We start from the raw sequence: 72,089 nt of genomic DNA, 5'->3' as shown, positions 1-72,089 counted from the left end.
CCCTATTACGCCATCAAATATCTTTGACAAAGATTTTTGACAAAGATATTTGATAGTGTAATACCGGCCTAACGTTCAGTAAGGGCTTCCATGCCGTGGTCGTCCCCATTTGACTGTTCCCGTGGCGGCTGTATCCTCTTCGGGCCACAAGCACGCGTCCTTGTCGGACAGTATGCCAGCGGTGTCGCAATGCACTTCAGGCGGGTGTTGCTAACGAGCGCCTTCCTGAAGTGCAGTTTGTGTTGACGGCGCAGTGCTGGCATCTGCTCGGCGTCGGCGTCGGCGTGAGGTCAGCGTGGCGTCCGCAGAGGGCCGGGGGCACCTTGGAGGTCGGTATTATTAGCGGGCGCGGCCTTGCGAAACCAGGTCCTGTTTGCTCTCCACTCCGCCCGCGTAAACTCCAAAGCGCAGCGGCGCGCCGGGTGACAAGGGGGAGCAAGTGCGACAAGCGGCATGCCTCGACACAAATACACCGACACTGCTCCAATCACTAAGCGGCTATTTGCGGCACCGTACCAGCACGCGACTCTCGTCGACCTTGATCTATGGTCTCACGCTGAGAGAAGTGTCACCAATATCTATCATCTACGTCTACATACGTACTCCATAAGCAGTAAAGGGCATAGCAGAAGGTATGTAACGTCCCCTTAGAAAAATTCTACATTGTTTGATACAAAGACAGCTGAGTAAAACTGAACGTACTCAGACAGTTCTCTCTTTACTTATTCTGATCATCACTAAACTGACACACAATATTTTTAGCGCAACGCAATATGACTTTCAATAATCCCTACAAAAGAATGGCCCTGTCTAACAATAACCTATACCTTTCATGAAACACTTACCTCACAAAAATCTTCGTTACTCGATCTACTGCAATACAGCGAGCGCCAATACTGCCAGCTAAATAAAAGATTCTAACTACTGAAGGGACTAACTACTGATAGGCATAGTTAGCAAATGAAAGATTTTGATAAAGAACAAACAATGTATTTACCTTAATAGTGTTCAAAAGTCATCATATATACATATCAGTTCATGACATCCAGTCTTACCTGAACAGCCTCCTTACAGGACTGTAATCTCCCCCCTCCCTCCTTCCTAATTCCCGCTTTTTTCCACAATAAGCAAAGTCTTTTATGAAAAATTTGAGAGGAGCGAAGATTACAATATATTTACTAGATTACTTAGCTTTTCGTGTAGAGTTGGCTCCATTTCTTCTTGTCTAGGGGTCTGATTGTGGAAGCTGAAATTCTCACATTTTATGTCCTCATGGTTGAATTTATCTAAGTAAATTTGAAGATTGTTGTTGCATAATTTTCGTTGTTACGTTAATATATTTTGGCACATTTTAGTATATCATTCAGTCTTTCGAATTTTTGCATTAACAAAGTCGAAATTACATTGTTCTCCCAAATATATAGAAATACGTCCAATCACATCAGAGGCATGCTTACTACTACTTCACTTTCCAGTAACAACCACATTCCAGAGGAACAATTTTAATAAAACATTTTTGGAACAGCGATTAAAAAATTTTTAAAAAGTTTTTCGTTTTAAAATTCAGTCTTGATCGCACCACGTGTGCTACAAGAACACAGGTGACCGGTGTCGGTCATATCACATGACCATCATCAGACCCATGGCATCCTTCGAAGATGGTGGGTGGATCACTCTTCTCAGCTGCTGTGACATCACAGCATGGTGCGATCAAGACTGAATTTTAAAAAGAAATTTTTTTTAGTATTCGAAGGGTTTACAATTTTTCTTGGCAAATAAACTTCTATTAATTTCGATTATTGTCTCATAAATGAATCCAGAAATAAAGATAGCAAACAGTACTTGATTTGTAATTAATAATAGAAATTTGAAGTGTGCGAAATAATACGTAATTTCAAATGTTTCGAAAAAAAGATAATTTTAACTGTACTTTAAAAGCAAGTACTTATCGATTGTAACATCGAAAATAAAGTAATTCCCTTTTATAAACTTTAGCTTGATATATAACATATTGTGTATAAAATTACATGAAGTTTTCAGAAAAGCGGCAGAGATACTATTGACCTGTCCAAAATTTGAAAATGAATACTGGTATCGACAACTACCGTCGAGGAAAAGTAATGCTAGAGGAGCATGTCCCGTTACAGTACTTAGTACCAATATTATCAATTTTTGTCGTATTCTGCTCCACTTCGTGGCTGTCTGTAAGGCTCTTTCTTCTCTAATCCTCATAATTCACTACGTGGGGTAATCACTGGTGTGCAAAACTTAAGAACAAAAACAAGTTTCACATGATGTGCCACTGCCAGGTAGCGTCCTCGATGAAACTTTGACCGTACATAGAACTGCTCCGGTATAGTACAGAAGACAACTGAAATAAATACGCAAATGAGGCTTTTATTCAAAGACAATAATTACACTGAAGTCACTGACATTTATGACGATTGCCTGCACATTACAGACGGCAGGACGTCTTACTTAATAGGATGTGTGATTGCGACGGACGGCAGTTCACGCTCCGCAACGGCATTGCATGATGATCACAAGCTGGGCGAGACGACGTTGTGGAAAGACAGGCCGCGGCGCGTACGCACCAAGGTAGTCCTGAACTCGCTCGCTCGCTCAGCTCAGCAGACAAAATGCATTTCTAAACCTGTCAACTCGCAGCTGTGCATGTAAGTACTAACGAAAATTGCATCTTCATCTGGAATCTGCTATTATGAACTCTTACTGATTAACAGTACTACAGCAAAATTTAATTTAGGATCAGTACTCGATATAAAATGTATAACGGCGTGTTCCCCCCCATGAACCATGGACCTCGCCGTTGGTGGGGAGGCTTGCGTGCCTCAGCGATACAGATAGCCGTACCGTAGGTGCAACCACAACGGAGGGGTATCTGTTGAGAGGCCAGACAAACGTGTGGTTCCTGAAGAGGGGCAGCAGCCTTTTCAGTAGTTGCAAGGGCAACAGTCTGGATGATTGACTGATCTGGCCTTGTAACAATAACCAAAACGGCCTTGCTGTGCTGCTACTGCGAACGGCTGAAAGCAAGGGGAAACTACAGCCGTAATTTTTCCCGAAGGCATGCAGCTTTACTGTATGATTAAATGATGATGGCGTCCTCTTGGGTAAAATATTCCGGAGGTAAAATAGTCCCCCATTCGGATCTCCGGGCGGGGACTACTCAAGAGGATGACGTTAGCAGGAGAAAGAAAACTGGCGTTCTACGGATCGGAGCGTGGAATGTCAGATCTCTTAATCGGGCAGGTAGGTTAGAAAATTTAAAAAGGGAAATGGATAGGTTGAAGTTAGATATAGTGGGAATTAGTGAAGTTCGGTGGCAGGAGGAACAAGACTTCTGGTCAGGTGACTACAGGGTTATAAACAAAAAATCAAATAGGGGTAATGCAGGAGTAGGTTTAATAATGAATAGGAAAATAGGAATGCGGGTAAGCTACTACAAACAACATAGTGAACGCATTATTGTGGCCAAGATAGATACGAAGCCCACACCTACTACAGTAGTACAAGTTTATAAGCCAACTAGCTCTGCAGATGACGAAGAAATTGAAGAAATGTATGATGAAATAAAAGAAATTATTCAGATTGTGAAGGGAGACGAAAATTTAATAGTCATGGGTGACTGGAATTCGAGTGTAGGAAAAGGGAGAGAAGGAAACATAGTAGGTGAATATGGATTGGGGCTAAGAAATGAAAGAGGAAGCCGCCTGGTAGAATTTTGCACAGAGCACAACATAATCATAGCTAACACTTGGTTTAAGAATCATGAAAGAAGGTTGTATACATGGAAGAACCCTGGAGATACTAAAAGGTGTCAGATAGATTATATAATGGTAAGACAGAGATTTAGGAACCAGGTTTTAAATTGTAAGACATTTCCAGGGGCAGATGTGGACTCTGACCACAATCTATTGGTTATGGCCTGTAGATTAAAACTGAAGAAACTGCAAAAAGGAATTTAAGGAGATGGGACCTGGATAAACTGAAAGAACCAGAGGTTGTACAGAGTGTCAGGGAGAGCATAAGGGAACACCTGACAGGAATGGGGGAAAGAAATACAGTAGAAGAAGAATGGGTAGCTTTGAGGGATGAAGTAGCGAAGGCAGCAGAGGATCACGTAGGTAAAAAGACGAGGGCTAGTAGAAGTCCTTGGGTAACAGAAGAAATATTGAATTTAATTGACGAAAGGAGAAAATATAAAAATGCAGTAAATGAAGCAGGCAAAAAGGAATACAAACGTCTCAAAAATGAGATCGACAGGAAGGGAAAAACGGCTAAGCAGGGATGGCTAGAGGACAAATGTAAGGATGTAGAGGCTTATCTCACTAGGGGTGAGATAGATACTGCCTACAGGAAAATTAAAGAGACCTTTGGAGATAAGTGAACGACTTGTATGAATATCAAGAGATCAGATGGAAACCCAGTTCTAAGCTAAGAAGGGAAAGCAGAAAGGTGGAAGGAGTATATAGAGGGTCTATACAAGGGCGATGTACTTGAGGACAATATTATGGAAATGGAAGAGGATGTAGATGAAGATGAAATGGGAGATATGATACTGCGTGAAGAGTTTGACAGAGCACTGAAAGACCTGAGTCGAAACAAGGCCCCCGGAGTAGACAACATTGCACTACTGACGGTCTTGGGAGAGCCAGTCCTGACAAAACTCTACCATCTGGTGAGCAAGATGTATGAAACAGGCGAAATACCCTCAGACTTCAAGATGAATATAATAATTCCAATCCCAAAGCGGGTGTTGACAGATGTGAAAATTACCGAACTATCCGTTTAATAAGTCACAGCTGCAAAATACTAACACGAATTCTTTACAGACGAATGGAAAAACTAGTAGAAGCCGACCTCGGGGAAGATCAGTTTGGATTCCGTAGAAACACTGGAACACGTGAGGTAATACTGACCCTGCGACTAATCTTAGAAGAAAGATTAAGGAAAGGCAAACCTACGTTTCTAGCATTTGTAGACTTAGAGAAAGCTTTTGACAATGTTGACTGGAATACTCTCTTTCAAATTCTAAAGGTGGCAGGGGTAAAATACAGGGAGCGAAAGGCTATTTACAATTTGTACAGAAACCAGATGGCAGTTATAAGAGTCGAGGGACATGAAAGGGAAGCAGTGGTTGGGAAGGGAGTAAGACAGGGTTGTAGCCTCTCCCCGATGTTGTTCAATCTGTATATTGAGCAAGCAGTAAAGGAAACAAAAGAAAAATTTGGAGTAGGTATTAAAATTCATGGAGAAGAAATAAAAACTTTGAGGTTCGCCGATGACATTGTAATTCTGTCAGAGACAGCAAAGGACTTGGAAGAGCAGTTGAATGGAATGGACAGTGTCTTGAAAGGAGGATATAAGATGAACATCAACAAAAGTAAAACAAGGATAATGGAATGTAATCTAATTAAGTCGGGTGATGCTGAGGGAATTAGATTAGGAAATGAGACACTTAAAGTAGTAAAGGAGTTTTGCTATTTGGGGAGCAAAATAACTGATGATGGTCGAAGTAGAGAGGATGTAAAATGTAGACTGGCAATGGCAAGGAAAGCGTTTCTGAAGAAGAGAAATTTGTTAACATCGAGTATAGATTTAGGTGTCAGGAAGTCATTTCTGAAAGTATTTGTATGGAGTGTAGCCATGTATGGAAGTGAAACATGGACGATAAATAGTTCGGACAAGAAGAGAATAGAAGCTTTCGAAATGTGGTGCTACAGAAGAATGCTGAAGATTAGATGGGTAGATCACATAACTAATGAGGAAGTATTGAATAGGATTGGGGAGAAGAGAAGTTTGTGGCACAACTTGACCAGAAGAAGGGATCGGTTGGTAGGACATGTTCTGAGGCATCAAGGGATCACCAATTTAGTATTGGAGGGCAGCGTGGATGGTAAAAATCGTAGAGGGAGACCAAGAGATGAATACACTAAACAGATTCAGAAGGATGTAGGTTGCAGTAGGTACTGGGAGATGAAAAAGCTTGCACAGGATAGAGTAGCATGGAGAGCTGCATCAAACCAGTCTCAGGACTGAAGACCACAACAACAACAACGGCGTGCTTATAGCATTTAGTCTCTTCTGCTTAACAGTACTCATTACATGCTAGAAGTGGTGCCTTATGCAACTGATAATCATTTTAGCATGATTTTATTTTATTGTACGCCAGTACAGCCGTTACAAATTATAAGCAGGCCCGTGGGCTTCCCATCATTATAGGACTAATAACAGTAAGATTCCATAATAGCGGATTCCAGTAGCGGATTCAGTTTTCGTTTGTATGGACACGCCTAGGTACGAGTTAACAGGTGTATAAACTTACACTACTGGTCATTAAAATTGCTACACCAAGAAGAAATGCAGATGATAAACGGGTATTCATTGGACAAATATATTATACTAGAACTGACATGTGATTACATTTCCACGCAATTTGGGTGCATAGATCCTGAGAAATCAGTACCCAGAACAACCACCTGTGTCCGTAATGACGGCCTTGATACGCCTGGGCATTGAGTCAAACAGAGCTTGGATGGCGTGTACAGGTACAGCTGCCCATGCAGCTTCAGCACGATACCACTGTTCATCAAGAGTAGTGACTGGCGTATTGTGACGAGCCAGTTGCTCGGCCACCATTGACGAGACGTTTTGAATTGGTGAGAAATCTGGAGAATGTGCTGGCCAGGGCAGCAGTCGAACATTTTCTGTATCCAGAAAGGACCGTACAAAACCTGCAACATGCGGTCATGCTTTATCCTGCTGAAATGTAGGGTTTCGCAGGGATCGAATGAAGGGTAGAGCCGCGGGTCGTGCTTGGGTAGCTCAGTTGGTAGAGCACTTGCCCGCGAAAGGCGATGGTCCCGAGTTCGAGTCTCGGTCCGGCACACAGTTTTAATCTGCCAGGAAGTTTCATATCAGCGCACACTCCGCTGCAGAGTGTATATCTCATTCTGAAGAAAGAATCTGCTCTCATTCGCGAAGAGCACTCGACGCCTCTGCTCATTGGTCCAGACTCTACGCCCTTGGCGCCATCGCAAACCACCCGCCGCTGTGCGGCTGTCAATGGAACATAAACGTAGTGCTCGGCTGGCAAAGAGACCGTCCCATGTTGTCCACGTGCCACTATGGAGCGTGATATTGCAAGTCTCGCCGTCCTCGTACATGTGGTTCCAATTGCACTCGCTGTTTGACGTGGGTCGCTCCTTGCTTGTTGTACAATGTAGCGGTCGTGTGCTGCTGTTGTTGACTGTGACCGACCACCTCCTCTTCGCCAGGCAGCAGGACTTCTGGTTCGGAGTGATCCCCACGCACGTGAAGCAATGCTGCCAGCAGTACCAATCTCTAGGGCTACACTCGTCACACTATGTCCTTCTTCCCGGTGTGAAGTCATACAGATCTTGTCTCTGGGTCATGTTGTAATGAAGGACAACACTACAGTGCACCGTAACTGCCCACTGATTGAGACACACTGTCTTTTCCCGTTCCTTCAGCTGCTCCGTTCTGTGGCGCTACAGTCACACTGACCTCACTTTAAGTGATTCCTAGCTTTCTGTGCATGACTGGGAGACCACTGGCAATATGCTGCCGCACTTTCATTTATATTCCCCGAGTAGCTAGTATGTTACGTTACTTTACGTAGCCTTTCTTTAAGCTTTGCAGATCAGTGTAATAATAACTTCACCTCATAGCAGCCACTGAGACGACTACCTGTGCCAACTTGCATAAAATGTTACCTCACTTTCTTAAATATTACTGTTGTGTGCTGTGCAGTGAGGCATGCCGCTGTGACCGTCAACTTCACCCAATACCGTACGAAAAAAAAAAAAAAAATAAAACAATGGCAGGAGTGAGATTCGTCAGCCGGCTGCGGTGGCCGAGCGGTTCTAGGCGCTTCAGTCCGCAACCGCACGACTGCTACTGTCGCAGGTTCGAATCCTGCCTCGGACATGGATGTGTGTGATGTCTTTAGGTTAGTTAGGTTTAAGTAGTTCTAAGTTCTAGGGGACTGATGACCTCAGATGTTAAGTCCCATAGTGCTCAGAGCCATTTGAACCATTTTTGAGATTCGTCCAGTGTTCTAGCTATAGGACAAGACTTCTCCATTCAACCCAGTGTTCAGAGCATCTGTTGTTCAGATACTCGTCGCACATTAACACTGAATGATAGTGTACCATTATGTCTCTAGCAACTGTGGCAGCATATCTCGAATGAAAGTTCAGCTTTGAAAAGCAATGCTAGCAAACAAGGTGCTGTAAGTTTATTTAGTACAGCTCCGGCGCATAAGCTGCTCATAATCAGATATGGTAGCGGCTATTGCGAAAGTTTAAAATACTGTCAAGGACAAAATACTAAAACAAGCTTCACCAATGTACAAAACGTACTGTAGGAAGTTCGGTTCCGCAGTGCTGTGCTGGATAATCTATCAACAGAACTCAAAAATGGTTTCGAAATAATCTCGACCAATTCCTTATATACCTTGTTTTCTACAGGGGTAAAATTGCTGCCCACCTAGACTGAACGAATATACTGTTTGAAGTGTGCCCTTCACGAGTACGATTTCTGGCGCTTATTACTGAATTTTTTACGATGATCCGACACCATACCCTCAAATTCTACTGTGTTAACAATGATTTCTCGAGAATCTTGATCAGTAATCCGTGGCCACTTTAGCGTAAGTTTCTAACCGCAGTGACAGATTGCTTGCAATTCGGATGAGTGTACGCATGACTGGGTTGAGGATTTCTCGGTAGGCACGGCGCAGCGTGTCACCTCGGCTGGTGAGTCATCGACAGGAGTAGAGCAGCTCGATGCGTGTCTCAGGGAAGTTTTCTGGAACCCTTGTTGTTCATGTTGTACAGTCTCTGCTCAAAAGTATCCGAAATATTTTTGGTGGTAGACTTTTATGTTCAAAATGTTCAAATGTGTGTGGAATCTTACGAGACTTAACTGCTAAGGTCATCAGTCCCTAAGCTTACACACTACGTAACCTAAACTATCCTAAGGACAAACACACACACCCATGCCCGAGGGAGGACTCGAACCTCCGCACAGTCCGTGACTGCAGCGCCTAGACCGCTCGGCTAATTCCGCGCGGCTGGTAGACTTTTATCTTCATTGATCTTTCCTGTTCTTCGTATAATTGCTTTACCTATTATTTGAAATTTTTAACAGTTATTATTGTTGTTTTAGGTTCTTTTTTGAGTTATTTTATTTCTAAGTTTATGTAACGCACCACTGACCACTAGATGCCACGAGAGGTGGACCCACCTGTATAAAATGAGCTGAGGAGTATTTTTCTGTCAATAGAGAAGCAGTGACAGCAGAATGGATCGATTAGGAGATCTCGGTGACTTCGAACGTGGGCTAGTCACTGATTGTCTCCGCAGCGAGAAATACACCAGGAAATTTTGTTTCTGTGAATTCTTTTTGCTTCGGTGCGGGTCCTCTACATATTTTACACTTGAAAACATGGTGTAACACGCCCAGGAGTACGAAATGGTGGGGTACCTTAAAGTGGTTGTCGTTTCGGACTTTTCTGGACCGTGCGCCCTATCCACACCACGTACCTGATAACCCCGCGGCGGTCGTACTGTTCTGCTCCACACTGCTGCTGGCTTGCCTGAAATTATCTATCGAAATATACAGGCGGGTTTAGGGGAGCCACTCAACGTTATAAAACACAACACTGTTCTACGTCTGGTATGAACAACTATATTCTGAGACGATAAAAGAAAATCGCAGGTTGCACTGTTTACATTCTAATTCATAAGTGTTTATCCCAATTAATGGATGATTATCCGTCCACAAAAATCACTTGGACGAGCGTACGCGTAACCGAACACGGCGCGGATGATTGTTTATGCGAAAGCCGACTGAGCGCACGAAAGTTCTTACGCTCGTCACGCATACACAGATATTTGGTACCAGTCCTCCCTGACACTAGTAATGATATTTTAACACTGTTCGTAAAGTTAAATTTACAGTTCACAGTTCTTCAGTTGTACGAGCGCGCACGTAACAGTCGCGGCGCGGCTTATTGTTGATGATGCGGAAACGCGATGACCGAACGCACGTCCTCACGCTCGCTACAAGACACTGGCACTTGACTGCACTCTTTTATGGTAACTAATTTCGACCGATTCACATCAGTTCATTATGGGAGACCGAACACGGCGCGTATGATTGATGCTGTGCGACACGCAACGAGAGGATGCACAAATACGTTATCGGCGGCACTACTCATTTTTAATTACATCTTGACGCACTTTTCTCTGAATCACTTCCATATTTCATCATTTTACTGTTCTAGCACTTGTAACAACACTTCAACTTCCGTACTAACAATGCCTCTCACATGCAGAGCTACGTACTACACAACGAACAGTTCCGTGACCCACGCTCGACTCTCTACAGACGCGGATGCACGCAAAGATACTCCACAACTAAGCCAGCGATATGACAATACGCTTACAATGGTCCATTTTACGCTGTGTTATTTAATTCTTATGATAAGCTAATTCCGCATTTGCATCATTTTCAAGTGTGACATCAACTTACGTACCTCACGTTTAATATAGTGTAAGCATCGATTTTCTATTGTGTGACATGTGATGACGTACCACCATGATCTGGGTTCTGTCTAAATGAATGAATTGCTTGTGTCATGTGACCGTGTATATAAACACACATCAAAAAAAGTTTTACATCACCCCAGTTCCCAGAACTCCTGAAGACAGACGTTGACTTTGGATATTGTATCACATACACAGTCCCTGTGACTGTTCAGAAATGTCACTAAACCCGCCTGAAGATGTAAACAACCATGCATGAGCAGCGCCTATTAGACGGGGGAGGGGGGGGGGGGGGGTCCACCAGCAGCCGATCAGTTCCAGCCATTCCACGAGGAAGGAGGTACACGGCTCGTGTTGTCTGTAGTTCAACCATGCCTGGACGGTCAACAACGAGGTTCGATCGCGTCCGCATTGTTACTTTGTGCCAGGAAGGGCTCTCAAAAAGGCAAGTGTCCAGGCGTCTCGGAGTGAACCAAAGCGATGTTGTTCGGACGTGGAGGAGATACAGAGAGACAGGAACTGTCGATGACATGCCTCGCTCAGGCCGCCCAAGGGCTACTACTGCAGTGGTTGGCCGCTACCTACGGATTATGGCTCCCTGACAACAACGCCACGATGTTGAATAATGCTTTTCGTGCAGCCACAGGACGTCGTGTTAAGACTCAATCTGTGCGCAATAGGCTGCATGATGTGCAACTTGACTCTCGATGTCCATGGCGAGCTTTGCAAATCACGACACCTTGCAGCGCGGCACAGAAGGGCCTAACAACGTGCCGAATGGACCGCTCAGGATTGGCATCTCGTTCTCTTCACCGATGAGTATCGCATATGCGTTCAACCAGACGATCGTCGGAGACGTGTTTGGAGGTAATGTGGCTAGGCTGAACGCCTTAGACACACTGTCCAGCGAGTGCAGCAAGGTAGAGGTTACCTGCTGTTTTGGAGTGGCATTATGTGGGGCCGATGTACGCCGCTGGTGGTCGTGGAAGGCACCGTAACGGCTGTACGATACGTGAATGCCATCCTCCGACCGATAGTGCAACCATATGGGCAGTATATTGGCGAGGCATTCGTCTTCGTGGACGACAATTCGCGCCCCCATCATGCACATCTTGCGAATGACGTCCTTCAGGATAACGACATCGCTCGACTAGAGTGGCCAGCATGTTCTCCAGACATGAACGCTATCGAACGTCCTGGGATATATTAAAAGGGGCTGTTTATGGACGACGTGACCAACAAACCACTATGAGGGATCTACGCCGAATCGCCAGTGCCTTGATGTGTATATATATATATATATATATATATATATATATATATATATATATATATATATATATATATATATATATATATATATATAGGGTGAAGCGAAATTTGCGCATTCGGGCTTCGTAGCTTGACTGTCACATGCCAGTGATAAAAATATGTCACAAAATTTCGTCTGGCGAGTACATCCGACAGATAAAGAACGTTAAAGAGTGGCAGTCTGGCAACGCCATAACCACATGTATGGTAACTACCCCTGTCAGGAGATAGTAGTTCTGCTGTACAGATGGTAGAGGAAGGAAATATGTTACATGGACATGGGACCGGAAACGTTTATTTCCATGTTTGAGTTCATCTTGTACTTCTTTCCCTAACCAGATTAATAATGGGAAACACAACGAAACAGAACGTACCAAACTTACATAATACTTTTTCTTACATGAAATGTTTCCAATTCCCTACTGGTTACGGTATGGAACACTTTCCTAAATGAAATATTCACAATGTCTTCGGTTACCAAGGATACATGCATCAACCTGCCATAGCAATGAATTCCTGATGCGCTGATATATAGGCCTCTGTAGAGAATCGATTAGTCAACAAAGATTTTCTGTCAACGTATGGGCCGGGACTGTTTGCGACTGTTAGGTTCTCCATGTTGTTTCCACCCAGTCTCAACGGAGAAACTTACCACGCTTTGTAAGAGAATACTCTAACCGTTCTGCTGGGACATGTACATCATTCGCGATAGAGGTCCTCATCATTTCAGTGTTAATATTCCTAGAATCCTAAGCAACAGAGTTCGTAACTGATGGATAGGTAGAGGTGTACCAGTTCCTTGTCCTCCATGCCACTCCGGACCTAAACTCACTAGACTTCTATTTATGAGGATATTTTAAAGCCCTTGTGTAGGGGACCACGCTACTACAGTAGATATACAGAGTTTTCGTGCCAGTATTGTGAAAAGGTGTGTGTGAAACATTAAGCAAATCTCCACTACATCAGGGATTCAAAGCGACGACGTGTTGACGCATTTATCCTTGCTAAAGGAGGGAATTTTGAACACTTCATTTAGGAAAGAGTTTCATGCTGTAGTCAAAAGGATATGTTAAGCGTTCCACGTAAAAAAAAAACTTTTGTGTTATTCTGGTACGTTCTGTTTCTGTCTGTTTCTCATAATTAATGTGTTCATGAATAAAAGTAGAAGACGAGCTCTAACACTGAAATACATCATATTTCCTTCATCTACGTGTGAGGCATGTTTCCTGAAGTTTTCGCCATATCTTTTGTTACAACCTGTATAACCGTTTCCAAAGGTAAGTAACGTCACTCAAAGTGGCAAGAAGAGGACGGCAGCGACGCTAAGAATACTGTGGTGCTCATTGATATGAAGACTTCATGGATTGAAGACGGTAATTAAAAAGTGGAAATGTATTAGCGTCAGGAACTACAAGTTGTCCTAACAAGTATAGCAATCATGGGAGTCTCCACCAGATTTAAATGGCACCCCTCCCAAATATTTCCGTACATGCCGAATCTGAATTCTTTTAGCAGAAAGCTATGCGTCACGGCCGTCCGCGGTTGGTGATGGAGTATAGGCCTACGTGCTGTGTACTCTGCGAGACTATTTTGCTCTTAACAGAGGTTGAAGTATTTTTGGCTGGTGATATAACGCAGGTGCGGCTAAAGCGGCTCTGTGCGCACTTGAAACTGGGAACTCGATTATAGTTCCCGCGGTTCTGGAAGGCTCTGGCAATCCTTACTCTTAGCACTTTTAGTGTGCAGAGCTGAGGGATGCGTCGTAGAAAGGAATCTGCACGGACAAATCAAAACTTTCCGCATCTATTGCGTGTCTGCAGGTCTCTTACTCGGACCCCACAACAGTGTGTGCTATAAATTTAGCAAAATAGTTTAGCATCATCATTATGGCAGAGTTTTCATGGAAATATACGTCTTGGCCTGAATCTCTGTCATAGTTGATTGGTTCATTCAGTGTTCCAGAAATCTACCGAAGTGAGTGGAACGAGTTGATTTGCAGTCAGTGCATACAACCATAAGACGATGTTGTTGCACTTGACCTCCCTTGGCCGTTATCGGAGACTCGTGTTGACGTTACAGTAAAGAAGTACAGTGGTGACTAAGGAAATTGCATCGTATTGTGAATGAATGATTGTTTGTTTGGTGAAAATTTCCTGCTATGTGAGACTGATTCAGTAACAGCGTAAGATGGTGCAGACACAGGGAGACTCTCCCCGACACTCGTGTGTTGTAGAAGCTGACTGTGACAGACCTCGCTGCCAGTCCTGGAGAACCTGGAAGATAATGTTGCTTGCGCGGGAGAGCAAAAATTAACACTATACCGTTCTTGCCATTACTCGCCGCCTCCCAGTTTTATTATTGGGAGTCGGCAGTTGTGGCCGAGCGGTTCTAGGCGCTTCAGTTCGGAACCGCGCTGCTGCTGCGGTCGCAGGTTCGAATCCTGCCTCGGGCATGGATGTGTGTGATGTCATTAGGTTAGTTTGGGCAGGTCGGAGTGGCCGTGCGGTTCTAGGCGCTACAGTCTGGAACCGCGTGACCGCTACGGTCGCAAGTTCGAATCCTGCCTCGGGCATGGATGTGTGTGATGTCCTTAGGTTAGTTAGGTTTAAGTAGTTCTAAGTTCTAGGGGACTTATGACCTCAGCAGTTGAGTCCCATAGTGCTCAGCCATTTGAACCATTTTTTTTTGGTTAGTTAGCTTTAAGTAGTTCTAAGTCAAGGGGACTGATGACCTCAGATGTTAAGTCCCATAGTGCTTAGAGCCATTTGAACCATTTTTTAACTATTGGAATCAATTCTGTAAATTAATCATTGAATTATTGAAATTTGTAATTAAAATCTTTTGAGTGAGGCCTCTTCGAAGCCCACATGGCCCTCAGCCAACTAGTCAATTTTAATATTACCTCCTCGTTTGTCAGATAAACTGTTTCATCTACATCCACATACATACTTCGCAAACCACTGTACGGTGCGTGGCGGAGGGTACCCTGTACCGCTACTAGTCATTTCCTTTCCTGGTACACTCAAAAACAGAGCGAGGGCAAAACGACTTTCTAGATGTCTTATCTTACCTTCGTGGTCCTTGTGTGAAATGTTCGTTGGCGGCGGTACAATTATTCTGCAGTCAGCTTCAAATGTCGGTTATCTAAATTTTCTCAGTCTCAGTAGTATTCCTCGAAAAGAACATTACCGTCCCTCCAAGGATTCCCATTTGACTTGCCAAAACATCTCCCCAATACTTGCGTGTTGTTCGAACCTACTGGTAACAAGTCCAACAGCCCACCTATGAGTTACTCCAATTCCTTTCTTTAACCCGACCTGGTGGAGGTCCTAGACATTCGACCAGTGCTCAAGAATGGGTCACATTAGTGTTCTATATGCGGTCTCCTTTACAGATGAACCATACTTTCCTAAAATTTTCCCAATAAACCGAAATCGGCCATTCGTCTTCCCTACGACAGTCCTTGCGTACTCGTTCCACTTCATACCACTTTGCAACGTTACGCCTCTGTATCTAATCGGGGTGACTGTGTCAAGCAGCATGCTACGAATGCTGTTTTCGGGCATTACGTTTTTGTTTTTCCCACTCATCTACATTAACTTACACATTGCTACATTCAGAGCTAGCTACCATTCATAACACCAACTAGAAGCTTTTGTTTTGCCTTGCGGTGTTTTATTATGATGTGTTTCGGTACTTGTAATGTTTTATAAATTTGCGCGCCAAGAGGAATGTTGGAGATCTTGACATACTGTTACTGTGGTCGCTTCTTGGTCATTTATTTCGTAACTAATTGGGAAATTTTTACGTTGAAACGTATGGTGTACTCATAACTTCTTGCAGCCGAAATTCTTGATAAATTCATGATTTTACGTACCGCGCGGTTGCTTGTGAGCCCCAAGGCCTTTTTCTTATCAGGCTGTGATTAATGACCCCAGAATTCGTGCTGCTTTTAGGAAATAACACAATCGTCAGTAATGTTGTTGGTATTTGCGGTTATCTGAGTCAGCTTTGAAGAGATTTTATTTTATTAACTGTGGTTAACTGAGGCCTCTGTGACCAGTATCACTAGAATGATACAGAATGCTAAGGGTCGACTTATAGCATTATCATCACGTATAGTGCAATTTCTGTTGTTAATTTGTTTTTTTTATACATGGTCAAAGAGAAAAACAGATTTCGTGAGTTTAGGTTAGAGATTTTGCTTGTTTCTGAATTCCCTGCGTAGGCGCGAACATTGTGCAAGATGTAATGAACATGTGTTCCTTTAGTTTAAATAAATTCGAGCATAAATTTTGCTGCATGTGAATAATATACTCGTGATTATCTCGTCTCTTGTTTTATTAACCTATGTTGAAGAAATGTTTCGGAGTTGTTCATCATCTGCCGCCTATGTCGATAGCTTCGATTTATTTTTTGTTAAAACAGACTTCCTGTACGAAGATTAATCCATCAGTTCAACTGGAAGATTAGCAAGAAAATACTTAGATCGAAAGTCACAAGGTCCTATCAACTATGTGGCTAGGACCAAGACAGCCCATTGCATGGTTAACGGTTACGAGCGTCACTTTCTTTCAGCTTTGCATTCTGACGTAAAGCAGGATACAGCACAAATGCGACAGGAACAAAGAAAAACTGGAGAGTGCAGCTTACAGGCCTAGTGGAACGTACATCGGGGGGAGGTCGGTGGGAGGGGGAGAGGGGAAGGGGGATGAGGTGGAAGAGGCGATAGAGGGGGCGTGTGTGGGGAGGGGAGAGGGGGATGGAGTGTCTGCAGGTTCATCAATCCGTCTACAAAATATTTACAAACAATACATTTTACAAACAGTAAAGCATTAAAGTATGGACAGGAGTTGCATGTTTTTTACCATGGACACTGATAAACTGGACACTGGAGTGTATAGATTTAGCAGATAACATGAATCTGCAAAGCATATATATATAAATCATACGTTTTAGAAATATTGAAGCACTGAGGTGTAATTATTCATGACGGCAATAGGTAATATACAGGGTGTTTCAAAAGTGACCGGTATATTTGAAACGGCAATAAAAACTAAACGAGCAGCGATAGAAATACACCGTTTGTTGCAATATGCTTGGGGCAACAGTAAATTTTCAGGCGGACAAACTTTCGAAATTACAGTAGTTACAATTTTCAACAACAGATGGCGCTGCAAGTGATGTGAAAGATATAGAAGACAACGCAGTCTGTGGGTGCGCCATTCTGTATGTCGTCTTTCTGCTGTAAGCGTGTGCTGTTCACAACGTGCAAGTGTGCTGTAGACAACATGGTTTATTCCTTAGAACAGAGGATTTTTCTGGTGTTGGAATTCCACCGCCTAGAACACAGTGTTGTTGCAACAAGACGAAGTTTTCAACGGAGGTTTAATGTAACCAAAGGACCGAAAAGCGATACAATAAAGGATCTGTTTGAAAAATTTCAACGGACTGGGAACGTGACGGATGAACGTGCTGGAAAGGTAGGGCGACCGCGTACGGCAACCACAGAGGGCAATGCGCAGCTAGTGCAGCAGATGATCCAACAGCGGCCTCGGGTTTCCGTTCGCCGTGTTGCAGCTGCGGTCCAAATGACGCCAACGTCCACGTATCGTCTCATGCGCCAGAGTTTACACCTCTAGCCATACAAAATTCAAACGCGGCAACCCCTCAGCGCCGCTACCATTGCTGCACGAGAGACATTCGCTAACGATATAGTGCACAGGATTGATGACGGCGATATGCATGTGGGCAGCATTTGGTTTACTGACGAGGCTTATTTTTACCTGGACGGCTTCGTCAATAAACAGAACTGGCGCATATGGAGAACCGAAAAGCCCCATGTTGCAGTCCCATCGTCCCTGCATCCTCAAAAAGTACTGGTCTGGGCCGCCATTTCTTCCAAAGGAATCATTGGCCCATTTTTCAGATCCGAAACGATTACTGCATCACGCTATCTGGACATTCTTCGTGAATTTGTGGCGGTACAAACTGCCTTAGTCGACGCTGCGAACACCTCGTGGTTTATGCAAGATGGTGCCCGGCCACATCGCACGGCCGACGTCTTTAATTTCCTGAATGAATATTTCGATGATCGTGTGATTGCTTTGGGCTATCCGAAACATACAGGAGGCGGCGTGGATTGGCCTCCCTATTCGCCAGACATGAACCCCTGTGACTTCTTTCTGTGGGGACACTTGAAAGACCAGGTGTACCGCCAGAATACAGAAACAATTGAACAGCTGAAGCAGTACATCTCATCTGCATGTGAAGCCATTCCGCCCGACACGTTGTCAAAGGTTTCGGGTAATTTCATTCAGAGACTACGCCATATTATTGCTACGCATGGTGGATATGTGGAAAATATCGTACTATAGAGTTTCTCAGATCGCAGCGCCATCTGTTGTTGAAAATTGTAACTACTGTAATTTCGAAAGTTTGTCTGCCTGAAAATGTACTGTTGTCCCAAGCATATTGCAACAAACGGTGTATTTCTATCGCTGCTCGTTTAGTTTTTATTGCCGTTTCAAATATACCGGTCATTTTTGAAACACCCTGTAGCTGGACTGGTGAAACAAAGAAAAGTGCAATTCAAATCAGAAGTGTAAGTATACCTTTTCTCTGAACAGATTTGAACTCACAAAAAATTACTGTAATAGTCACAAGTAATAGCCTACGTTGGACGTTGTGTGTACATAAGTGTGAACAGGTCTAGAAGTCTGGGACATACAACAACATAACATAGAGTGCATATTATTTTTGTATTGCAGATAACAATGTGAGAGAATTTTTAACGTAAAAAAACAGGTGCAATCATTTAAGACAAAAAGTCTCAGCAAAGTAAAAACCTGGAGTGTACATTAATCACCTACAAGACTCCAAATATTTGTGTAAAATTTACATATGTAAGAAGTCAAAGTGAAACAGAATGTGAAATGTATATCTGTACCTTTCATTTTATATTGTTGGTAATACATTGTGATCCATATTTCTTAGGAATTTACTTTCATACATCACAGCCTTAACAGAGTGCAGCATATGGCTTTTTAGAAATGCATCTTATTTCATATACTGTAAGTGTTCCCCATATTAGAATACACCCTCGTTTTGTACCTGTCCTAAAGTCACCTTCTCTTGTCTTGTGTTATGTCACACGATATACAGAAAGAGGGTATAACATTAGTATAGTCTTATATAATATTATTAAAATACATCATGATTACATTTATATTGCAAGGGACTAATGATGGATATAACATATATATCTTAAGTATATTTCTGGTGCTTATTTGACTGCATTACATGCTCCCAAATGTCTGATCTTCACTTTGAATTGTAAATCCATCTTTGCGCACAATCTAGCACAATATATTTTTTATTGTCTATGATTATTTCAAATTAGCTTGCCTAAACAAGCTTCTCCTTTTTTTTAAGTGCTTTCCTTTTATCCATCTGTGTAGCCTCATTTAATCGTATGACTGGGTGATCTAGCAAGATGCAAGATAAACTTAAATAATATTTTTTGGCCTGGTACTATTTTTATCGAAGTATTTCACATTGTTTATCTCTGTTTTATTACATCTCTACCACACAATTCTCTAAATTAGAGCATAGTCTTACTTAGCTACAGTATCTTAATTCATGCAAGACTTCATGTCACAAGTGCCTTAGAGTTGGTTCAACTGGCTCTGAGCACTATGGGACTTAACATCTGAGGTCATCAGTCCCCTAGAACTTAGAACTACTTAAACCTAACTAACCTAAGGACATCACACACATCCATGCCCGAGGCAGGATTCGAAACTGCGGCCGTAGCGGTCGCGCGGTTCCAGACTGAAGCGCTGCCCTAGAATATGACATATCAATGCCTATACTTTATTAAATAATACATGTTATAATTTTGTGCTATATCATAGAGTTTTTAGAAGCAGAATATGATATGCATTTATTTTTAGGTGGTTTATGCTTATACATTTTATGTCACAAGATCCCATATGATCAGAATGTTGAAAATTGTATGTAGTTTTTCCTCTCCATGTTGTATAAACCATTTCTTTTGGTTATGTTAGGTTCTGTCACAAGGAGCTTCATATGTGACCTTTTGCTGTGAAGTGTATTGGGTTACGTTCTTCTACCATTCTGCATAGCATACACTCCACGCAGTCTGTATTTCCTTGCCTTCTATGTTACTACATAGTTTATAATTGTGTTTGCGGTGCTTTACTTCATGGTAACCCATTTATATGGTTCTAATTTGAGCATGAAGTTAACATTTATTTGTATTTTTATATAATAAGTTCTCAACATATGTTTCTATGGAAAAGTAAGGTTATATCCTTGTTGTTCTATGATTATACATTTCTCACTCTGCTTCGTCATGATATAAAATTTCTGTTCACCATACACAGTAAATCTGTGCCATCATGATATGTCATATCTCCACTAAATCTCCGACATCGCTACGCCCGGAAAAAGATCCTGTATGAACGGGACCAACGACGACTGAAGAGAACCGTTCAGCGTGACAGAAGTGCAACCCTTCCGGAAATTGCTGCAGATTACAGTGCTGGGCCATCAGCAAGTGTCAGCGTGAGAACCATTCAACGAAACATCATCGATATGGGATTTCAGAGCCGAAGGCCCACTCGTGTGCTCTTGATAACTGCACGTCACAAAGCTTTACGCCGCGCCTGGGCCGGTCAACGCCGACACTGGACTACTGACGACCGGAAACACGTTGCCTGGTCGGACGAATCTCATTTCAAACTGTATATAGCGGATGGACTTTTACGGGTATCGAGACACCTCATCAATCCATGTCAACAGGGGACTATTCAACCTGGTGGAGGCTCTGTAATGGTGTGGGGCGTGTGCAGTTTGAGTGATGTGGGACCGCTGACTGGATAGGATTGTCGCAGATGACACGTACTTAAGCACCCTGTCTGATCACCTTCATCCATTCATGTCCATTGTGCATTCCGACAGACTTGGGCAATTCCAGCAGGACAATGCGACACCCCACACATCCCGAATTACTACAGAGTGGGTCTATAAACGCCGGCCGGGGTGGCCGAGCGGTTTTAGGTGCTACAGTCTGGAGCCGCGCGACCGCTACTGTCGCAGGTTCGAATCCTGCCTCGGGCATGGGGGTGTGCGATGTCCTTAGGTTAGTTAGGTTTAAGTAGTTCTAAGTTCTAGGGGACTAATGACCTCAGATGTTAAGTCCAATAGTGCTCAGAGCCATTTGAACCATTTTTTTGGGTCTAGAAACACTCGTCTGAGCTTAAACACTTCCGCTGCCCACCAAACTCTCCAGACAGGAACATTGTTGAGCATATCTGGTATGCCTTCCAACGTGCTGTTCAGAAGAGATCTCTACCCCTCGTACTCTTACGGATTTATGGACAGCCCTGCAGGATTCACGGCGTCGATTCCCTCCAGCACTACTTCAGACACTAGTCGAGTGCATGACACGTCGTGTTACGGCTCTTCTGCGTGCTCGCGGGGGTCCTGCACGGTAATAGACAGGTGTACCAGCTTCTTTGGCTCTGTAATGTAGATTGTGTCTTGCTGCCTTCGCCCATCTTGAAGTTCTGAAATCGATCCACACCCACAATATAGTTGTTAAACCCTGCGGTTAGGATGGGACTGATACCCTTTGATCCAAAGTACTTCTATTTCGATGTATGCAGTTCCTTTTTCAGAGAAATCACTGATCAAGATTAATATGATGACCCTAATTCTTTCAATTACTCTAGGTGGCCATACAAGGACAATCGATCGAAGTAATGTGAGAGCCGCGGGCGAGTGATTAATCTCAGGCAGAGACCGACAGCGGGCACTACCGCACGTTGCTGTACACTCGACGCGACAGCGTGCGGCTGCGACCCTGGCAGTGCGCTTGCGCTCGCGACCGCCTTACGTAAGCAGGCCGGCCTTCCGGTCGCTTGCCCGGGACATGGGACAGGGGACGGGCGGCGCGGCTCAGTCGCAATTGGCAGTGACCTTTCCCAGGCGCGTGGGCAGCGGGGGCCAGGCAGGGCAGAACGCTGACCGCTCGCTGCTCGCTGCCCAGACAGGCCGCTGGCAGGGGTCGTGCGGCTGCTCCCCCCGGGGCGACACGCGGACCAGCGCCCAGCGTGGATCAACAGGACTCAACCACAATTACGCACAATACATACACTACCGGCCATTAAAATTGCTACACCAACAAGAAATGCACATGATAAACGGGTATTCATTGGACAAATATATTATACTAGAACTGACATGTGATTACATTTCCGCGCAATTTGGGTGCATAGATCCTGAGAAATCAGTACCCAGAACAACCACCTCTGGCCGTAATAACGGCCTTGATACGCCTGGGCATTGAGTCAAACAGAGCTTGGATGGCGTGTACAGGTACAGCTGCCCATGCAGCTTCAACACGATACTACAGTTCATCAAGAGTAGTGACTGGCGTATTGTGACGAGACAGTTGCTAGGCCACCATTGACCAGACGTTTTCATTTGGGGAGAGATCTGGAGAATGTGCTGGCTAGGGCAGCAGTCGAACATTTTCTCTATCCAGAAAGGCCCGTACAGGACCTGCAACATGCGATCGTGCATTATCATGCTGAAATGTAGGGTTTCGCAGGGATCGAATGGAGGGTAGAGCCACGGGTTGTAACACATGTGAAATGTAACGTCCACTGTTCAGAGTGCCGTCAATCGAACAAGAGGTGACCGAGAGTGTAACCAATGGCACCCCATACCACCACGCCGGGTGATACGCGAGTATGGCGATGAGGAATACACGCTTCCAATGTGCGTTCTCCGCGATGTCGCCAAACATGGATGCGGCCATCATTATGCTGCACACAGAACTTGGATTCATCCGAAAAAATGACGTTTTGCCATTCGTGCACCCAGGTTCGTCGTTGACTACACCATCGCAGACGCTCCTGTCTGTGATGCAGCGTGAAGGGTAGCCGCAGCCATAGTCTCCGAGCTGATAGTCCATCCTGCTGCAAACGTCGTCAAACTGTTCGTGCAGATGGTTGTTGTCTTGCAAACGTCCCCATCTGTTGACTCAGAGATCGAGACGTGGCTGCACGATCCTTTACCCTCCTGAACTCACCGATTCCATATTCTGCTAACGGTCATTGGATCTCGACCAACGCGACCAGCAATGTCGCGATACGATAAACCGCAATCGCGATAGGCTCCAATCCGACCTTTATCAAAGTCGTAAACGTGATGGTACGCACTTCTCCTCGTTACATGAGGCATCACAACGAAGTTTCACCAGGCAACGCCGGTCTACTGTCTGCGTATGATAAATCGGTTCGAAACTTTCCTCATGTCAGCACGTTGTAGGCGTCGCCACCGGCGCCACCATTGTGTCAATTCTCTCAGAAGCTAATCATTTGCATATCACAGCATCTTCTTCCTGTTGGTTAAATTTCGCGTCTGTATCACGTCATCGACGTGGTGTAGCAATTTTAATGGCCAGTAGTGTAAATTTGCTGCTATTTTACTTATTATGCCCTCGACATGATGAAAAAACCCAGGCAGCACTAAGCATTCAATATTATTGACGTTCAATATTACTGCACAACGTTTCCGGATGTACAATAATATTGAATGTCTGTGGGTGAGGTTCAGAGGTTGCGGATTAATACTGAACACATCAAAAACGTCTGAAATACATTGTAAGGAAAAAATGACGCACGTCGAAGAAGTTATGGTCACAAATTGATATTTGTACAGGTATCGACGGAAAATGCTGAACTGTAAACTACGGCGGCAGGTCGATGAATGTGTGACGCTTCAGCACGAGTTCACCGAGCAACTGGCAAGGATACTAAACAGGGAATATGTCGATAACAGTGTACAACGTTGTTGCGAATTTTATTCCGTGTACTCAGTTGGATAGGAGCTACGCCTCGCAGACAGGCGCACGAAGTACCGGGTGATCAAAAAGTCAGTATAAATTTGAAAACTTAATAAACCACGGAATAATGTAGATAGAGAGGTAAAAATTGACACCCATGCTTGGAATGACATGGTTTTTTTTAGAACCACTCCATATTGCCAGACGCGTGAAAGACGTCTTGCGCGCGTCGTTTGGTGATGATTGTCTGCTCAGCCGCCACTTTCGTCATGCTTGGCCTCCCAGGTCCCCAGACCTCAGTCCGTGCGATTATTGGCTTTGGGGTTACCTGAAGTCGCAAGTGTATCGTGATCGACCGACATCTCTAGGGACGCTGAAAGACAACATCCGACGCCAATGCCTCACCGTAACTCCGGACATGCTTTACAGTGCTGTTCGCAACAGTATTCCTCGACTACAGCTATTGTTGAGGAATGATGGTGGACATATTGAGCATTTCCTGTAAATAACATCATCTTTGCTTTGTCTTACTTTGTTATGCTAATTATTGCTATTCTGATCAGATGAAGCGCCCTCTGTCGGACGTTTTTTGAACTTTTCTATTTTTTTGGTTCTAATAAAACCCCATGTCATTCCAAGCATGTGTCAATTTGTACCTCTCTATCTACATTATTCCGTGATTTATTCAGTTCTCAAATTTATACTGACTTTTTGTTCAACCAGTATATTCGCTGATGTCGGCATCTGAGAGAGGGATTGTAGTTGGCCTCAAAGAAACCGGTTGTAGTAATCGGCGAATGATTTGGCAGGAATGGGTGAACGGCGGCCAAACACAGCGTCAAGAAAGTAGCGGTCGACCTAGAAAGATGACGGGTCTTCAGGACCCAACAATCGTCAGTGAGGCACTCAGCGCCCCGGATTCATACAACTAGCAGCTGGTGCAAAAGTGACCACGAGGACCAGGCGACTTACACGAAGGGGGCTGAGCTCGCAGTGCCCCTTGACCTCTGCACACCAACAAGACCGTTTGGAGTGGTGTCGCGCACATTCGGCCTTGACTCTCATTGACTGCAGCAGAATTGTTTTCAGTGATGAGGCCCGCTCCGTACTGAGCCCCGCCGACCAGCGAAGACGTGCGTGGAGACGACCCGGACAGTGGTGGGATACCAAACTGATTGTCACCCACCATACGGCCCAACAATCATCAATGAGAGAGTCTGAGGTGCCATTTCATTTCATAGCAAGACCCCTTTGATTGTCATCTACGGCACCTTTACAGTATAGTGGTACTTCCACGATATTCTACTCCTCATTTTGTTGCCGTTCATGGCAAGCCATCCTAGGCAGACGTTCCAGCAAGATAATGCATACAGTGAGAGTTCTACATCTACATCTACATACATACTCCGCAATCCACCATACGGTGCGTGGCGGAGGGTACATCGTACCACAACTAGCATCTTCTATCCCTGTTCCACTCCCAAACAGAACGACGGAAAAATGACTGCCTATAGGCTTCTGTACGAGCCCTAATCTCTCTTATCTTATCTTTGTGGTCTTTCCACGAAATATAAGTTGGCGGCAGTAAAATTGTACTGCAGTCAGCCTCAAAGGCCGGTTCTCTAAATTTCCTCAGTAGCGATTCACGAAATGAACGCCTCCTTTCCTCCATAGACTCCCACCCGAGTTCCTGAAGCATTTCCGTAACAATCGCGTGATGATCAAACCTACCAGTAACAAATCTAGCAACCCGCCTCTGAATAGCTACTATGTCGTCCCTCAATGTGACCTGACAGGGATCCCAAGCGCTCGAGCAGTACTCAAGAATAGGTCGTATTAGTGTTTTATAAGTGGTCTCCTTTACAGATGAACCAGACCTTCCCAAAATTCTACCAATGAACCGAAGACGACTATCCGCCTTCCCCACAACTGCCATTACATGCTTGTCCCACTTCATATCGCTCTGCAATGTTACTCCCAAATATTTAATTGGCGTGACTGTGTGAAGCGCTACACTGCTAATGGAGTACTCCAACATTACGGGATTCTTTTTCCTATTCATCTGCATTAATTTACATTTATCTATATTTAGAGTTAGCTGTCATTCTTTACACCAATCACAAATCCTGTCCAAGTCATCTTGTATCCTCCTACAGTCACTCAACGACGACACCTTCCCGTACACCACAGCATCATCAGCAAACAGCCGCACATTGCTATCCACCCTATGGAAAAGATCATTTATGTAGATAGAAAACAACAGCGGACCTACCACACTTCCCTGGGGCACTCCATATGATACCATCACCTCCGATGAACACTCACCATCGAGTACAACGTACTGGGTTCTATTACTGCTTGTCTTCGTGTATGCAAAACCCAACGTTTGCCAGGCAGGTCGCCGGATCTCTCCCCAATTTAAAAAGTTTGGAGCATTATGAGCAGGGTCCTCCAACTAGCTCGAGAGTTGGACGAGCTAATACGTCTGCTGGACAGAATTTGGCACGATATTCCTCTGGAGGATATCCAACAACTCTATCAATCAATGCAGAATAACTGCTTGAATAAGGAGGTGGAGCGCTATTGACTTGCTCATTTTGTGAACCTGTTTTTCTTGAATAAATCATCCAGTTTTTCTGAAATTATAATCAGTTGTTTGTGTGTACATACACATCACATGTACCGAATTCCGTCCCCTTAGAATGATTCCTTCGCGGTATGTCGCTTTTTGTCTTAGAGTGTTTATCGCGGTGCCTGGAAATATTGCTCCGTCTTAGGGCAGTATTGCCAATATCCCTGCCAGTCTATAGCGTGTTACAGATAGGCTATGTGTCTTTACAGTTCGTTGTTGCTGTTGTTGTTGTCGTCGTGCTGAAAATGAGTGCAGAACAAGACGAAACAACGTTATTATTAGAGTGCATCGAAATGTATAAATCACTGGCGGCATTGTGGGATATTACGACAGATAAGTACAAAAACAGAAATGTTAAGAATGAATCGCTGCAGAGGAAGCTGTTAAAAAGTTAATGCGAAATTATGAATTAAAGTTCATGTAGATTCTTATGTGTGTCCATACTTTACTTACCCGAATATAATCCTTCAATACGCGGATCTTTGCGTGATACTTTTCCATAACTGTATTTCAAATACTTTAAGGTGAACGGTCTGAGGCATGTTGTCACGGTCCGGCCGGCTTCCCCATCGGAGGTTCGAGTCCTTCCTCCGACATGGGTGTGTGTGTTGTCCTTAGCGTAAGTTAGTTTAAGTTAGATTAAGTATTGCGTAAGCTTAGGGACCGATGACCTCAGCTGTTTGGTCCCATAAGACCTTACCGCAAATTTCCATTTTTTAAGGTGGAACTGCACTTATGAATTTCAAGACTTTGAAATTTTGACCAGTAGCAAGGTATCGTACCGCAATTGATAAGGGCTGACTTGCTAGAAATGTGTCTCTCACTACATTATGTTGTTTTTTGATCATGGGGAAATGGGTGTCCATAGAAATTTTCCTAGCTTAGGAGGGGCAAGACATTAAAACTGCCATTTTCGATATAATGAGTTGGTCAGTTTTTAGACGTGTCGTACCACAACAACTAAATTTTATAGATGAGTCTAAAAACTTATATAACACAAAGAATTGATGTTATCCACTCATTTTTTGTTATAGGTAGTTTGTGTTGATAGCTGAAACCAACAAACAAACTTTATACAGCAAACGCTACAGCCATAGTATCGTCTCACTGTAATCAGCCACATAGTGCTACATTTGGCTAGACGATAAGTTCAGTAGAATCATGGGAGGTAACTTCTAAAATACACTTGAGAATTTTGTAATTAATAAAAACGTTGTACTCCAAATTCCAAGGGTGGGAGGGAGGGGGGGGGGGGGGGAGAGCCAAGTGCCTACGTATGGCAATACCTATGTATGGGGACAATCATTTTCAGTCATATTTCAGATCATGGACCATCAACACACAAAAAGGTATGATACTCCTTTTTTCGTTGACAACAAATTTTCGCGACATCTTTAATGCTCCCGGGCATGGATGTGTGTGATGTCCTTAGGTTAGTTAGGTTTAAGTAGTTCTAAGTTCTAGGGGAAGTTAGGTTTAAGTAGTTCTAAGCTCTAGGGGACTGATGACCTCCGATGTTAAGTCCCATAGCGCTCAGAACCATCTGAACCATTTTAATGCTCCTTGAATCAATTTTTCATCCACCTTTTTTTTGCTTGCAACTAACTGCAGCAGTTACCACCACAGCAGCATCTTTCTAGTCCAACGTTCTGCACCACAATATTATTGCGCAGTATTGTTGAGAATATTTTCGCGACATCTTTAATGCTCCCGGGCATGGATGTGTGTGATGTCCTTAGGTTAGTTAGGTTTAAGTAGTTCTAAGTTCTAGGGGAAGTTAGGTTTAAGTAGTTCTAAGCTCTAGGGGACTGATGACCTCCGATGTTAAGTCCCATAGCGCTCAGAACCATCTGAACCATTTTAATGCTCCTTGAATCAATTTTTCATCCACCTTTTTTTTGCTTGCAACTAACTGCAGCAGTTACCACCACAGCAGCATCTTTCTAGTCCAACGTTCTGCACCACAATATTATTGCGCAGTATTGTTGAGAATATTATTTCGATAATATTACACATTATTATTGACCGTCTAGGTGGTGCTTATCAAGATGCTAAAAAGTCTGCAGGGCCCGTTTAAGGCGCAAGCGACACAAGCGGCCGCTTCGGGTGCCAATCAAATATTCGTCAGAGGCGCCAAAGTGCAAAATTTCTGTGCGGATTGTATCACAATTGGTAGCGAAAACTGACGTGCGTGAAAGTACACGCTAATGAAGTGAAAACGTTCCAGTACACATAGGTGAAATAAACGAGTAGTTTCACAGATAATAGGGTATCTGTTGTAGCGATCCAATGCCTTCAGAATCAAATATTGTCGTGCTTAATGCAGATCCATGGCTATGTATTTGAAATGGAAAGTTTTTCGATTAAGCTTGCTTCTAATTGAGCACAAGTTTCACGGAGGCCTACCTTTGCAAGAAATACAAAATTGTTTCAGCACGTTACATGTTATAAATTACTGTAAAGGCTACTCGTATCTGTTGAAAGAGGTGTTCCACGTCACGTCTTCACCTTTGGAGCAGATGCTACACTCGTCTCTGCAGTGAGTTACGATTTCTTTCAAACACCCGGAGGATCACCTCGTGAATCTTGACAAGACTGTACAGTTCCCTGTTGCAGATCTTCAACCGTATAAACGAGACTGCTGTACACTTCTCTTTTCAGATGATCTTGGAGGCCAAGGTACAGTTTGTAATCAACCTGTCGATCTTGAGCCATATTGGCGCGTGCCTGTGCCCCATTATGCATGTACCACTTTCCTCAACCTTGTGCAAGATTGCATAGGCCATGAGTGAACTTAATCGAGAAGTATAAATTTAAAACTCATTTGCACTAACTAGGGGAGTATTCCATACTGAAGTCAGTGGCGGCTCGCAACCATGCATTAGCAATTATCTCGCAAACGGCTCGTTAGCGGACTCGTATTGGTATACTTTCTCGCGTATCAGTTTTCGCCATTAGTTGTGACCCACTTCGTACGTACATTCTAAAGGGGGAAAAAAGACATAACACGGAGGATTTAGCAGAATAGAACGGAAATCGGTGGATGTGATGTACATGTGGAGAGAAACAAATGATTACAATTTCAGAAAAAAATGGAGGATTTATTAAAGACAAAGAGTTTCGCACATTTTGAGAAGGTCAATAACGCACTGATCCACCTCCTGACCTGATGCAAGAGGTTATTCGGCCATGGTAAAATTTGCTGTTTTGAAGAGCGCGCCGCAGCGCGTAGTGCAAAGCAGTTGCCTTCCGTTTCTGGCAGTGGCGCCGCTGTGGCAATCGCAGCTTTGGTGTCTCCCTCTGGTGGGAAAGGGGAAAAGTTGCCTGTTCACGTGCATTTAAGGGGTGCTATGAGCTCGGCAGGAGCTCAGTCTGTCAGTCTCGGCGAGTGGGGTCAGTTGGTCAGCCGGGTCAGTGTGGGGCAGACAGCGTCTGTCTGTCGTCCGGAGTGCTAGTTTGTGTTAGGCCGCCAGTCTGCTCGAGTTTGTTCAGACAATGGTCATTGGCGGTTGGATCGATTGGTTGGTCGGTCGCGCACTGAGACACAAGATGACTGGTCCGTCTAGAGCGTCGGCGCATGTGAGGTCGCCACGTGAGTCCAGTGGGCAGCGCCGTATAGCGAGGGGTAGTGGCTTCGCGGCCGACACGAGAGCAACAGGAGTCAACCCACGACATCGCTCTGGCCGGTACAAGCTGCGGCGCCGTGAGACTGGAGATCGGCGCGCCTTCCTACGTCCGTTGAAGCGGCTGGTTCAAAAAATGGCTCTGAGCACTATGGGACTTAACTTCTGAGGTCATGAGTCCCCTAGAATTTAGAACTACTTAAACCTAACTAACCTAAGGACATCACACACATCCATGCCCGAGGCAGGATTCGAACCTGCAACCGTCGCGGTCGCGAGGTTCCAGACTGTAGCGCCTAGAACCGCCCGGCCACCACAACCGGCGTTAAAGCGGCTGGCAGCGGACGATTCGGGAGAGCGTTTTGGGGGTGCTGCGCCACGTCTTCACCAGACATCGCAGTTTATTAGAAATGATTCGTGGTATGATGTTTCATTCACTTGTTAAATTTACTTGTTTTCTTGGTCAGTCTCTCGTCCCCAGCTTGCTCGTCTGTCTCCCCCCTGCATTTGTTAGGCAGTTAGTGTCTGTCTGTCGGTCTGCCGTACGTTAATAGCTGCCTCTGTCTTGTTTGTCGGATTTGGTGTTAACGAATTTATTGCTTAAGGTGTAAAGGCCGAATTCCTGAAATATGTTTTTATCTTGCCTATCATCTTGAGAGGCGGTATATGTGTAATGTAGAGCATGTTTGTACATTTTATGTAAGACTGCTTTTCATGGGTTTTTATTTAAATAGTCATTTTAATATATAAAGTTGCCACCCTTCCAACGTAAGAGTTTTCTTTTAAAAACAAGTTGCACCTTCGGTGGCAAGTAATTTTGTTTAATGTGAGTGTTTTGTACCATTTCCATCCCTCCTACAGGGTGCATAGTTTATGTGTTTGTGTGAGCCGGCCGGTGTGGCCGTGCGGTTCTAGGCGCTTCATTCTGGAACCGCGTGACCGCTACGGTCGCAGGTTCGAATCCTGCCTCGGGCATGGATGTGTGTGATGCCATTAGGTTAGTTAGGTTTAAGTAGTTCTAAGTTCTAGGGGACTTATGACCACAGATGTTAAGTCCCATAGTGCTCAGAGCCATTTGAACCATTTTTTGTTTGTGTGAGTTGTTAAAAATTTTAGTTTAAAGTAATCTGGTGTGTTGCAATTTTCGCGAGTGTAGTCTTTCAGAGGTTGTTGTGAGCGGTCGTGACTACGGCCGTGTTAAAAGGGAGCGGCAAGGTTCCCAGCCCGAAATCTCATACCGCCTAAAAAAAAAAAAAATTGTTATTTCTGCCTCTGAATAAATTGTAACTTGATATTTAGAGGGTGATTTCAGATTTTAATTTTAAATCTGTTTTTTTTTTAAAGGGAAGGGTTTTTAGGAATAAAATTTCCATTTGTTGAAAGAAATTTGTTTTCATCAGTTACTCACTGGCAACAACTTCCACGCTCACATAGTGTGATTAAATGTGTTAATGTTCTTGATGAATCGCTAGTAAATAAAGTAAATTCTTTAAGAAAAGGTTTTGAAAGTAAATTCACGGTTCAAATTTCAGAAAAAATGGAGGATTTATTCAAGAGAAAGAGCTTCACACATTTTGAGAAGGTCAATAACGCACAGGTCCACCTCTTGACCTGATGCAAGAAGTTATTCGGTTCGTCATTGATTGATAGAGTTATTGGGTGTCCTCCTGAGGATAATTCTGTCCAATTGACGCGTTAGATCGTTAAAGTCCTGCCATGATCGGAGGACCCCGCCCATAATGCTCCAAACGCTCGCAACTGGACAAGGTAACGTACGGCAAGCACGAGCATAATCAGTAGAAGCCAAGTGCTGGTGAAGATTGTCTTGTTGAAATGTAAGCCCAAGACGATTTGCCATGAACGGCAACAAAACGGGGAGTAGAACATCGTCGACGTACCGCTGTGCTGTAAGAGTGCTGCCGATGGCAACCAATGGGGTCCTGCTATGAGAGGAAATGGCACCCCAGACCAGCGCTCCTAGTTCTCGGGCCGTACGGAGGGCGACAGTCAAGTTGTTGTCCCACCATTGCCAGGGGCGTCTTCAGATACGTCTTAGCCCGAGAATCTCATTAACAGGAGCCGAATAATTTCTTGTATAAGGGCCAGAGGTGGACCAAAGCATTATTGATTTGCTCAATTTGTGAAGTTCTTCCTCTTGAATAAATCATCTAATTTTTCTGAAATTTTGTTTATCTATACATGCACATCCCATTTATAGATTTCAGTCCCATTCGGATAATTCCTTCCTGGTGCGGCGTTTTTTTTGTTGTGGTGTTTGCAGATCAGTAAATGATAAAATAATAATATTTTTGTCTGATGCCATTTAGTGACGGTGGAGTCATTTTAAATTAGTGCAATCAATGGTTATAAAACGAAGGTTCATCGCGTGAAAAACATGAACGCTACCATTCACTTACGGAGAGAAATTATTGTATTTATGAAATTAGTAAATTGAATAGAAGCTTACTAAAAGGTAACTAATATTTGAAATGAGCGACAATATATCGCTTGTGTGGAAAAAGGTTCTAGAACCGCCCTGAATCTCTAGTAGTGTAAAGGTAGACATTCCTGCGTGGAATTTGTTGTACACTGCTGACCAATGAAACTGCAACACCAGAAAGGATAGCAAATAACAAAGGTCTAATCATTGTGCGTTACGGGTATTACATTTGTAGCTGATGTGCAGGTACGGAGAGTGCGAAATTTAGTACATAGAACTGCCACATGGGACCAACAATGGCTCTAACCCGGCTGGGTTTCGAATCAAACCGAGCTTAGGTGCCAGATACGGCTACGTCTTTTTATGTCGGTTCAAACTGTGTCAAACTTAATCATAGTAATGTCTGGTAACTGGTGACATGCTAGTATCTCTTCAATTCATGACCTGACGTTTTCCGTCGTTGGCCGGCCGAGGTGGCCGAGCGGTTCTAGGCACTACAGTCTGGAACCGCGCGACCGCTACGTCGCAGGTTCGAATCCTGTCTCGGGCATGGATGTGTGTAATGTCCTTAGGTTAGTTAGGTTTAAGTAGTTCTAAGTTCAAGGGGACTGATGACCTTAGAAGTTAAGTCCCATAGTGTTCAGAGCCATTTGAACTATTTTTTTTGTTTTCCGTCGTTGAGAGGCCTAGAGAACGTGCTAGCTATGGGAACAGACGAAACCCGTTTGTATCGAGGTAGGTCAGGGCACAACAGGGAAACATTCGGTCTTGTCATTATCTCGTGGAAAGATAACGTGACGGAGAGATCGAAGATGGGGCACTGCCATTAGCCTTAACACGTGGGAAATGATACAGCACCTGTCCATATTAATGGCTATGGAAAATAGAGATGGTCGTGTTGTGTACCCAGTGGCACCAGATACCACCATGGTCGGTTCTAGGCGCTTAGGTCCGGAACCGCGGATGTTCGAGTCCTCCCTCGGGCACGGTTGTATGTGTTTGTCCTTAGGATAATTTAGGTAAAGTAGTGTGTAAGCTTAGGGACTGATGACCTTAGGAGGTAAGTCCCATAAGATTTCACACACATTTGAACACATTTGAACCGGAAACGCGCTGCTGCTGCGGTCGTAGGTTCGAATCCTGCCTCGGGCATGGATGTGTGTGATGTCCTTAGGTTAGTTAGGTTTAAGTAGTTCTAAGCCTAGGGGACTGATGACCTCAGATGTTAAGTCCCATACCGCTTTGAGCCATTTGAACCATTTGAAGCCGGCCGCGGTGGTCTAGCGGTTCTAGGCGCTCAGTCCGGAACCGCGCGACTGCTACGGTCGCAGGTTCGAATCCTGCCTCGGGCATGGATGTGTGTGATGTCCTTAGGTTAGTTAGGTTTAACTGCTTCTGAGTTCTAGGGGACTAATTACCTCAGCAGTTGAGTCCCATAGTGCTCAGAGCCATTTGAACCATTTGAACCACCACGGTAGGTGCTGTACCTGGAAGATGGTGACGAATGCAATCTGGCAATGTTGTTTCACTTCAGAGTCTCTATAGATGAATATGTCTGTCGTGATCTTGTACACGCAACTAGTATCTGGTCTGAATGACAAAGTAATACCACTCCCGAGTCTAGATGTCGTTAGGCCCACATTTGACGGTGAGTGTCTCTCTATTGCCGCACCAAGGGAAGCAACAACTGGGGTCGCCGTCCTGACAGTCTGTGGTGCTGCACACGTCGCCTCATTGTCCATGCGGACACAATAACCCTAGGTTCGGTGTGGGGCGGCGGTGGGGTGAGTGGACTGCTGTAGCATGTTCTGGCGGAATGTACCAATGAAGGATACGGCGGGGACGAAGCCTCTTCGTCGTTTCTATGTCCCCAGTTCAGTACATACATACATAGTTACATACATACATGGCGCTCTTGAATCCATTATTATTATTTATTTATTTATTTATTTAACCTGATCAGATTAGGGCCATCAGGCCCTCTCTTACATCGGACCAGTGTTTCACACATGCAGCATTTCACACATCAGAGTTACATCATGACAATAGTTTAAATAAGAAAATTTGATTACTCTAGTCACAATATGAATAAAGAGTAATGACTAAGACATAATAAAGTAAGCACTGGCAGTATTTTTACAACAGGTGCTATACATACAAATTATGATAAAAGCAATAATAGTAACAGTACAAAAAAAGTCAAATAATAATGATAAACACGAGAAAAATTGGCAACAGTAATGAAGATTTGTGCAGATGTAGATTAATATCTTGGTGTGTAAAGTAGATGTTTACTAGTATAGTGAGTTTTGGGGAAGCAATGAGGTGAAGTGCATTAATGTACAGAGGAAGGCGTTACTGTTGCTTAAGTAGATACGTCATTAATTGTTTTTAAAGCTGGACATGTTTTTAAGTTCTCTAACGTAACGTGGGAGGCTATTCCAGAGTCGGGTTCCCGCTACTGTAAAGGACTTGGAGAAGGTGACTGAGCGATGCAGTGGAACAGAGAGGATTTTATTATGAAGGGAACGTGTGTTTCTGTCATCTTGTTCCGACATAAGCGTTATGGACGAGGAGAGATATGAGAGACAGTGTACATTTATAAGGCAGTAAATGAGACAGAGTGTATGGAAATATCTGCGTTTGTCTGCACGCAGCCAGGACAATTTTGCATATGCTGGTGAAATGTGATCATAAAGTCGAACGTCACAGATATATCGGACGCAGGCATTCATGACCAGTTCCAGACGTCGCAGAACGGTAAACTTCAGTCTCGGTAGACCATCATCCTCCTGCTGTCGAATTCCTGCAGGCGCCGTTGGACGCCGGCCGCGGTGGCCGACCGGTTCTAGGTGCCTCAATCCGGAACCGCGAGACTGCTACTGTCGCAGGTTCGAATCCTGCCTCGGTCATGGATATGTGTGATGTCCTTAGGTTGGTTTTAGTAGTTCTAAGTTCTAGGGGACCGATGACCTCAGATGTTAGGTCCCATAGTGCTCAGAGCCATTTTTTTGCTGTTAGACGTTTCTACATCTTTCACGTGGCGTAACACGATCTTCTCAAAATCGTTCAAATGGCTCTGAGCACTATGGGACTTAACATGTGAGGTCATCAGTCCCCTAGAACTTAGAACTACTCAAACCTAACTAACCTAAGGACATCACACACATCCATGCCCGAGACAGGATTCGAAGCCGCGACCGTAGCAGTCGCGCGGTTCCAGACTGAAGCGCCTAGAACCGCTCGGTCACCCAAGCCGTCCCACGATCTTCTCAAAAACAACCAATGTTCAAATGTGATTTCCGAATGAGTAACTCTGTGTGTGTCCTTTCCTTATATAAAGAACGTACATGGCGTTACTCCTACCAACTTCGTGCGGCTGCGCTGAAATTCTAATCATCTGTATATCCGAACAGATTAACACATGAACGTGCCAGTTTGCCGCCTTGACAATGCTCCAGATTTAATGGTCAGCAGTTATATCGTATCTCCATCTCTCTTTTTTTCTTTTTTTACAGAATATATCGGTGTGTTACGTTTGGAATAGTGGATGAAAATATTTATATCACGACGTCGCTTATATTTCGCACACTCGCAGTATCCGCTAAAATATACGATAACAGTCATCAATGTTGCTACGTAGGCAAATAATTCTGAGTAAAGGTACTAGGTTGGGTTGTAACAATTTACTTATGTTGCCAACACACACGGCTAATTCATAAACACGCGTGGTTTGCATAAAACTGTGGTAGTTAATGCCCGATAAATAAACATTGTTATAGAGAGAGACACAATAAGACCACCTAAGTTGCTACGCTATTATTCTCTATGTTACGTAAATTCTTTGTTAAACACTGTCCTTTTTTACTGTTAATTATGATTTGAGTAATATTTACTGCAGTGGGAACTAGCCTCACATTATTATTTATTGTCTTTGCGTTTGTCGTGTATACTTAATGAAAACTTTTCTGCAAAAACATTTTATTTTCCTGATGGCAAAATATTTAAAGTATTTTTTCTTGTTATCTTGTAGGTGAATACCGAAAAATCAGATGACTAGTTATATTTCACGTAATGACTGCCAATGCATTGATATGACAGAAGAATGGCAGATGGTCACTGATAAAACTTGAATTCTAGCGATAGTTCATTATTTTACGCTTTATTATATTCACATGGCCGGTGAGGTATGAAAAGCGATTAAAAGGACAAATCTGTACCCTTTATACATATATCGTGAAAAACTTACGAACAATTCACAAAATCGTGCGTTCAGAAGCATCTCGTACAAAAGCATCTAGTAGATCCGACAGCTGACACCAGAGTGATCACTTTATTCATCCAAGTCTTTATTACACAATTACATAGAAATCCATGGCATGATATCCTTATAGTCTTCGTTATTCCCAGTATTTGTTGCACAGAAATAAGTTTATTATTAATATTAATTATTATTAATTATTAATGCACTTTGTTCAAAACACGTTATAATATTTCCTCACTGATAGAACATTTACATACATAAACACACATAATTTTATTCGTTAGTGACACAGTTCACTTGTGGTTATCTTAACATTTTACTACGGTTCTTACCAGGAGACGGTACACAACATGTATTGTGAAGTCGACATGGTAACTCGGCATTTGTACGCAACGGGAGTGAGTAAAACTGATGGAATGGAATGACAGAGTTGCACAAGCAATTATCAGAACTGATTTTTTTTTAACGCTGCGTTTAGAGTATACTCCATTCATCGTAAGAATAAAACTCACGAAAACATTAAACTATGTATTCTTTCGCGTTTGCTGGTACCTCATTGGAGTACGATTGTGTATGCTTACTCGCACTGCACACCGCTAGTTGCTCACTGAGAAGCATTTTGTGAAAATTGGTAAGAGAACGTCTAGCATTGCACATGGCAAGCACAGCAAATGAAATTTGTTTTTTTGACAGTGTTATCATTATCTCAATAGCAACAGGTTGCAGAACGGACGATCGTGGACCAATGAGTTTAATTTCGGTCAAGATTCGTGTCCATTTTAAGGCACAATGGTTGTCTGAGAGTAGGTGTGAAAACGATATCATATCATTTCAGAGGCTTAATGTAGTAGACGATTTGAGTAAAGTGCTATCTTGTGAAGTTTCAAGTAGTTTTATCAGACAGTCTGGCTCGTTTATTTTTATGTTCATTTCCTCTTCAATTCAGGTACAGTGGTTGTTTATGGGACTAAGGTAAAGATGGCTACATTCAGAGTCAATATTTTTAATCAGAGTCACTTTGTTTCGCAGTCAAATGGAATATGTAAAACTAATTGAAAACAGATTACTTTCTCGAAGACGAGTTGTTTATTGTCGTGTAGCTTGAGCTCCACATATTTTTCGTTGAAAATTAAATTTTCACAGTTTTGTCGCCCGGCACCGCAGTTTACACATTTTGATATCAAAATAAGTTTTATACGAGGGATGGAACTTAAATAGCGGCAACTATTTACACACAACCGATACAAAAGAGTTACATTTTTCCACCTGTTACTGTCCTTCAAAGTAGTCACCAGCGTTGTGTAGAACCCGTTACCAGCGATGTAGAAGGCGTAGTATACCGTTAGCAGAGCGTGTTCTGTTGATGGTGCAATGGAGCGGTCTGCTGCCTGTCGAATCTCTGGAACAGTTCTGAAGCGAATGCCACGAAGTGATCCCTTTATCTTCGGAGTCAACTCAAAGTCACAAGGACTTGAGTCCGGGGAGTATGGTGGATGGTACAGTACTTCCCAGTCCCATCGACTGAACAGAGCAGCCACAGCTTGCGCTGTATGCGCCCACGCATTGTCGTGGAAAATGATGGGTGGGTTTCGCAGAAAGTGTCGCCGCTTCTTTCGCAAAGCTGGTCGCAGGTGATGCACCAAAAACGAACAGTAATACTGTGCATTGAAGGTCTGCCGTGGAGAAACGTAATGCGTTAGGATAACACCATCACAGTCGTACACGAGAATCACCATAACTTTAGACCGCTCCATTCGCACCATCAACAGAACAGGCTCTGCTAACGGTATACAACGCCTTCCACATTGCTGGCAACGGGTTCTACACAACGCTGGTGACTACTTTGAGGGACACTAACAGATGTAACTCTTTCGTATCGGTTGTGAATAAATAGTTGCCACCATTTAAGTTCCAACCATCGTACATTTCTCAGGTACCAGCCAGACGCATACAAACACTAATAGAAGTTTTACAATAAACTTTCACCTGTTGACCTTTTCTGCCAGGATGGATAATTACGTGATAGTCTGCTGATTTTTGCATTCAAATAAATGTTTGTTTTGCAGCCATATACAAATTAAAATTTCAGTTACAGACTTTAACTTAGCAGTTTCTTTCAAGATTTGTGACGCAACAATTGATGTGTTTGTATTCTGCATGCCATTACAGCAACATAATTTATTTTTTGTATTTATTAACGGTGAACAATTTAGACAAATTTTCTGGAGAACAGTTAAAGTTTGTTTGAGCAGGAATAGAGCGTTGTGTATTTTCTGTAATTCTGAACAGTGATTTTGTGAAAAGTATTTTACCTCAGTTGTGAACTTTTGAAATACTACAGTGTGTAGTGCAGCTGAGATTCGTTCATTTTATGCATTTGTAGTGTTATATTGTATTTAGAATAAGTGATATTGTCACTGTTCTTTGCTATTGCTAGTGATATATTCCCAGTTAAAAGTATTCTTGTTTATTGAACCTTGAAGTGTTATATGGTTAGACAGACAGTGACTTTTTTCATGGTGCCTGCTACTTTGTGTCTTTTAGTGAAGTATAGGTATTTCATTGCACAGTGATATTATCAGAAGTTTGGACTTGCATTTATGCAGTGAATTCTATCAGTGGTAATTTAAATATTTTTCTGTTGTCATTAGCATCTACGGGAAGTGATTTTTAGTAGTTCACTGTGTAGTGTCGATCCTCAGTGTGTGTGATATTTCCTTTTGCCTGCTGTGTTACTGTTTACTGCATTAAAATGTCATACGCTACCAGAGCTAGGTCAAATGCTGGAGTTGCAAGGGATGTGACTATAGGTAATTTTGTAGACAGAGAAGGGACAGTTGAACAGAGATTATCTTACAATATTGATTTAACTGGGACAGATAGGACAATACCTGACAGGATTGATAAGGGTCATTTTTCGGTATCAAACGTGGAACAAGAAAGTACATCTGGGCATTCTGCTATGGAAACTGAGACTGTAGGATGTCATTTGTTGGAACAGTCAGTTCATGTAGTTAAAGATTCTGGCTTTGCATCAGCAACTGTTAATCAAACTAAGCCAGTCTCTAATCCTTCTGGTAGTAGAGCTAACGATAAGGACAACGATCTTTTGCAGATACTATTATCAGAGTTTAAAAGCGTCAAGGAAAACAATAAAAGCATTAAAGAAGAGATTAACGAAAATGTTAGGGAAGGGATTAAGCGCTTCAAGGATGAAACAGATTAAGGAAGATGTATGTGAGAAGTCCACCTCTGTAATAAATAATCTGAAGTCAAGAGTGGAACACATTGAAACTACCTAAATTTAACAGTTAAAATAGCAGGATAGGTAGTCTGAAACCCAGCTATAAAGTGTTGAAGAGCAGTGTGTATCGCTTAAGGCTAAAGAGTATTTGTTACCCAAGAACAGTTAAATACCGTTACCAAACAGCTCACTTTCTGTAACTGTGATGCAGCTATCTAGCAATGCGAATAAAATTTCTGATGTTACACAGTCTGTTGTGTTTGCCGATTAGGAAGAATATCTTTCTCTTCGACGTTGTATAAACTGTGTTTCCTCAAATTTAGTGAGAGTCCATTTGCAGAGAACCACTTAAGAATTTTCTTAAAGACATTATTTACAGTTTCCTCGGCTGATTCTTGCTTGTTGGGTGTGATTACTATACTTGTATCATCAGCAAAAAGAACTAGCTTTGCATCTTCATGAATATAGAATGACAAGTCGTTAATATAAATTAAGAACAATAAGGGACCCAAGTCTGAACCCTGTAGGACACCATTCTTGATACCTCTCCAGTTAGAGGACTTTGCTGGTTTTTGCAGACTATCTGTTGTGTTAATTTCAACCTTCTGCATTCTTCCAGTTAACTATGAATTAAACTATTTGTGCACTGTCCCACTCATACCATAATAGTTATGCTTATCCAGAAGAATTTAATGATTCACACAATCAAGAGCCTTTGAGAGATCACAAAATATCCCAGTGGGTGATAGTCAGTTATTCAATGCATTTAATATTTGATCAGCGAAAGCATATATAGCATTTTCTGTTGAAAAGCCTTTCTGATAACCAAACAGACATTTTGTTAGAACTTCATTTTAAAAATATGTGATGCTACTCTTGAATACATCACTTTTTCAAGAATTTTGGATAAAGCTGTCAGAAATGAGATTGGGCAGTAGTTGTTAGCATGAGACCTATCCCCTTTTCTTATCCAATGGTTTAACAATAGCATATTTCAGTCTATCTGAAAAAATGCTCTGTTTCAGTGAGCTACTACATATGTTGCTGAGAATCCTACTTATTTTTTGGGAACAAGCTTTTAGTACTCTGTTGGGAAACGCCATCTATTCTCTGTGAACTATTACTTTTGAGTGAATTTATTAATTTCCTAATTTCAGTAGCAGAGGTGGGTTGAATTTCAGTTTTATCAAATTGCATAGGTATTGCCTCTTCCATAAACTGCCTTGCATTTCCTAATGAATAGCTGGATCCTATTTTCTCTACAAAACTTAAAAAATTCTAATTATAAAAGTTTTCTACTTCTGACTTTTTGTTAATAAACTTTTCATGGTGTCTGATAGAATTACAGTCTTCCTGTGCTCTCGGGTGCCCTGTTTCCCTTTTAACAGTATTCCTAATTTAATTTTATTATCAGATGTGCTAATCTCAGATTTAACGCACATACTTCTGGACTTTTTAATAACTTTTCTTAATACAGTGCAGTAGCTTTTTTTAATTTTCACTGTTTCGGGATCATTACTCCTCCTGGCTATAAGATACATTTCCCTTTTCTGTTTACAAGATATTTTTATCCCTTTAGTAAGCCATGGCATTTTACGTGGTTTCTTACAATTGTATTTCACTGTTTTCTTAACGAAACTGTTTTCAAATATACTCACAAAGGTATCATGAAATCGGTTAAATTTTAAATTAGTATCATGTTCCCCATACATCTCATCCCAGTCTAACCGTTGCAGGCTTTTCCTAAAATTTTGAATTGTTAAATCGTTAATTGAATGCACTATTTTGGAGGACTGTTCTGAATTACTGTATGGAGCTATATCATATATTGTAACTAGCTGTGCATCATCATCATTCTTAACAGGAAAAGGTTTTATTTGATTAAATTTACCTTGGTCTATGAAAGTATTATCTATCAGTGTGCTGCATTCCTGTACCATCCAAGTAGGAAAATCAGTAACCAATGTCAAATTGAAAGAATCAGGTAATACTTCAAGGTCAAGCTTTCTATCGGACTCTTTTAGAAAATCTACGTTGAAATCCCCACAAACAATAATTTGCTTTCCTCTGCCTGACAGATAGCACAACAAAGAATCCAAGTTTTTCAAAAATAGTTGAAAATTTCCCAATGGGGACCTATACATGTCTACAATTATAAAAGTGCCATTATTTAATTTAAGCTCACATTCACATTCTTCTCTATGGTGCTCTATGCAAAAATTTTTAGTTTCAAAATTTTTCACACTGACAGATTTTAACATATATGGCAACTCCTGGTCTCTCCATAGTGTCTCTACTCACGTGTGCTGAAAGCCTATATTTACCATTTCCATGCCTGTCACTATATCATGTTCAGGCAGGCATAGTATATCTGTTCCAGACTGTTTCTAAATCTTCTAAACAAACAGTTTAATAATGTATATATAATATTGTATGTAGTTTAATATTAATCTTAAAGGTACCCTGTTTAGCAGTGGAAACAAGATCCAAAATACATTTAACATAAACATTTTCTTTCAGAATTGTGCTCTGCATGTATCTCTTTATGAGAAATTAACACAACAGATAATAGAGCTATTTTGTGGTTGACATCTGATCTTTGAATTTTCAGAAACTTGCAGCTTGTTAATGAAAATATAATGAACATGTTACTCTTTTATTACCAGGAATGGCAATGGCTTTCTAGTCGTAATGATACTAGTGAATTTGACAGGTGCTAATATGATGTTACAGCTAAGTTTGTTCCAGTAGTATAATATGTTGACTGATGCATCACTGACATTAATTGTACTCTAACAAGATTTTCTATTCTAAGAGTGTGTACACAATAATTATCTATTTTTGTAACCACTATAGTTATTCCTGAAGTTATTGTATATGGAATATGTGCAAGTTATCATTCTGGCCAGAAAGATAAATGTATGTAACCTAAGAAACTGTATCCAAGTCTTTTCATTTATGTGATGTACTTTAAGATGGAGATATGTATTCAATATTGACATTAAGTACCAGTTTGATGAGCATCTGTATACTTGTTTAAGCAATGTGCTTAACTGACAGGTCTTATACATGATTCATATGATACCCAGGTTATAGGATAATCATTTCTATTCTATATATTAGATAAGGATTTTGAATAAGGCACATGCGCATGGAATTATATGTTTTCAGGACGATTCATTATGGTATTAACATGGATGTAACTAATTATCTTATTCCTTTGTAAATTTGTTTCACGTATTCTGGACACACATGGGAGATGATCTTGGTTAACAAACACACACAAAGCTAATGGACAGATTATACTGGATGGCTTCATGCAGTTTGCTGAGACACTACGTTGAGTGTCGTAGTGTTGGCAGTGGAGGTTGCGACAAGGCACTTTTACCCTCCCATATTATTTTGAGCCCTGGGGGTTGTCAGTGGAGAAACTGAAGGCAAACTACTACGCTCCCTGAGTCTGTTCCAGGAATGTGCTCTTGCTACCATGCTATTCCAACTGTGATAAGTGTGTGTGTAACAAAACAGTGATGTGTGTGACATTTTGCTGTGATACTTTTCTCCCATTGCATCGTATCGTCCTTCAATAATTTTGAAAAGACAATTGTACACATTTTTGTACTGGACTGTAAATGTATATTTTTTTGCTTTATTTAAATTGACAAGAAATTGACTTGTCTTCACAATATTTGTTAAACATTTGTACTGCTTTGTAGAGTTCTGCACAATGTTGCATGAAATGTGTGTATCTTTTTTACATCACTGGAATTGACAGGAATACTTTCTTGTCTTTACAATTTTGTTTTAAACATTTATGTAGCTAACTATATTGACTTTGTAATGCTTTGTACCATATTGTAAAACTATGTATTTATGTCACTGTATTTGACTGAACTAGATTACTGTTTTGCACAAGCAAGCATCTTTTTTGCCATGTCTCCTCTAGCATGACAAATATTTAAAATGACTTATTACTGGAAGCCTTGTACATTTGTTTACATGTATGTACTGCTACTCATATTTCAACTTATGTACCATATTATTAGTGTGACTTTGTACCTCATCACTGATATTTTGTATACATCGTCACACACTCCAGGTATTTGAAACCACACTTTTGTACCATGCTTTTGTTACTGTCTTTTTGTTGAGAATTTTTTGAGTGCTTCCTGCTATTTTATCAGAAGAAACCATTCTACAAGGTTCTTGTTTAATAGGGGAGGGGTGATGAAAGGGGACTGTTCTATTTTCCATTACGATTTTCAAGTTTTGTCCATAAATGTGAATGAAGTTACGAACTTGATAAATGCAACCTCTATGGGCAACGGCATTGCCGGCAGTGGATACACCGGTTCCCGTGAGATCACCGAAGTTAAGCGCTTTCGGGCGTGACCGGCACTTGGATGGGTGACCATCCAGCCGCCATTCGCTGTTGCCATTTTTCGGGGTGCTCTCAGCTTCGTGATGCCAATTGAGGAGCTACTCGACCGAATATTAGCGGCTCCGGTCAAAGAAAACCATCGTAACGACCGGGAGAGCGGTGTGCTGACCACACACCCCTCCTACCCGCATCCTCAACTGAGGATGACATGGGGGTCGGATGGTCCCGATGGGCCACTTGTGGCCTGAAGACGGAGTGCTTGTTAGTGTTTACTCAACCTCTATAGTATCGGCATAACCATATTCTTTTTAAGTCTGTTCTTGAGACCACACATGTTGGCCAGAAAGATTACTGCTTTTGATCAGTGTAGCAGGCAGTGTATGTTAGACAGTCTGGCTATGTACTCGATTTGAAGAGGATGGAAGCTGCCCTGCCATGTAGTGAAGGCACCATTATCTAAGAAGGATTTTGTACTAACATGTTTTGAGGAAAGAAAACGTGGTCATGCCAATAGAGGAATAATTAAAGGGGAAATTTTAAGATAATCTAGTTTTTATATATATTTGCAACTGTGTAATTTTTTATTGTTGGAACACTGTGTATGGTTGGAGTTTACTGCAGAAATATTATAGCGCAACATATGATTTTGTCTTACAACTGAAACAAGTGTCAAGGAAAGTAAGTATACACAGGGAAATCATTAAGCAATATTTTACTAACTTGTCTAGTTGTGAGAACTTTATAAAAGGGTGTATTGTTATTATGGCTTAATGACACATAGTTATATAGTATTTGTTCTCATTTATCAGTCATTATGATTAGATTCTCATGTTCATTTTCTTTCACAATACTGTGTACTTACTCACAATGCACATCGCGAGTTGCTCACTGAGAAGCATTTTGTGAAAATTGGTAAGAGAACGTCTAGCATTACACATGGCAAGTACTGCAAATGAAATTTGGTTTTTTGACAGTGTTATCATTATCTTAACAGCAACAGTTTGCAGAATAGACGATCGTGGGACAACGAATTTAATTACCATGAAGGTTCATGTCCATTGTAAGGCACAATGATTGTCAGAGAGTACTTGTGAAAACGATATCATATCCTTTCAGAGGCTTAACATAGTAGAAGATTTGAGTAAAGTGCTGCCTTGTGAATTTTCAAGCAGTTTTATCAGACAGTCTGGCGCGTTACCTTTTATGTTCATTTACTCTGTAATTACAAAAACAATTCAGGTACAATGATTGTTTGCAAGACCAAGATAAAGATAAGCTACACCAGGGTCAACATTTTTAATCCAAATCATTTTGTTTCTCTGTCAGATGGAATATGTAAATCTCATTCACAACGGATTACTTTCTTGCTGACGAATTCTGTAATGTACCAGTTAGTCTGGACTTCACATCGTGTAGCGTGAGTTCCTCATATTTTTCTTTTCGAAATTAAATGTTCACAGTTCTGTCACCCTTCACCCCAATTTACTCATTTTGATATCAAAATATGTTTTATACGTTTCTCAGATACTAACCAGACACATACAAACACGAGTAGTAGTTTTATAATAAACTTTCACATGTATGACTGTGTATATATAGTATTAAAATTTATACATATTGTATGGTCTGCGTTAAGGTCTGTGACTATATTACGGAATTTATACTATTTTTCAGTTTTAGTCACTCATTTGCCAATATTCCTTGGCACAACTCATTTCGACTGCATGCTGCCTCAATGTTATTTATACGTACATTATTAATTGCTAAAGCGTGTGAAGTGACGAGGAGTTCTTTGGTGGATGCGCCAGTCAGATTAAGCTCTGAATCGTGTTGCCTTTTATGATCTAATCAAGCCTGATACACATCCTGACATCTTCGATACCAAAGGTAATTTCATTTACAAGTAGAAATGTTCGTATGAAACTGTGTTAACCAAAATGTTCGTATGAAACTGTGTTAACCAAAGTTCATTATTTCGTGCATAATTATTGATGTTTTGTGTTTTTAGGAGACATTTCAAATTTTAATATGGAAATCTGTAAATTCTTGTTACTAAATATTGCTAAAATATGTATCAGTTAATTGAATCATTTAAACCTGTTTACCTAAAATGTTATCTTTGTACTTCATTTTGTTCGCACTCGGCTGGAAGTACTCGTAGTATAATGGAGTGAAGTCATGTTTCTGATACTGTAGAAAGGTGACAAGTTCAGATCAAATTAGTAGCGCAAGGAAGCCAATTAATGTTACACTTTCTAAACCCGATCTTTGAAGAGATTTTTAAATGGGTCCAGTTCATTTCGTTTCCTAGTTAGTAATTCATCGACAATTGATAATCGTGGAATCAGTGTGTATTCTTTGCACAAGATCTGTGAGCATAGTCATATCCCTGGAACTAAGACAACGAGGCCAACTTTAGGACAGTCACTGTAGTAAAAACTTATATTTTAGCAAAGTTAACATGGCAGTCAATGACACTTCATTCAGAACAATGACGAAAATCTATTCAGTGGATACGTCATTGTATACACGTTATTGAAGAGGTGTGTTATACTGTGTTGTTGGAATATATTGTTATGTAGCACATGAGGCACAAGAAAAAACACAATACCAGAACTTCACATAGCTGTTTACGCCCTGTTAACGCAGCCACTGACCCACTCATTGCTTTTCCATTCGGGAAATGCATCTGCTCGACCGCCGGTCGCACATTATAACATCACATAGTCGAGGATACACCATCTCGCGTGCCAAAAAGAGGGGCGGGGGAGGGGGCGGCGGAGGGAGCGTGTGATGGGGTTCATGACCTCCCTAACTGCCCAACCGAACAACATATTACTGAAAGAGTTTATATTTTTACACATTATGTATCGATTTTCAAATGTCTATAGTAATTTTTGGAGAATAAAGTACGATCAAAGCTTCAGAATCTCTAAAATGACAAAGTAACCATAGACCTTGACGTTGGTGGGAAGGCTTGCGTGCCTCAGCGATACAGATAGCCGTATCGTAGGTGCAACCAGAACGGAGGGGTATCTGTTGAGAGGCCAGACAAACGTATGGTTCCTGAAGAGGGGCAGCAGCCTTTTCAGTAGTTGCAGGGGCAACAGTCTGGATGATTGACTGATCTGGCCTTGTAACACTAACCAAAACGATCTTGCTGTGCTGGTACTGCGAACGGCTGAAAGCAAGGGGAAACTACGGCCGTAATTTTCTCCCGAGGGCATGCAGCTTTACTGTATGGATAAATGATGATGGCGTCCTCTTGCGTAAAATATTCCGGAGGTAAAATAGTCTCCCATTCGGATCTCCGGGCGGGGACTACTCAGGAGGACGTCGTTATCAGGAGAAAGAAAACTGCCGTTCTACGGATCGGAGCGTGGAATGTCAGATCCCTTAATCTGGTAGGTAGGTTAGAAAATTTAAAAAGGGAAATGGATAGGTTAAAGTTGGATATAGTGGGAATTAGTGAAGTTCGGTGGCAGGAGGAACAAAACTTTTGGTCGGGTGAATACAGGGTTATAAATACAAAATCAAATAGGGGTAATGCAGGAGTAGGTTTAATAATGAATAAAGCAATAGGAATGCGGGTAAGCTACTACAAACAGCACAGCGAACGCATTGTTGTGGCCAAGATAGACACGAAGCCCACGCCTACGACAGTAGTACAAGTCTATAAGCCTACTAGCTCTGCAGACGACGAAGAAATTGAAGAAATATATGATGAAATAAAATAAATTATTCAGATAGTGAAGGGAGACGAAAATTTAATAGTCATGGGTGACTGGAATTCGATAGTAGGAAAAGGAAGAGAAGGAAACGTAGTAGCTGAATATTTATTGGGGTTGAGAAATGAAAGAGCAAACAGCCTGGTGGAATTTTGCACAGAGCACAACTTAATCATAGCTAACACTTGGTTCAAGAATCATAAAAGAAGGTTGTATACATGGAAGAAGCCTGGATATACTGACAGGTTTCAGACAGATTATATAATGGTAAGAAAGAGATTTAGGAACCAGGTTTTAAATTGTAAGAAATTTCCAGGGGCAGATGTGGACTCTGACCACAATCTATTGGTTATGAACTGCAGATTAAAACTGAAGAAACTGCAAAAAGGTGGGAATCTAAGGAGATGGGACCTGGATAAACTGACTAAACCAGAGGTTGTACAGAGTTTCAGGGAGAGGGTAAGGGAATAATTGACAAGAATTGGGGAAAGAAATACAGTAGAAGAAGAATGGGTAGCTTTGAGGGATGAAATAGTGAAGGCAGCAGAGGATCAAGTAGGTAAGAAGACGAGGGCTAGTAGAAATCCTTGGGTGACAGAAAAAATATTGAATTTAATTGACGAAAGGAGAAAATATAAAAATGCAGTAAATGAAGCAGGCAAAAAGGAATACAAACGTCTCAAAAATGAGATCGACAGGAAGTGCAAAATGGCTAAGCAGGTATGACTAGAGGACAAATGTAAGGATGTAGAGGCTTTTCTCACTAGGGGTAAGGTAGATACTGCCTACAGGAAGATTAAAGAGACCTTTGGAGAAAACAGAACCACTTGTACGAATATCAAGAGCTCAGATGGAAACCCAGTTCTAAGCAAAGAAGGGAAAGCAGAAAGGTGTAAGGAGTATATAGAGGGTCTATACAAGGGCGATGTACTTGAGGGCAATGTTATAGAAATGGAAGAGGATGTAGATGAAGATGAAATGGGAGATGTCATACTGCGTAAAGAGTTTGATAGAGCACTGAAAGACCTAAGTCGGAACAGGGCCCCGGGAGTAGACAACATTCCATTAGAACTACTGACAGCCTTAGGAGAGCCAGTCCCGACAAATACTTTCTGGTGAGCAAGATGTGTGAGACAGGCGAAATACCCTCAGACTTCAAGAAGAATATAATAATTCCAATCTCAAAGAGAGCAGGCGTTGACAGACGTGAAAATTACCGAACTGTCAGTTTAATAAGTAACGGCTCCAAAATACTAACGCGAATTCTTTACAGACGAATGGGAAAACTGGTAGAAGCTGACCTCGGGGAAGATCAGTTTGAATTCCGTAGAAATATGGGAACACGTGAGGCAATACTGACCCTACGACTTATTTTAGAAGCTAGATTAAGAAAAGGCAAACCTACGTTTCTAGCATTTGTAGACTTAGAGAAAGCTTTTGACAATGTTGACTGGAATACTCTCTTTCAAATTCTGAAGGTGGCAGATGTAAAATACAGAAAGCGAAAGGCCATTTACAATTTGTACAGAAACCAGATGGCAGTTATAAGAGTCGAGGGATATGAAAGGCAAGCAGTGGTTGGGAAGGGAGTGAGACAGGGTTGTAGCCTCTCCCCGATGTTGTTCAATCTGTATATTGAGCAAGCAGTAAAAGAAACAAAAGAAAAATTCGGAGTAGGTATTAAAATCCATGGAGAAGAAATAAAAACTTTAAGGTTCGCCGATGACATTGTAATTCTGTCAGAGACAGCAAAGGACTTGGAAGAGCAGCTGTACGAAATGGACAGTGTCATGAAAGGATTGTATAAGATGAACATCAACAAAGGCAAAACGAGAATAATGAAATGTAGTCGAATTAAGTCGGATGATGCTGCAGGAATTAGATTAGGAAATGAGACACTTAAAGTAGTAAAGGAGTTTTGCTATTTGGGGAGCAAAATAACTGATGATGGTCGAAGTAGAGAGGATATAAAATGTAGACTGGCAAAGGCAAGGAAAGCGTTTCTGAAGAAGAGAAATTTGTTAACATCAAGTATAGATTTTAGTGTCAGGAAGTCGTTTCTGAAAGTATTAGTATGGAGTGTAGCCATGTATGGAAGTGAAACATGGACAATAAATAGTTTGGACAAGAAGAGAATAGAAGCTTTCGAAATGTGGTGCTACGGAAGAATGCTGAAGATTAGATGGATAAATCACCTAACTAATGAGGAGGTAGTGAATAGAATTGGGGAGAAGAGGAGTTTGTGGCACAACTTTACAGGAAGAAGGGACCGATTGGTAGGACATGTTCTGAGGCATCAAGGGATCACAAATTTAGCATTGGAGGGCAGAGTGGAAGGTAAAAATCGTAGAGGGAGACCAAGAGATGAATACTCTAAGCAGATTCAGAAGGATGTAGGCTGCAGTACGTACTGGGAGATGAAGAAGCTTGCACAGGATAGAGTATCATGGAGAGCTGCATCAAACCAGTCTCAGGACTGAAGACCACAACAACAACAACAAAAGGTAAAGTTCCAAATTTTGGTCGTGTCTGGTCAGTCGGGCTGAAACTTTCGTTTCTCGTGTGGTGAGATATTTCAAGAAAAATTTCTCACTAAGAGACGTCATAAAACATTGTAAAGAATATGTAATTTCCTGTAATTCAGTAGCTGCGACGAGAATGAATGTCCCAGTGACGATGACGTATATTTCTCGTTTTAGAGGCACCAGGTGATCAATCTTAAGTTTGGATATTTAGTTACTTTAGATAGGTCGTTATGAATATAATTTAATCTGGCGTTGTATCAAGCCAGTGGATGTGTTGGCTGACGTTATTGTTAATGTGGTGTCACCGCCAGACACCACACTTGCTAGGTGGTAGCCTTTAAATCGGCCGCGCTCCGGTAGTATACGTCGTACCCGCGTGTCGCCACTGTCATTGATTGCAGACCGAGCGCCGCCACACGGCAGGTCTAGAGAGACGTCCTAGCACTCGCCCCAGTTGTACAGCCGACTTTGCTAGCGATGGTTCACTGACAAATTACGTTCTCATTTGCCGAGACGATAGTTAGCATAGCCTTCAGCTACGTCATTTGCTACGACTTAGCAAGGCGCCATTATCATTTGCTATTTATCTTGTGATGCATGTACCGCCAGACCGATGTTTACCCATTATGGATTAAAGTTAAGTATTCCAGAAGCTACGTACCTTTTTTGCTAGTCTCTATTCCTTTAACTGTTCCAGACCTCACGCCAGCCTGCGTGAGCTTAAACGCGTGCCTTCGGCTTCCTTTCATAGTGGCTTGGCTGTCTTGCCAAGTCACAACAGTTAATGTGATGTATGATTAGTTGGTTGAGGAAAATATTTACGCAAGAAATTACACAAGATAATGCATATGATCGGCAAATTAAACTCTGGAATATTCTCTCTTCGTTTAATGAAGACAGGAAACGACCTGTGATCAGCCGTTTCACCATCATCAATCCTCCTCCAACATCTCACATTTGACCTCTGAAAATTATTAGAAGACAACAAAAATTGCTTTCATGATAAGGAGACAGGGAAGGTGATTAATCTCTTAAATAATTAACTCGGACACATGTAATAAACGTCGTGATTGCCGGCCGGGGTGGCCGAGCAGTTCTAGGTGCTACAGTCTGGAACTGCGCGACCGCTACGGTCGCAGGTTCGAATACTGCCTCGGGCATGGTTGTGTGTGATGTCCTTAGGTTAGTTAGGTTTAAATAGTTCTAAGTTCTAGGGGACTGATGACCTAAGAAGTTAAGTCCCATAGTGCTCAGAACCATTTGAACGTCGTGATTATTTGCCAGCAAATAGAGAGAACGAAATAATACAAATGTGATATAAGGTCACGCAGGAGGCAGGTGAATGACTGGGTGTTGTGTGATGCCCTTAGGTTAGTTAGGTTTAAGTAGTTCTAAGTTCTAGGGGACTGATGACCGTAGATGTTAAGTCCCATAGAGCTCAGAGCCATTTGAAGGAGGCAGGTGACGATTGTTATTATAATCAGTAGTTCTACATTCAGGCTGAGTGCATCACGATGGTAAAAGTCAAATATCAGGCAAGGAATGTCTTTATTGCGCACAGGCGCGTTTCTGAATTTATCCATCACCAAATATACAGGAGTATTGCTGTATGTAAATATGGCGTTTCAAACTGTATGTGTGAACAAATATTAGCGGAATGAAACGAAACTTACGTCCGATCTAGGACAGCTCATACAGGCGGAAAGTACAAATGTAATTGTATGATAAATGAAGATCGATCTTTTAATTTGTTACAGCGAAGTAAAATAGGCGTTTATCAGAATTCCAGAAACTTCTTAGTGGGTAAAATCCTTTCTGTGATAACAAGAAAAAGAGTTACCTGATTTTCTACCAACGACTTATAAAAGGAAATCTTTTACAGGAACCGGCCGGTGTGGCCGAGCTGTTCTAGGCGCTTCAGTCTGGAACCGTGCGACCTCTACGGTCGCAGGTTCGAATCCTGCCTCGGGCATGGATGTGTGTGATGTCCTTAGGTTAGTTAGGTTTAAGTAGTTCTAAGTTATAGGGGACTGATGACCTCAGATGTTGATTCCCATAGTGCTCAGAGCCATTTGAACCAATCCCTTACGGAATAAACATGCTAACCTACCAACAAAGCAGATTTTAAATGTAAGTTAAAAAAATAAAAGTACGCATCAGTGCCCGACAGATTGCCGGTTATCCTCTACTAATGACGTCACCGGATGCGGTGTGTGTGTGTGTGTGTGTGTGTGTGTGGGGGGGGGGGGGGGAGGTGTCATGTGGTCAGTACACCGCTCTCCCTGAAGTTGTCTGTCTCTTGACGTAACCGCGACTAATCGTCGAGTAGCTCTTCAACTGGCCTGACGAGGCAACGTGTATCCCAACCAAGCCCTCGCACCAAGGAAAAACCCCTGGCAGTACCGGGAATCGAACCCGGGTAACCTGCATGGCGTTCATCACTCAGCTATGGTAGGGAACAAAATGGCAAGGATACGAGAAAATTACAAGATATGTTTAACTCATTGGTTGAAGCCGACTTTGGGGAAGATTTGTTTGGATTTCGAGAAATGTGGTAACACTCAGAGCGATACTGACCCTTACTTTAGGGGATAGGAAAACTACGTTTATGGCATTGTAGACGTAGACAAAACTTTTTACAACGTAAAGTGTCATACTCTCTTTGAAATTCTGAAGGTAGCAGGGCGGAAGGCTATTTACAATTTGTACAGCAAACAGAAGACAGTTATAATAGTCGAGAAGAATGAAAGCGAAGCAGTGGTTGTGAAGGGAGTCAGACAGGATTGTAACGTATCTCCGACGCTATTCAATCTGTACATTGGGCCAACGGTAAAGGAAACCAAAGAAAAATTTTGAGCAGGAACTAAAGTTCCGGAAGAAAAAATAAAAATTTTGAGATATGCAGATGACATTGTAACTGTGTCATAGAGAGCAATGGACAAGGAAGTGCAGTTAAACAGAATGGAAAGTGCCTGGAAAGGAGGATATAAGATGAACATCAACAAAAGTAAGACAAGGATAATGGAATGTAGTCGAATTAAATCAGGTGATGCTGAGGGAATTAGATTAGGAAATGGGACAAAGTAGTAGATGAATTTTGCATCTTGGGTAGTAAAATAACAGATGATGGACGAAGTAAAGATGATGTAAAATACAGACTGGCTATGCCTAGAAAAGCGTTTCTGAAAAAGAGAAATTTGTGAACATCGGGTGTAGATTTATGTGTTAGGAAGCCTTTCCTGAAACTATTTGTCTGTAGTGTAGCCATATATGGTAGTGAAATATGGGCGATAAACGGTTTAGATAAGAACAGATTAGAAGCTTCTGAAGTGTGTTGCTACAGAAGGTTGGACGGGTAGGTCACGTAACCGATGAGGAGGTACTGAATAGAATTAGGAAGAAAAGTAGTTTGTGACACAACTTGACTAGTGGAGAGAATCAGTTGATAGGACACATTCTGAGACATCAAGGGATCACCAATTTGCTACTGGTGGAAACGTGGGGGGCGGGGGGGGGGGTGGGGGGTAAAAATCGTAGACAAAGACCAAAAGATGATTACAGTAGGATATAGTTTGCAGTAGTTATTATTCGGAGATGAAGAGGCTTGCACAGAATATGGTAACATGAAGAGCTGTATCATCGGACTGAAGACAGTAACAACACCACCACCACCAACATTATGTTAGGGCACTTACCAGTTGCTAGCCCACGTGGATGGGATTGTGGCGTGGCAGCAACATTCCAGACAGGTAATCGCACCCTTTCACAAAGTGACCATAGCTGGTGCCAAAGACAAATCCGATACATTTCGCGACTTCATTTTTAGAACCAGAAAACCACAAAAAATAGAGTGAGGCAAGGAGAAGGGAGAAGATCCTCAACAAAGTAGATAATAAGGTAGCGGGTTATGACAAAAAGAAACAGCATTCCCGCTGTATAGAAGCTAATGCAGCCGTAGTCTGCAAACTGTTCATAACCGCAGTGGTAAGTGAATACTGGTAATGATGAGTGTGTACTCTGGTTTTTATATTGTATAAGTGGCTCTGAGCACTATGGGACTTAACTTCTGAGGTCATCAGTCCCCTAGAACTTGGAACTACTTAAACCTTACTAACCTAAGGACATCACACACATCCTGCCACCGTAGCGGTCGCGCGGCTCCAGACTGTAGCACCTAGAACCGCTCGGCCACCCTGGCCGGCTTATTGTTTAAGTATTGTAAGTATTGACATTATCAGTGTTGTGAGACATTGCAGCTGTTGCTGTTCTGAAACAGCTGTATGATATATCTCAATCTCAAGTTTTCGGACGAATGCATTTGAAACTACACTATGTGACCAAAAGTATCCGGACACCCCCGAAAACATACGCTTTTCATATTAGGTGCATTGTGCTGCCACCTACTGCCAGGTACTCCATATCAGCGACCTCAGTAGTCATTAGACATCGTGAGAGAGCAGAATGGGGCTTTCCACGGAACTCACTAACCTCGAACGTGGTCAGGTGATTGGGTGTCACATGTGTCATACGTCTGTACGCGAGATTTCCACACTCCTAAACATCCCTAGGTCCACTGTTTCCGATGTGATAGTGAAGTGGGAACGTGAAGGGACACGTACAGCACAAAAGCATACAGGCCGACCTCGTCTGTTGGCTGTCAGAGGCCGCCGACAGTTGAAGAGGGTCATAATGTGTAATAGGCAGACATCTATCCAGACCCTCACACAGGAATTCCAAACTGCATCAGGATCCACTGCAACTTGCATTTCATGGTCGAGCGGCTGCTCATAAGTCACACATCACGCCGGTAAATGCCAAACGACGCCTCGCTTGGTTTAAGGAGCGTAAGCATTGGACGATTGAACAGTGGAAAAACGTTTTGTGGAGTGATGAATCACGGTACACACTGTGGCGATCCGATGGCAGGGTGTGTGTATGGCGAATGCCCTGTGAACGTCATCTGCCAGCGTGTGTAGTGCCAAGAGTAAAATTCGGAGTAGGTGGCGTTATGGTGTGGTCGTCTTTTCCATGGAGGGGGCTTGTAGCCCTTGTTATTTTGCGTGGCACTATCACAGCACAGGCCTACACTGATCTTTTAAGCGCCTTCTTGCTTCCCACTGTAGAAGAGCAATTCGGGGATGGCGATTGCATCTTTCAACACGATCGTGCACCTGTTCATAAGGCACGGCCTATGGCGGAGTGGTTGCACGACACGACAATAATGAACTGGCTTGCACTGTTCAAGCTGGTGAAGGCTCTGTAATGGTGTGGGGAGTGTGCATTTGGAGTGAATGGGATCCCTGATACGTCTAGAAACGCCTCTGACAGGTGACACGTACGTAAGCATCCTGTCTGATAACCTGCATCCATTCCTGTTCATTGTGCATTCTGACGGACTTGTGCAATTCGAGGACAATGCTACACCCGACACGTCCATAGTTGATACAGAGCGGCTCTAGTAACACTCTTCTGAGTTTAAACACTCCCCTGGCCACTAAACTTCCCAGACATGAGCATATCTGGGATGCCTTGAAACGTGCTGTTCTGAATCCTATAGGACACCTTCGGGATGTTTTGGAACGCCGACTTCGTGTCAGATCTCACCGGCCGACATTGTCTCCTCAGCGCAGCACTCCGTGAAGAATGGGCTGCCATTCCCGAAATCTTCCATCACCTGATTGAACGTATGCCTGCGAGAGCGGAAGCTGTCATCAAGGCTAAGTGTGAGCCAACACCATATTGAATTCCAGCATTACCGATGGAGGGCGCCACGAACCTGTAAGTCATTTTTAGCCAGGTGTTCGGTTACTTTCGATCACATAGTGTATGTATTCATCTGAACTCTAATTGCCAGGAACTTATGTTACAGCCACGTGTTAATCACAGATTTAAACAAATTATTAATACTATATTGAACATTATATTGTTATTATTATTAAAATCTCTTGGCGTCTGTGGCCTGCTAAAAGTTGTGATAATGGTAGGCTGTACCAGGTGTCCTTCCTAAGAGTCATCAGATGCGTTTTCTCTGGTGGTTCGGCAGACATTCACAATATCATTTTTGCTTTGCGTAGCTCGAGCCAGCGTATACAATTACTGATCGTCACACCTACCATGCGACACCTAGCGACAACAGAAAGCGTCGGTTAGTTTTCCACTACAGACAAAATATTTTTTAAATCGGAGATTTACGTGATCATTCGACAGAGGGCTCCTAAATTATTGCGATATTCGTTGTATCGAGATGTGTTAACAGCGACAGCAAAACACGAAAAATAAACAGCCGTCCAGCAGAGAGTCAGTAGCGCTCCTGCTGCCTAGCGGTAACAGTCAGCAGTCAGCGCGTGTCAGGGGGGTGCTGTCGGTGCTGGAGATCTGATCATTCTACGTGCTTTGCTGTCCCCGTTAATACATACCGGTAAAACGAATATTGGACTAGACAAATCTGGGACCATTCTATCGAATGGGCACGTCAAATTCCGCTTTAAAAATCATTTTGTTTGTAACAGGAAACAAACCGACACTTTCCGTCTATACCGGACATCGCATGAAAGACGTGTTGAGCAGTATTTGTTTAGTCTGACTCCAACTATACAATCCAAAAATGCTTATATCTACTGAAACACGAGAGAAAATGCTCATGGAGACTCTTAGGAGAGACACCCTGTATTTGGGGAGGGGGCGGCGTAGGAGGTGGGGGACGCGGGGAGAAGTCAGAACAAACCATGACTCCCCACCAAAATGCCCCCCCCCCCCCAACCGAACCCTGTATCTGCGTCTGTTTGGAGTATTGTCCTTGTTCGGACATTAAACCACAGTAACGTTCCTAGCGCTGGGTTGTAGCTTGTGATCGATCCTACCCTGACTGACCTTATTCTCCTGACAGGGCGAGGTCGTGCAGCAGTGAGATACTGGACCCACAGGCAGGAGGATAGTAATTCATATCGCAGTCCCGCTACCCACATAAATTTTCTGTGGTTTCCCTGAATCATTTAAGGCAAGTACCAGGATGGTTCTGTTGAAAAGGACGTGGCTGATATTTTTCTCGATCACAGCGTGCGCTCCATCTCCCTCTTTCTTTGCAGTCGTGGCCACTTCATTCTGACTGCGTCCGGACCTATCTGCAGTCATATGGTCAGGCAAAAGGTTACCCAAGTGTGCCATCTTTCTCAAAATCCAAGTACTATGAATCTCTCTTTCTCTCTCTCTCACGCACACGCGCGCGCGCACACACACACACACACACACACACACACACACACAAGAGAAGTGCGTCGCTTCGAACGGTGAGAACCGAACTAAAATGTGTGTTATACTATAAATTGCTCATCCCGAAAACGGGTGGGAAGAGCCATTAACATGCAAAACAGTGGGTCTTACCGCGAGAGACATCTGAATGATCACCTATGGAAGGTCTAAGAGACAGACTTTGGTTACGCGAAGAAACAATATATCTGTATAATTCGATCAAAAATTGTCTTTATTTATTTCTATACTTCGCCCTGCTTACTGTACACTGTCCAGTGACAATAAAGTGACTATCTGCCGAAAGCTGAATAACCACCTTTTGCAGCGCGGGACGCTGTGAGACGTGGAGGAAGAGAGTCAATGAGATTCTGAAAGGTCCCGGGAGGGTTGCGGAGCCACGCCTACTCCAGTGCTGTGGGCAGTTGCTCTGGATTTCTTGGTTGAGGATGCATCGCGCGATCAGCCCCATCGAGGTGGTCCCACAGATTCTCGATTGGGTTTAAATGTAGAAAGTTCAGTGACCAGGGGAGTACGATAAACTCATCCAGGTGCATTGCGAGCAGCCGGCCGGAGTGGCCGAGCGGTTCTAGGTGCTACAGTCTGGAACCGCGCGACCGCTACGGTCGCAGGTTCGAATCCTGCCTCGGGCATGGATGTGTGTGATGTCCTTAGATTAGTTAGGTTTAAGTAGTTCTAAGTTCTAGGGGACTGGTGACCTCAGAAGTTAAGTCCCATAGTGCTCAGAGCCATTGCGAGCTGTGTAGCACGTTGCATTGTCCTGCTGGTAGATTCCGTAGTACCCAGGAAAAACACACTGCATTTACGGGTGGACATGGTTCCGAAGGATGGGTGCATACTTGTATTGATGCGCTGCGCATTGCAGAATGACGACATCACCCAGGTAGTGCCCAGATCATAATGCCCCCTCCTCCAGCGTGGAGCCTTCCGGCGATTGTTGCGGGGTGTGCGCTTTCTATCCTATGGAGTATAAAACGTGGTTCATCTGAAAAGGCCACCTTTCGCCACTCAATGGACATCCATTTGCGGTACTGGCAAGCTTAGTCCAGCCTTCTTCGCCGATGAACGGCAGTCAGCATGGGTGGATGAACCAGGCACTTGCTACGGAGGCCAAGACGCAGCCGCTGAATGGTCGATGAGGAGACGCTGTTGGTGGCCCCTAGGTTCATCTGGGCTGTCAGTTGCTCAACAGTTGTACCTCTATGCGCCCGTACACCTCTCGGCAGCTGTCGTCCGCAGTGACGTGTGGCGCACGACAGTTGCCTAGGCGCCATTTTCTACGTACGGTATACTTTAACCGCGACGGCACATGAGCAGTTTACGAACTTAGCCGTTTCGGAAATGCTTCCACCCTTGGCACTAAAGCCAATGATCAAGCCCCTTTGACCAGATAAATCGCCAGTTTTCCGCATTACGTCAACGATCGCACTGTTTTCCGCGTCGTCCAGTGCTAGAGCTGCCACTTGCCGCATGTGAGTGGTTATTGCACGTTGATGATGACGATGATTTTTGGTTTGTGAGGCGCTCAACTGCGCGGTCATCAGCGCCCGTACAGAGTCCCAATTTTTCCACAGTCCAGTTATTTTCACAGTCCAATCTAGCCACTGTCACGAATGATGAGGATGATGACGAAACGATGAGGACAACATAAACACCCAGTCTCCGGGCAGAGAAAATCCCCAACCCGGCCGGGAATCGATCCTGGGACCCCGTGATCCAGAGGTAGCAACACTAACCACTGGATCCCAGGCTGCGGACGATTGCACGTTGACGTCGAACTTAGGCGGTTGTCAGATTAATATGACTAGACCGTGTAACTGCGCAATATTGACAATAAACATGTTCTAATTACATAGTGTTGCACTGCTGTTCAGTCTTCAAAGTGAAGGTATTACACTACCGGCCATTAAAATTGCTACACCGCGAAGATGACGTGCAACAGACGCGAAATTTAACCGACAGGAAGAAGATGCTGTGATATGCAAATGATTAGTTTTTCAGAGCAATCACACTAGGTTGACGTCGGTGGCGACGCCTACAACGTGCTAACATCAGGAAAGTTTCCAAACCAATTTCTCATACACAAACAGCAGTTGACCGGCGCTGCCTAGTGAAACGTTGTTGGATGCCTCGTGTAAGGAGGAGAAATGCGTGCCATCACGTTTCCGACTTTGATAAAGGTCGGATTGTACCCTATCGCAATTGCGGTTATCGTATCGCAACATTGCTGCTTGCGTTGGTCGAGATCCAATGACTGTTAGCAGAGTATGGAGTCGGTGGCTTCAGGAGGGTAATACGGAACGCCGTGCTGAATCCCAACGTATCACTAGCAGTCGAGATGACAGGCATCTTATGCGCATGGCTGTAACGGATCGTGCAGCCACGTCTCGAACCCTGAGTCAACAGACGGGGACGTTTGCAAGACAACAACCATCTGCACGAACAGTTCAACGACGTTTGCAGCAGTATGGACTATCTGCTCGGAGACCATAGCTGCGGTTACCCTTGACGTTGCATCACAGACAGGAGCGCCTGCGATGGTGTACTCAACGACGAACCTGGGTGCACGAATGGCAAAATGTCATTTTTCGGATGAATCCAGGTTCTGTTCACAGCATCATGATGGTCGCATCCGTGTTTGGCGACATCGCGGTGAACGCACATTGGAAGCATTAACTCGTCGTCGCCATACTGGCGTATCACCCGGCGTGATGGTATGGGGTGCCATTGGTTACACGTCTCGGTCACCTCTTGTTCGCATTGACGGCACTTTGAACAGTGGACGTTACATTTCAGATGTGTTACGAGCCGTGACTCTACCCTTCATTCGATCCCTGCGAAACCCTGCATTTCAGCAGGATAATGCACGACCGCATGTTGCAGGTCCTGTACGGGCTGCTGCCCTGGCCAGCACGTTCTCCAGATCTCTCACCAATTGAAAACGTGTGGTAAATGGTGGCCGAGCAACTGGCTCGTCACAATACGCCAGTTACTACCCTTGATAAACTGTGGTATCGTGTTGAAGCTGCATGGGCATCTGTACCTGTACACGCCATCCAAACTATGTTTGACTCAATGCCTAGGCGTATCAAGGCCATTATTATGGCCAGATGTGGTTGTTCTGGGTACTGATTTCTATGGATCTATGCACTCAAATTGCTTGAAATTGTAATCACATGTCAGTTCTAGTATAATATATTTGTCCAATGAATACCCGTTTATCATCTGCATTTTTTCTTGGTGTAGCAATTTTAATGGCCAGTATTGTAGATTGCAATGAAGAAGTCAAAGCAAAGTGGGATAGAACAATATGCACGTCTAATAAATTAGTGTAGCGTTTGATATTCAACTGCTTGGATGCTGAAGTGGTTAGGTAGAAGTGCTATTCTGAGATGGACAGGTTGCAAAACAGAGGAAATCTTGGCGAGCCGTGTGAAACAACCCTAACGTGTGTGTTTGGAGGAGTGTATAGTTTATGTGATGTTATAAACAGTTTCCGGCGTATTGTTCTCCCTGTAGAATATCTCGGTGATAGAAATGAGCGTCATCGCTGTGTATCTTGTAAGGGGAGACGTGCTGTGCGTGGGTTTCCGAATGAAGCAGCCGTGGGCGGTGGCCGAAGCAAACCGCGCGACGGCCGCGCTTGGCCCAGAGCGGTCAGTCCCCCGTCACGCAGGGGGCAGGGCGGGGCGTTGCGCCAGCCGCGTTTCGAAACGCGCGTCCACTGCTAGCCGAGACCGGGCCTGCGACGTCCTCTTGGCGGCTGTCCGTCTCGCGTGTCGCAACTGCAGCGCTGCGCTTTCGGAGCGCACACATGCGTGGCTGGGACACCATTGCAGCTTCTGGAACTGCCAGCACGTCTCGGAACCATTCTCCACGAGCACCTGGATAAGTTGCTGCTTTGGTCATATCTTCTTATTGATAACCACTTTCCATCATGCAGGGCCCTGTACAACAACTTAAAGCATGGACAGGTTTTGCCTAAGGTGACTGTTGTGATGACGAGGAGCGAGTCGTCGCCAATGTTGACCAGTGGCCAATGCTAAATAAAAACACATAAATCACAGCAGGTTTGTCAGTGTTGTGTACATAGTTCCGCGTAGTTAGCGCGTACACAACTTTCCCACTAGAGCGCGCCCCGCTAAGCACAACAGCGCAGGCGCAGCGCTCATCCGTCTCCGCACTACGAGATGGCGCTGCCATAGAGACGGACCAAATTTTGCTTCCTCCAACCCGCGTATTAATATGGAACGCAGCCAATGAGATTGCTGCTAACGTAGAACCTTCTCTCCTTGCGGATCACACTCGCGCAGTGATACATGAACACGCGAGGTATTATAACGAGTGTACAGACTTCTGGTTAGAGAGTCTGCATTTGTCTGCACCAGCCTGTACCAGTCTGCATTAGTCTGTACCAGTCTGTGCGAGTTCAACATTTGTCTGTACCAGTCTATAGTCAAGTTTCAGTCTGCGCCTAATAAGATGACCATATTCCTGTACATAGCCATGAAGATAAATGTATAGACACTTTCGGCAAGTATCAGAGATATACGTGAGAATAAGATTAACGTACCAATACCAAAGGAACTTCAGATTGTCAATTGTGAATAGCATCCAGAGCCAAGTTAAGTAATTTTTATGCTTGTTATTATTTTTAATAAGTGTGTGTGAAAATTAATCAAGTTCTGTTTAAAGTTGGTCACTGTCGATCTGCTACTCTGAGCACGCAAGTGGCGGTTCTATTGTCTGACCTAACGGCAGAAGATAAACACGCCACGATAAGACCACGAGACATATTGCTGACACTCGCCTACTTCGTTAGAGCGACAAGTCAAATAATCTAATGGCGTGTGTACTGAAGGTCTTACTGTACTCACACCACAGTCAGTAACGTCGATAAGGTGCTGGCTGCAGGGTCTGGATCTACAACGACTAAAATAATTAGAAGTCATTGGCAAAAAAATAATATATATTGTACTTAACTGGATGTACAGGATTCTTCTTGGCGACATATATATTATTATAAACAGATAGCTATTGAGGCCTCACTTTCCGGCCGGGGTGGCCGAGCGGTTCTAGGCGCTACAGTCTGGAACCTCACTGCTGCTACGGTCGCAGGTTCGAATCCTGCCTCGGGCATGGATGTGTCTGATGTCCTTAGGTTAATTAGGTTTAAGTAGTTCTAAGTTCTAGGTGACTGATGACCTCAGGAGATATGCCCATAGTGCTCAGAGCCATTTGAACCATTTTTCGAGGCCTCACTTGAGCCATACGTTAGTAAGTGCCTTCTTGTTGCTTCCTATCAGTTGAAGACTACGCTGCTTTACTACTGGTCGTCCCGAGCAAGAGTGGACGAGAGCTCGCTAGAAACTTGATTCAAGCCGCGGAGCGGCACTAGCGGTACTGGTCACGAATCGTGGGTCCAACGATACCAATACGAACCGCGGTCGATAACTGCAACCCCTAGCAAGTGTGGTATCGAAAGTTGATACCACTATGGCAACAAAGATTTTCACGGCGACACTATTGTATAAAATTTTCTCGGACTTCTAGAGGCAAGAATTACGGGTAAAATACCAATCTTTTGACGACTACCACCGTCGTCTTCGTCAGGAGCAGCCGACTGTCGTGGCACGTCGTCGTCGCTGCTTCCTAAAGAGACAGGACTCCCATGTCGTCCTGACTTCTGTGAACTTCCAGTGGGGAGAGTTTTACGATCCGTCGATGTATTTTGTCATCTTCGTTTCCTTGCTGTTATGACTGTGTTTTCATGTTGCTGAGTTTTCTTTCTCCTTCCGCCGTTTGGTTTGCATCTCTCCCCCTTTTTTTTCCTTTATTGATTTTCAATTCCCCCCCGAAGGTGGCGGGCTGGCAGCAGCTTAGTACGCTGCTCTGCAGCCTACAGAATTTTATTTTAAAGAACGGAAGAAGAAAAGAATCAAGAAAAACAGGCGATAAAACGGTGGTGTCAAGTGTAAAATGGCGGAAAAATGCGGAAAGTTAAAACAGAAAGCAAAAGGGGTTGGCAGCGTTAACAAAAGACACAGGAATCAGACAAGTAACATAGAACACACACAATTAAAAAAGCACGGCGACAGTCTGGTTTCTGTTCGCAAGAGATAAAAGGCACACCCAGCGACAGTATGATGGCCGTTCGCAACACTTCCCAAAAAACACAACACGGAAACACCACTGTAAAACACGCACTGTAGAACACTCACTGTAGAACACTGCGCGAAAGTGGCGGCACAAAGAGGACACTCCCGAGCCAAACGCAGATGGGGGGGGGGGACCTGGAGGAGGGGGAAGAACAAGGAGGGAGGAAGGAACAAAACGAAAAAGGGGGGGAACTAAGGAGGGAGAGGACCAATAAAGGGGGAGAAGGGCAGACGCGAGAGGGATAGAAAGGAGGCAGAGGATGGGAATGTAAAAGGACTCGGGGGAGAGAAGGGGGCAAAGAGAGGGGAGGTGGGGAAGAAAGAGGATGGAAGGGGGGAGAGGGAGCCCGGGAAAAGGACAGAGGAAAGGAGGGGGAGTGAGAATAAATGGAAGGAGAGAGGGCATCATCTGGGAGGGGGAGTTGATGGAAGCCACCTTGCGAAAGAAGATGTAGGGTAGGGGGGACACAACAGTGAAGACGTGGCGGGGGGTGGGGGTGGGAGAGGAGAGGAGCAACCAGGGGGTGAGGGGGTTGAAGGCGGCGGGAGGTGTAGAGGATGCGGATATGTTCGAGGAACAGGAGCAGATGGGGGAAAGGAATGAGATCATAGAGGATCCGCGTGGGGGACAGGAGGCGTATACGGAAGGCGAGGCGGAGTGCATGACACTCAAGGATCTGGAGGGACTTATATAATTTGGGGGAGGGGGGCAGATATCCAGGCAGGACTGACATAACAGAGGATGGGATGGATTAAGGATTTGTAGGTGTGGAGGATGGTAGAGGGGTGCAACGCCCATGTCCGGCCAGAGAGCAGTTTGAGGAGTCGGAGGCGGTTGTGGGCTTTGGATTGGATGGAGCGGAGATGAGGGATCCAGGTGAGGTGACGATGGTGAGGCCAAGGTAGGTGAGGGTGGGGGTGAGGCTTGCATCTCTATTAACGTTGCAGTTTTGTGGATATCTCGAATGGTGAACAGAGTGGGAACGTTGGCGACATTATACCCTCTAGAGCTCATCGCATTTCAACACACTGGGTTATGGGGCTGCAATGACAGTTTTTACTATGTTGCTATGGTGGACTTATGTAGTTTGTGGACGGTTTCAGGCTGGTCAGCAGTTTTGTCTTGCTGACAGAGGTGGTGTCAGCGTTGGCTCTGGTGGCGCCACCATCGCATAGGATCATAAACAATGCGGCAGATGTCTCTGTTTCTTCTCGGCGGTGTTCATCTGTGGGCGCTTTGTGGCATGTAATGCACGTCTGGCTGTGACGCAAGACTTACACGGATGTCCTGATAATGGACGAGCCGTCCGAATCTAGTCATCAGTGAACAAATAAAGTTTACTAAGCAATTTAACACGGTCCTTTTAACAATTACTGTAATCACATTAAAGTTGCTAACCTGTTCAACTCGAGCATGCTGGATATACAGGAATTGTTTATTATTTCAGAGGTGATCACCGTAACCGTTAATACATTAAATGTATTTTATTCTACTGTCACTGCCTTCGTGGAAATTATATGGTAATCCCTTGGGGAGAGATCTGTACGTAAGCATTTGTAAGTGCTTTTCCGTGAAAGTTCTAGAGCGCACTCAAAAGAACCTTGGCAACGTGTGAGCCAGCTGAGTTGGCGAGGTTGTGTCGAGTGTGCTGCAGGAGTTTCGCTTGGAACTCTGTACACGTCCTCCGTACAGTCCCGAACTCTAGCCGTGTGACTTGCATATTTTTGGAGAACTGTAGGAAGACATTCGTCACCGTCGATTTTCTCCGGTAAGGAGGTGCACGCCTGGATACAATCATGTTCCAGCAGACAACCCCAAACATTTTCCCATGGAGGCATTCATCGCATCTCACTATGAGATAAATGTATTGACAGTTATGGCGATTACTTTTGAAATAATAAAGTTATTAATTTTTCTCCATGTGTGCCGTTTTCATTTGGCTGCCATTTATAAACACCCAGCATGCCGACAGAGGAGGGCAGTTGTTTTTTGCCGATCGGAAGGTTTGATATGTTTTCCTTGTTGGCCTAAAACTGGTCATGTGTTAGGTTTCTGTAATATCTTCCCGATCTGTTACTTTTTTCATAAAAGAGAGAAGCTGTGTTCTTTCATTATTGATTTTTATCCTCGACCTTCGGCCTACCGTCATTTGGTCGCAGAAATCCATTTACTTCGGTTCCCGAGTAGCCGCTTTTTTTCGAACGTCTGCTTGAGATATCTTAATCCGGCGTCCAGGCGTTCCGGCGTGCAAATTATTTTTGCTCTGTTGATAAGACTTTTAATAACGCCCATCTTTCGTTGTGAATCTATAATTGGAGTTCTTATGCAAATATGTATCTGTCCGTATGCGTGATTTTCTGAAAAACTCTGTTTTCAGTGTTCCATCAGTCTGTCTTATAACTATTCCGTTGTCATTTTCCGTTTCCATGGAAAACTGGATTTTTGGATTTATGGAATTCTTCTAAAGCTTTTTTACCTTGTGGACAGAAAGAGGTTGGACAGTGAAATTACCAGTAGGCGCTAAATGGTTGGAGGTCCACAACTCTTCACAGAACGTGGGATTTGGAGGCTTGCCTGCTCTGTCAAGCGGGATAGGATCTGTGGCACCTTTGTCGAAAGAGCACAATGCTGGTGCACACACAAGTGTTTCGGAGCCCACCGTTCATCGTACATTGTTGAACATGGAGCTCCGCAGCTGACCACCTATTCGTGTTCACATGTTGACTTAAGGACATCGTCAATTACGATTGCAGCGGACCCGGGACCATCGGGATTGGACCGTCGATCAATGGAAACACGTCGGCTCTTCGGGTGAATAACATTTTTGCTACACTAGGTCGCTGATCGTCTCAACAAACGCCGTCATCGAGGTGAACGGCGGCTCGAAATGTGCAGCACGCCACGAACGCAGTCTGGTGGGTGCAGTATCATGTTATGGAAGACATTCTCCTGCGCTTGCATGGGTCCTGTGGTAGTAATCGAAGACAGCTACGAAACACCTGCAGTCCTTCATGCTTTATGTCTTCCCCGACGGCGATGTTATTGTCCGTGTCTGGAGCCATACCGATGCTACAGTTGTTGGAGGAGCATTATAGTGAAATCACGTTGATGTGTCGGCGGCCAAAGTCGACTGACGTAAATTCTATGGAACCCAGGTGGGTCGCTATAGTGCGCCATCACCACGTACGCACATCAGCGGCATGTTACGTACACGAATTACACGGCCTTTGCGTAAGACATCTAATGCAATTCACCTCCACATACCTACCAACAAACTGACCGATTCCTGATGCGCAGAATCAGTGATGTATTTCGTTGCAAGAATTGACAAACAAGCTGTTAAGCGGGTGGTCATAATGTTTTGGCTCATCAGTGTGTACCACAAAATAGGACGTCCTATTTTCATAGCAAGCACGGTCATAAGAAGAACAACTGCAGCACCAGAAGATGATTATTAGTTTATATCACAATTAAGGGATCAAATTCGGGCTCTTTATTATGATTGCGGTATTTCCCTTCCTCTCCACCTACATCCTCATGATTAGCCTCGATTAATGAATGTTCAAAGTGACTGTTTGATTCACCCCTGCAAGTAGAATCGAGTCAGATGGTTCCAAGGCCAAACGCTATGGCATCACCCCTAGTGGGTGCCATTTGTTAGCGGAAGCGGTGGGCAGGCGAGGTGAAACAGCACAGATTCCGATGTGCGTGGCTCTAATATTTCTGGCTCTGAAGCAGCAACAGTATTCGAATTGATTTCTTCTGTGTAGGAAAACGGATTACTCCTTTTGACAGTTTGTTATCACTGCTATGTAAAAATTTGAAGTGTATCGAAAGAAATTTCAAAAATGGTTCAAATGGCTCTGAGAACTATGGGACTTAACATCTGAGGTCATCAGTCCCCTAGAACTTAGAACTACTTAAACCTAACTAACCTAAAGACATCACACACATCCATGTCCGAGGCAGGATTCGAACCTGCGACAGTAGCGGTCGTGCAGTTCCAGAGTGAAGAGCCTAGAACCGCTTGGCCACACCGGCCGGCCAAAGAAATTTCACTTTGTTGTAGATGTATACGAAGTCTTTCTGCAAAGGTCACGACTTTTGCTATTTACCGGCTATTTCGTGCACTCTAAAAGAAAAAAATAACCTTCATTTTTTAAAAGTCTGTAGCTTACTAGAAAAATTCAACTAAACCAAAAATAGTAGTGAAGTTCATTGTAAAATCTGTTCAAAACGCTGGGGACCTTAACTACACCACGTGCGTAATTTACCAGTCACTTGTACAAATAAAAATAACATTGATAATTACTGCACAAGCAGATCTGTCCACGACTATGAGACAAAATCTAGACTGAACTTACATTTATCAAGAAATAATAAATATAAAATTAAAAACTTCATTTTCTACCAAAGAAAAAACTGTACAATAAATTGCCCAGGAAGGTTAAACAGATTATTAAAATAAATTTCTTTAAAGACACAACAGAAAAGTGCCTGTTAAGCAATATACTCTACGCAGTAAATTGATTACTTGATTACTTAGATAACACAGAGTAGGAGTTTAATAACAAACGCGACACTAATGTTTTTTAATGAAAAAACTTACTCATAAAGCTAAGAAATGTGTAGTACCAGCATCTTACCATCTTTCTGAGCGGAATAACTCACTCATTGTAGAAGGATGTTGACTCAGTTTTTTCTGGCTAGCATACGGGAAGTTGCGATACTCACGATGGAAACTAAACATCGGAAAGCCTTCTACTTCTTTTCTTCCTTGTTGTACAATTTTTTTGTTCCTTTTGGAACTGACTTGCTTTTATGGCTGTCCCCATTCCGCCAGCTTTAAATTTTGACTGTCGTCACTCTCTCGAAGAATTTATTATATCCTGACTGGGAATGATGGGACGTCGAATGCGTTCAACTTTTTACGTAAATAATCTGAAAATAAGCAGTTTGACTACCATATTTAAATTTGCTTTTATCATTTAGTTATTGCGCATCACTTATATTTTATTCTCCCTAGATTCTTGCCATTCCCAATTTTTTTTAAATTTCTAAGTCCATCACGCGCGGTTTTCCTTTATTTAAATGTACTTGAAGATGCAGCTCTAAATTTGTGAAACCAGTAGTACTATTAAAGGATAGTACAACAGCTATTTGGGTTTATTTTTAAAGAATGCATACCTTCAGCTGCGGATGCCCAAATTATAAAGTTTTCACAAGGTTTCCACTAGTGTGCCATTGACATGAAATCACAAGGGCCGCTTACTGTGTTCCAATAAGCTATCTGAAAAGTTTTCAGGTGATAAAAAGATAGAGCTAAATTAAAACACTGGAGGTAGTGGCACTATAATCCAAGTGCCTGTAGATGACGGTATTCAAGGGTGTATTGCAGGCCGTTAAAAGCCACTTTCAAAGTCACACCCGCTAGATCCTCTTCGAGTAGTTCCTCAGGTATGTTGAATGGATCTTGCTCCAGCCTTAACACCAATGAATAATTTCTTTCGGTACAGGAGCAAGAAGCTCGCTTCTCTGCGGGGGAATTGCCACGTAGTGGAGGTTTGTTGAGTTCAGTACAAAATTTGAACTTTGTGACGCAGTCTCATTGAGAACATGGGCACTGATACCTCAAGCCATTTGTGCTACTGTACTCTAGTGTGATAAAAGAAACTAACTTACTCTTCTTATCGACTGAAACTGGTCAGTGTTACTGTGAACATTGGTGGAAGGCAAGTTTTTCAAGATACTAATCCGTATCAACCTTGGAGCCAATCGTTAGTTATGAAATGCAAGATCTCCCAAGAAGCAAGCTGATCACTAACCAAATTCACAATTATAATAATTCCTTGTGGCTCAACAGCCGGATGCAACTGTTTCAAGTAGACGCTACTTCAGCGATCTGCCTATCCCCAGCTTACCCCAGTTATCCAACCGGGTGAAAGTGACCTACAGACTAATGTGAACGGCAGTTCGTAGCGCTTCTTCACATCACCAAAAGGTTAAGGCCACGTTAAAGGAAAACTGGATATTCCGTAGACTGATATGCATTCGACGCGCGACCATTCCGTTTACGGGCACGCATTTTTACCACTAAACCACCAGGCCCGACAGTCCACAACCAACATAGAGTAGATATATGTGAGTTCGCTGTCAACAGCGGTGTGCTGACAATGGGAAAACTGAAGGATTTGATGAATTGTTCAAATAGCCACCTTATTCCCACCGAGAGAACATGAGCAGTGTGTAAGACGCTGGATTCGCAATCGGGAGGACGGCGGTTCATATCTCCGTACGGCAACCTAGATTTAGGTTTTCCATGGTTCCCTAAATCGATAAGGCGACTGCAGATATGGTTTCTTTGAAAATGGCACTGTCGACTTGCATCCAAATCTGAGCTCATTCTCAGTTTCTAACGACTGCAATGTTAATGGGACATCACAGCCTAGTCTTCCTTCATTCCTTTCAACGTATTCACGGTATTCTTGACCCTATTACTTCCAAGGTGCGTTATAGGGACAGCGTCTTTGACTAGTAATACAAAAAAAAGAAAAAAAAAAGATCTCGTGTCCCAGGTTCGATCCAAGCTACTACTTAAATTATGAATAAGAATTATGAGCAATAGCGGTCAAAGATTTACAGTGTAACGAGTCAACCTTGTCGAAGAGAACAGAGGAGCGGACAGAGTTTCAGGACAACCACTTGTATTTGGTGTGGGAATCTGTCAGTAAAGAGCGGCAGAATCAGCGATGATCAAGGTCATGAGGAAGCAGAAGGCAGTGGAATACAATGCTTTACAAAAGGCACGTAACATATATCCACACGGCACATGGATTGTAACTGAAAAAGGAAAAAACTGTCACGATGGTCTCTCCATAGTGAAAATATTTCGAATTAATCCTCCATTCGGATCTCCGGAAGAGGAACGAAAAACAATATTCTAAGTCTCGGAGCCTTCTGCTTCCTCTAAAACAGTAAACTCGATCTGTATATGGTCCGGTTCAATGAAGTGAGATGAAAATTCCGAAAGGATTTCTGGTCAGCCGAAATAGGTTCACATCAACAGAGATAGGAAAGCCTGTAACGGGAGTAGGATTCGTTATGAATAGGAAGGTAAGGCGAAGAGTGAGCTACTGTGAAGAGTTCAGTGACGAGACTGTTCTCATTAGATTTGACAGCAAACCAACGACAGCTACCCACCGATGTCATAAATAGAAGATGAAGAGATAGAGAAAGTATATGAAGGTACTGAACGGGTAACTCAGTATATAAAGAGAGATGAAAATCTAATAATGATGGGGAATTCCAAAACTGTAGTAGAGGAAGGAGTAGAATAGAAAGAGTTACTGGAGAATAAGAGTCCCGTAGTTCGAATAAGAGAGAAGAAAGAATAACTGAGCCAAGCAATAAATTTCATCTAGTGATTGCGAATACATTGCTCAAGAATTAATAGCGGAGGAGGCATACTTGGAAAAGACCCGCAGGCGCAGGAAGATTCCAGCTGGATTACGTCAGGGTCAGACGGAGATTTCGAAATCAGATATTGAATTCTAAGACGCGTCCGGGAGCAGATACGGACTCAGATATCTCTAAGGCTGTAGATACTGCGATAATGAATACCACATTAGGCAGTTCAGTTGTAGAGGAATAGACATATCTAAAATGGGCGTTCATAGAAACTGGATGGACAAACACAGGTACAAGGAAGGCAACAGCGGAAAAAAAACCGTTGGATAAGAAAAACAAAAGGGCAGGGAAATCAAGGCGAAATAGCTGCAGGAACCATGTCAAGAAATGGAAGGACATTTCAGCATACAGAAGAGTCAAAACAACCTTCGGTGCAATAAAAGCAAGGGCGGCGAAACTAAAAATGCAATGCGAATTCCTCTGCTACACGACTAAACGAAGAAGAGAGGGTGCATAGGCGGAAAGAGTAGGTAGAAGGCTTCTTTACGAGGGTGGAGAGTAGGGACGGGGGGACGTTTCTGATCAGACGAAGCAATGGGAGTCAACATGGAAAATAAATTTGATGTGATAGTAGAG

Source organism: Schistocerca piceifrons, chromosome 3 (genome assembly GCF_021461385.2).
Source record: "Schistocerca piceifrons isolate TAMUIC-IGC-003096 chromosome 3, iqSchPice1.1, whole genome shotgun sequence".
NCBI classification, from domain to species: Eukaryota; Metazoa; Arthropoda; class Insecta; order Orthoptera; family Acrididae; genus Schistocerca; species Schistocerca piceifrons.
Note: the sequence above shows the minus strand (reverse complement) of the source record.